Source organism: Enhydra lutris, unplaced genomic scaffold (genome assembly GCF_002288905.1).
Source record: "Enhydra lutris kenyoni isolate GAN:26980312 unplaced genomic scaffold, ASM228890v2 scaffoldscaffold3, whole genome shotgun sequence".
NCBI classification, from domain to species: domain Eukaryota; kingdom Metazoa; phylum Chordata; class Mammalia; order Carnivora; family Mustelidae; genus Enhydra; species Enhydra lutris.
Window position 1 is genome coordinate 74342095 of NW_019154087.1, and position 72089 is coordinate 74414183.

General features: G+C 45.6%; 1 protein-coding gene across 1 annotated transcript; it reads right to left on the bottom strand.

Annotated features, from left to right (window-relative positions):
• Positions 1–10073: 10073 nt before the first annotated feature.
• On the bottom strand, positions 10074–35525 carry LOC111153097 (RP1 like 1). Its single transcript, XM_022511890.1, has 5 exons — positions 34917–35525; positions 28984–29125; positions 22951–27432; positions 10793–10933; positions 10074–10210 (listed from the first exon to the last, which is right to left on the bottom strand). Exons 1-5 carry the CDS (start codon positions 35523–35525, stop codon positions 10074–10076), a joined length of 5511 nt encoding a protein of 1836 aa, XP_022367598.1.
• Between the last annotated feature and the right edge of the window lie 36564 nt (positions 35526–72089).

A 72089-nucleotide genomic window follows, 5' to 3' on the forward strand; every position in this document is an offset into this window, starting at 1 on the left:
GGAGTCAAAGGGCCTGAAGGAATTCTGAGCTCAGGACTCACCACTGTTGTAAAAATGGGAACTATTTTGCTTGTTGGGGAATTGATAACTTGTCTTGAAGACTCTCTTGCTCAAAGTGGTCATCTGTTGGCCTTGGCTGTTGTCTCCCCACTCTCCCTAGGTGTAGGGAAGGCAGAGCTACCAGGAATGCTGTGGTCAGCAGGTCAGGGGCTTCTGGTCCCCGTCAGGACTTGATCTCCTTGCTCTTAGGCAGAGATGAGAGAGAGCGCCCAGGAACCATGGTTCCCCTATTGCCTGCTTAGAGGTAGATAGTGCCAGGGGAGTGGGAGACTCCTGATGCAGAGACTGCTGAGCAGAGCCCTTGGTCAGGCCTCCCCCATGGGACTTCAAAAGCCATAGGCTCATAGGGCATCTGTCACCATAGCAGTCTTTATGGGAAGAGGCAGTGAGGTGTGATGGAAAGGATGGACTTGGGAAGCCAAGCTTCTCACTCTTGATTTCACCTGTTCTGCAACCTGGGTGAGTCATGGCCTCCCTCTGGGATGATCCCTAAGATCCTTGCCACCTCTGAAAAACAAATTCCTGCCCCCCATAACTGTAAGTACATTACAATGCCTTTGCTCTTAGATCTCAGAATTTACTAATCAGTTTTTATCCTACCCTCTGTCCCACTGAAAAATTCCAAGAGTCCCCATCATCCTAGGCTAACATTCTCTGCACCTCCTGACATTAGAATCTCCTACCTGGGCCCTGACAGTGCTTCATACCACTCTCTGACCTCCCAGGCTTGTCTGACCTGCTCTCGCTTCCCAGACAAAGAGATTCAGACACACAAAAAGCTGTGGGGTACTCCAATGGCCTCACATCTCCCTCCCAGGATATGTTCCTACTGCCACGGGACTTCCTGATATAGTATCCCCACTCGCAATGTACCTCAACTTTTAGTTTAACCCAAAGGAGTGAGTAAAATGGTGGGCACTTCCTTTCAGAAAGCAGTTGGGTGAGAAATATTTGGGAGTCAGCAAGACCTTTCAGGATCATGCAGGACAGAATACATGGGGGTGATTATCACCCTGTCCCCCTAGTTCAAGGGACTGAATCATTGTGCTAATTGTATGATGCCCAGGGCAGGGTAACATGAGCATGTGGTGAGTAAGGGTTGATGGAAGGCCTGGATTCCTCAATGATAGAGCAGTTTGGAGAGCAGAAGATACGTCTCACTGCGCACAGTCCTGCAACCGCTAAAGGGCCAGGCTGAGCACTCAGATACTTTATAAAGCAATGCCATTTCTGCTGCCCCTTCTTAAGTAACCAAAGACATTGTCATATATGTAGCCTCCAGAGGAAAGAGAGCTGCCAGAATCCATTATTAGGATGGCCTTTTACAGATGGGGAAACTAAGACCCAGATTCCAGGACTGGCTTGGCTTGGAGGAGGTCACTTTATGAGTGACAAGACCTGGAATATGACACCAATCCTGGTGCTGACAAAGACAGGACACCTGTCCTAGCACAGTGCCCCAGGTCTCCGGAAGGTCAGCCAGGGAACCAGACACATGGCTCCCAGCAAGCCACCTATAAATAGCACTAGGATCTGTACCTGCACACTCCCAGCCGCCGTGTATGGGGTGGTGTGCACAAGCCCAGGACACAATGAATGGGGATTGTTAAGCAGGAGATGGCTTGTATTCATCTGCATTGCTTGGGCCTACGCCAGCCCCTTTTCTCCAAGCAATCCCATTTTGGCTATTGTGCCCATTATGGCTGATCATTATCTTGGTTGTTTATCCAGTTGCTGTATAGATTGACTTTCTGAATGTTAGGGTTTGGCTGTTTCCATAACAGGAAGCTGCTTGCTGTCTTACTGTGTTAAGAAACTCCAGTCTACACAATAGAATCCCAGCAAAAGCCTAAACACTCCATTTGCCCGGGGAAACCTCATTGAATCTAGTTCTTATTGTTTCTTTTATAGGCTGAATCCTGTATTTACAGTCAGAGTGGTGTGTGTGTGTGTGTGCGTGCGTGTGTGTGTGTGTGTGTGTGTGTACGTTTGCACAGGATATTAAGCCTGGCTTTTCACTTTCCACCTGAACCTCAGCATAGATTAGGATATGAAGATTCCCCAGACGTAGACCTACTAAAGTTGGGGTGTGGGAGACCACAAGCAGGACCCTGTTCCTGTGGAGTTTCTCCTGGTTCTCCTCAAGGTGCCTTGCATTCAGAAGGAAGTTGGCGTTTGTGTTTTCATACCAAGGCACAAACAGTAGAACAAAACACTCAAGTCGGCATTGAACCCAGGCGCCAAGACCCCTATGGAGGAAATAGAAGATCAAAAGGGAGACATTTGGTCCTTGTTTCTGTCTGTCACTATTATTTATTATCTTCTGAGTGGTTCCCATGCCTATGGGAGTTTTCAAGAACCACCCCCCGCCCTGATGCCCCAGGCATAGATTCATTTTTTATTTTATCAGGCCCTCCCCTCCCATCTCACCTGCCAAGGAGCTTAGAGAAGAAATCAGGTGGACCACAGTTGGAAGAGTCTAGAACTCCATGGAGAGATGCCTCTTTCAGAACAGAGACTTGGTGCATTAGAGAATCAGGAGTTTAGAGCATGCCTGGACAGTTCCAGAGGGCACAGGTCTCCTCAGCCTAGTACCTGGGGGATAAGCCTGCTAACTTGACCTTTCAAGGACTTTTTGAGGTTGCAGTTCCTTGGGATGCAGTTCTAGATGGAGAATGAGCCTGGATCCCTTACAGTATCTTTAAACTTTATAAATCTCGTAAACAGATGATTTTAGGTATTTTGTCTGATGTAACCAATGAAGCTAATGAAACAGCTGTCAAATCATCCATAATGGTTAAGTGTATGTGCCAGCTGCCAAGAGAGTAGTAAGTACTTCAGATTACATAGTCTACCTGCCAGGACCCTTTGTTTGCTTCACCAGTAGAGTGTAACTGGTCTACCCAGAAGGAGCCTGGCAGAAGCTTGAGACAATGAAGTGGGATTATTGGGTCTCAGAGGGAGCTGGCAGATATTGTAGACATGACCTAGTTCAATTCATTCTTTATAGCAGAGAAGAATGAAGTCAAGAAAGTCAAATGCTTGAGGTCAAGTGGCTAGTTAATGGCAGAGTGTCAGGGAAGGATTCCCTGCTCCCCCAGCCCACAGTTGAGAGGCAGCAGAGGGAGTGAGCATTCCCTTCAAAAGCTAGGTAAGAAGGGGTGGCAGTCACTCAACCCAGAAAGCCAAGGCACCAAGAGAATGTGGACCCAGGGCTTTGTCTCAAATGATTGAGACAATGTACTACATACGTTTTAGCTTCCAAATGTCTTTAGAAGAAAATGCAAGAGAAGGAGAAGGAGAAAGAGAAGGAGGGAGAGGTGGAGGAGGAAGAAGAAAGAGAAGAAGGAAACTCAGATTTCCTGGGGAGATATTTCAAGTTACATAAAATATAAGAGTAAGTTATTTTAACCACTCTTAAATAAAATTGGGTCCCAGTGGTGAGGATAGGGCAGGGGAATGGGGAAGAGAGAAGTGCTTAACTCTTGATTCCTAGAATAAGATCTGAATGTCCAAAGCCTTATGTTCTACTTGCAAAGAACTGATCTAGTGAGATATAAACATTAACCAATCCATCTGATCCAAAGAGGAAGAAAAAGTGTTTGCTTATTCTTTTTAATTATTCAAATAATTGTGAATCTTCTTGTATCTTGGTGCTGATAGAATTCTAGGGGCCCTGTAGTCCAACCTCAACTGGATGCTTGAATCTAAACCTGAGACAGAAACCCAGAAACCTCTGTTTTGGTTGAAAGCTCCTGGTGTCCTATGGATCAAACACCATTTCCACCTTGCTCCTCTCCTCTTTGGGGGTTCCTGGAGACAGAGCCTCCTTGGGAAAGCTGTCACCCAGAGAGCTGTCATGAGAGCTGTTTAGCAGTAGAGGGCATTGTTTACCTAAAATCCAATCATGAACTTGTCCTAACAAGACAAACTTAGAATTCTTATGCCCTGAAAGTGGTCATCTAACAGGTTCTCTTGTCTCCTCATAACCAGGTCCAAACCAGCCCAATAGATGAGAAGGTCATAAGTTCACAAAGAGCTCCTTGTCTTATTCGGAAGCTCAGTCCTGTTGTAGTCCTCCTTGTCAAGCAACCCTTAAACCAGCCTGCACCCATTGTGTTACATTTCCTCTCGTTCTGTTCCACCGACTTTGAACCTTGTGTTCATATTGAAGCAGATCGAATCATTTCCCCAAGATGCCTTCCCTCTATTATTCTCATTTAGCGGGTGTTTGCTACCATGTTAACGTCCTTGGGATAGGACACTGGGTAGGGTTTGGGGCAGCACAATTTGGGCCTAATTTGAACATTGGCAGATTAAATCTAATATTGACTGAGAGTTTGGGATAAAGCTAGATCTCATAAGCCATAAATGAAGAACATTTGACTATTTATTGGGATTAACTGTCAGAAGCCTAGTTTCTATAAAATGTGCAAAAATAAGATTCACTCTTATAGGACTATGCTTCCTGGGAAAAATGTTCCCAAAACACTTGTAACACTGGAAATAACCAGACATCTATAGTGTTATTCTCTAAATATCTATTAGTGATGTTTCTGTGGAAAATATAAACTTTATTTGTATTGAGATTTGGCCTTGGTTGTATAAGGTTAAACCTCGGGATCCCCTGTTCTTGCCAAAAACTTTAACACAATCATGCATTTTATGAGATTTGTGAAAGCGAAATATTTTAGCCACAGGTTGGTTAAGGCTGTTGTTTTTTCCACTCTGACTTCCTCTCCATCATACTCACCACGTGTATATGTACTTCAGTCACTTTTGGGTAGTTAATCATTGCTATCCATCCAGGTATGGAAACGGCTTCCAGTCACACACCAGGGACCCAACAGCACCATGAGATGAAGGTGCAAAGCCAGAGGTCTTGCCTCAGTGAGCACGATGTGTCTCAGGGCTCCCAGCACTGGAAGTGTGTACCAAGCAGGAGACACCCAAGATTTGAAATACACAGAGCCAGAAACTTGTACGGATTATTTTTCTGGTTTTGTGATACTTGTTGAGGTTTTTTTTTTCTTTTATAAATATGCTATTTGGACAAAATTACTGAGAAAGTAAAAAGATCAGTGATTTCCAGGGATTCCAGGGTAGAAAGGGTTGGGTAGGTGAAACACAGAGGATTTTTAGGACAATGAAACTATGGTAACTGTAACAGTAGATGCATGTCACTATACATTGCTCCAAATCCACACAATGTACAATGCCAAGAGTGAACCTGGGTATAAAACTACGGACTCAGGGGAATCATGATGTGTCTGTGCAAGTTGGTTGATTTTAACAATGTACCACTCTAAAGGAGTTGTTGATAGTGGGAGAGGGAGGCTGTGCATGTGTGGGGGCAGGGAAGACATTGGAAATCTCTATAGCTTTTGCTCTGTTTTACTGTGAATCTAAAATTGCTCTAAAAACTAAAGTTTATTTTTTAAAAAAACAATTTTCTGTGATTCATTTACTTATTCCAAATAAATACTCACTTTTCAGCCTCGTTATGCACTCACAATCTTCTATTCTATTTCTTGAAGAGAAAGCCTGAAGAGAAACCCACAAAACCTGGGGTTGCCCTGTTTACAGGTAGCCAATCCTTGCAGCTGTATTAGCTCACACCTAATAACTATGCCATTCCATTCAGATTATAAATATCTTAATGGTGAAAAAGATCTATTTCCTGTATTCCATACATGAAGTAAAACTATTTGTTGTCTGGAGTTAATAGACCCTTCCATTGGCTGTTATCTGTAGGAACTGTGTTACTGGGCTGTTGAGTATCATCGGAAATTTTGTCCTGAGATTTCTGGTCGCTCGGAAGCGTCTTGAGCTAAAACGGAAGGGTTATCACAGGAAGCATCTAATTATCCATGTCAATAGAAGGGAACAGCAAATCATGAATTATACAAGCCAATGGCTCCAGAACTGGGTTTGTGGCACAGTGAGTGGGATACTGGCATCCTGGCCCGGCCATCTGGGTCAAGAGGAGCTATGAGGCAGCTCCGTGTGGTCATCCATCCTCCTGTTTCCACTGCTGTTAATGACACCAAGAGACATTACTCCACAGACTACTGTGTTACGTTTTTCTCTGTAGAACTTTCCAAATTCACTCCTTTTGGGAGGCAAAATTAGTACACTTCATAGTTTCTTTTCTCCAAGTTATTGTTTGGCTAGAGTGAAAAAAATGTTTTTTTTTCCAATAACCAAGATTCGTGAGGGTGATTTTTCTTCACAGAAAAGTCACAATTCAGATTCTCCTGGAGCAGAAAAAGAACTGAAGACAAGCTGTAAATGTGGCTTCTCTGGTAATTCTCCCACAGATCCTGAAGGAGAAAATCCTGTCATATCTGCATTTGCCAGCAGAGGGCGGGACATCCTTGGTGGTAAGAATAAAGTAGGCTCCATAGCTAGGGGTCTTCCCTTGGTCCACCTCCATTACCAGGTCAGTTCTGCAGACTTCCTCTTGGACACCCACACCTCTGATGAGGTGGACCCACCTGAGGAGGTTGCAGAGAGCCTTGGGTCAAATATCTGGCCTGGGCTGTTCTGGGGGCCTTAGACTTGGAGGCTCCTGTGTCCTGGAGAGCCACCTGCACCCTGCAGGTCTCTGGAAAAGATGCTCCAGAACAATTTTAGGGAATGAGACAGATCTAGAAAGACTTGCAACCCCCATCTTCCCAATCCTGCCTAAACATCCCAAAGACTGACCTTTAGCATTCTAGACCCCACAAGGAGATTTAAAGTAACACCAGGTAAAATACAAGACATCCAAGTCACTTTGAATTTCAGATTAAAAAAAAAAAAAAAAAGACGAGGAAGAAGAATTTGCTTAGTATAATTATGTCACAAATCTTGCATGGGACATACTTATGTTTTACAAATCATTTTTGTTTATCTGAAATTCAAATTGAGTTGGGAGTCTAGTCTTTTTACGTGCTGAATTGGTACCATCCAGCTCTCCTGAGATGCCTAGAATATTCTAGCCCACTGCAGATCCAAAGTAGGCTTTCTTCTCCTTTTCCCCAGCCCTGTCTCCAAAACTCTGGGTAGGAATGGCTCTATTAAGCCAGCTCTAAACTAAACCCCTCACTACGGAAAGGGCCCAGGAACTGTGGGCAAAAAAGTGCCTTTACACTCTCATTTCCCGGGCCTTAGCTGATCTTGTCAACAACATAGTCAGGTCTGCGTTTAGCCGAGAAGGCAACAGAGACAGAGCTTCTGACTGTTGTGGGGCATTGATCTTGATAGAAAGATGTGGAGAGACTTCATGCACCTCTTGATCTCACAGCTGGACCCAGGATCTCCCATCCCCACCTCAACCACAGAAGACACCAAGATACCCAAAAAGAGCAGGGCCACGTGCCATGTACTCCAGCATGCTGCAGCGGTCAGAACTCTGGAACCGGCCCCGGGGAGACCCGCCTGTGTGGCAGCCCCTGCCAGCAGGACACCTGGGCCCCGACGGCCGGCCTCCGCTGCAGCCCCAGCGGCAGTCACGCTTTCCTGTGCAGCCGCTGAGCGTGGAGGATGCTGATAACGGGAACAATGCGGCAGAGGAAAAGTAGCAGGGGTGGGACAATGAGCCAGCCAGGGGGACTCTCCCAGGCCAGGCGGGATCGAGGAAGGATCTGCAGGTCCCAGGGGCCAGGCTGGAGACTGCTCTGTGGCGGGGCTGTTAGGGGGGTTGCCCAGTGTCTTGGGAAGGAGGGCCGGGCGGCAGCCTTGGCATTGCTCCAACCCCCAAAAGACCCACCTCTCTCTCCCTCATTGTGGGTGGGGTAGGTGCAGTTAAGGAATCAGTAGCCCAAGAAGGGGCCTTCCAGATGTCCCCAGGCAGGAGGGCAAGTGTCATCCAGCTGGAACAAGGAGAGAGAGGCTCCCAGGAGGACCACAGCTCTGGTGTGTAACTTCCTCTCCTACTCTCCTGCCTGTCCCATGCACAGCAGCAGGGTTCTTCAACACCCCACAGCCCTTGCAAAGTGGCTGGGTACACACACAGGTCCTCCAGGCAGGCCAGCCAATTGCTCAGATAGACCAGATAGACATTTGCTGGGGGTGGGCCAAACAGATGAAGTTGTCTTAGTGGCTGAGTGCCTGCCTCTGCTCTCGAGATGTCTCAAGTGCCACCACCACTTCATCTCTGGCTCATGGCGCGTGGTAAGTATGGAGCAGATGCGTATAGAATATATACTCAAATCCCCCCAGGCTGCATTGGAGACCACAGAAGGTGCCTCGGGGGATAAATGATGAGCTTTGAGGAATAGCTGCCTCTTCCCTATACAAAATCCGGACCACAGGTACTGAGGCTGTGCTCATTGCTTGATCACACCTTACACAGAAAAGGACTTAAAGCAACCTGTAAGATGCAACAATGTAATAGGATAAAATGAACACAAGGGACAGAGGGAAGGAGGTAACATGGAGCCCAGAGCTGGGGTAAGTCCCAGGCCAAGTCCTACATGCGGCTGGGGAGCCATGAATGCAGCCGTCACCATGAGAAACATGACTCTCTCAAGTGGCCTTTGGGGAGGAGTAAAAAAACAAAACAAAACACCAGAATGTTATTTCCGATACTAAAACCAAAGACTAATTCTTGTCCAAAGTCCTTGAGGAGATAACTCAGAGCCAGCCAATGGACACCCTCTCCTGTTGTGGGGAGCTTGCTGCTCAAAGCTTCTCTCAGTGCTGGACAGGGATCAGTCAGGAAAGGCCCTAGAAGGAGACCGCTGTGGGATGACCCATGTGTCCACCTATCTGCTGCTTCTGCTTCATTTTTTAATATTTTTTAAGACTATTTATTTATTTATTTATTTGACAGATGGAGAGCATAAGTAGGCAGAGCAGTAGGCAGAGGGAGAAGCAGACTCCCTGCTGAGCAGGGAGTCCGACGCGGAGCTCGATCCCAGGACCCTTGGATCATGACCCGACGCGGAGCTCGATCCCAGGACCCTTGGATCATGACCCGAGCCGAAGGCAGTCGCTCAACAGACTGAGCCACCCAGGTGCCCCTCTGCTTCATTTTTTAAAGAGAGATTTTATTTATTTATTGTCAGAGAGAGAGAGAACACAAGCAGGGGGAGAAGCAAAGGGAGAAGCTGGCAGAGGGAGAAGCAGGCTCCCCGCTGAGCAAGGACCCTCCCCCGCTCAGTGTGGAACCCCGGCCGTGAGATCATGAGCTGAGCCAAAGGCAGATGTTTAACCAACTGAGCCACCCAGGCACCCAGCTTCTGCTTCATTTTAGGGCAAAATGTTAAGGGGCAAATTTTAGTGTATCAAGAGAAGTGGCTGTTTCTCCAGCCCCCCGCCAATTGTCAACTAACCCTGTTTCTCTTGGTTGAACTCTGGTTAAGGACCAGATCACATGCAGTAGGAGGTGTTCTTCTCTGGCAACAGCCGGGGTGGGGGACCCTTGTGTGCGCTTCTGGTTTGGCGCAGCCCTCTCTAATGGCTAAGCCTATGCCAGGGGTGGGGCCGCCACCCTCTTATGAAAGATACCTGAGCAGCCACTCCACCCTCTCCACCCTGGAGGTCAGAAAGGCCAAGGCCCTGGCACGGCCACTTTGGGCCTAAACTAATGAAAGTTCTCTCTGGTCATGAGCAGATGACCCGGCTTTTACCCACCTAAGCCCACTCCTCTCCCAACTCCTGTCCTGGTCGGCCCTTCAATCTGTATTTATAGGTGAAACTCATTTAACCTCGTGTGTGTCCTCTGTATAGAGGAAGGATAGCAGATTTTCTGGCAGGAGCCAGGGTGGGGGGCAGTAGCTCTCGAGGGTCTCCCCCTCTGCACTGCCAGGATGCTGAACAGCCTGAACTGCCCTGACCGGAGAATTGTGTGTCCGACACCAAGTGCAGCCTCGGAGGTGAGTCCTAGATCCCAACACCACGGTGCATCCGTCTAGAAAGTTTCCAGCACATTCTCCAGGTTGGGGCCAGGTTACCTTTGCACATGCTCCTAACTAGTCCAGCCGGGCCAGCTGCCTCTCTCTGGTTACCCCCAGAGAATTCAGGGGTTACACCAGGTCAGTTCCCTGCAATTCCCTCACCCACACAATCAAGAGCAGCCACTGGATCTCCTTGTTACAGACTCTTTTGTCATCACTTGGCATGCAATCAACAGAGGTGACACCAATTACTCGTGTCACAGCTTCTAGGGAAGACGGAGATGTATGAAATCCAGCACAGGGGCCATCCATCAAGGCTTGAGAGGGGGGCCAAGGGTCTGTCATGGTGACAGGGAGTTGAGGGAAACTGGAGTCTCTCAGGACAGCTGGTTAGCTAAGTGTATTCTATCATCAGAATTGACGCCTTGGCAGTGGAGCAGAGCCCAATGTGAGGGACTCGGCCTTTCAGAGTCAGGTATCCATCCAGGCCCAAGTGCCTACCCCTCCTCCCACCCACCAGTGTTGGGTCAAGCTGGGCTCTCCCTACCTCCCGAACCCCTGGGGTTTTGATTGTTCTGACCCCTTCCCTGGAATCTGCCCCGCCCCAGCTCCCAAGTCCACTTGTTAAAACCCCGCTCTTCCTTCAAAGCGCCGATCAAATGTTATCTCTTTTGTGAAACCTTCCCAAATTTACTCTCCTCCAGTTTGAACGTGCTTTCTTTCTCCAGGCTGACCCGTGGTAGGTAGTTTTCTATGCTTTCAAGACAGAAAATTTCCAGCCTGTCCCAGTAACAAGTAATTTATTAAATATTTACTGTGGCATGTTCACGTTTCTCACAAACACTTACTCTCACAAACGCTTACTCTCACAAACAGCTGGGTACCGAGACCGTTTCGATAGATGGGTAAACTGAGGTTCAGAGACACTGGTAACTTGCCCCAGATCACACAGTTGGTAAGCAGAGTGTGGCAGCTGAGGAATCTTGTACCTACAGAGGATAGCAGGACAGAGTGGGGATTGCCAGCGGAGCCTTTGAAAGCTGCCAGTGTGCCCTTGATGACCCTGAAGCAGAAGGAGGCTGAGAAGGTCTGGTCCTGGCAAATCCCACCAGCCTCAGGAGGGCACTGGGCTTTAAGGAGTGACTGGCAGTGGAGACAGAAGGCTGCCCATATTTGTGGGTCATGGGGACTACTCAAGAGATTTTGCAGATTTACCAGCACGTGTGGGTCTGGATGAGAAAGTCAGGGAGGTGACTCAGCTGCTGTAGTTCAGAGCGGGAAGGGACTCTAGGAATGTTGTAGATGAGGAAATAGGCCCAGAATGTTGTAGATGGGATGAGAAGGCTGGCCTAAAGTCACCAAGCTCAGGACAGAAGAGCTGAGATGGGAGCCCCTCCCCCTCCAGTTCCCCACACTGCCAGGACTGTCCCCCTTCTTCTTAGGAGGCAACAGTTAGCTGGCACAGACTTCTTCAGTGTAGATCTTGCATCCAAGAAACCATTAAATTGTGGCAGTTTTAGGGGCTACTCAAGACGTGCCCTTCAATGAATTCATGGTGGGTGGCACGTGGCCACTGCCAATGACTGCCTTTTCTAACTTCTGCTTCGCAGTTGAGGACAAATACTGGTGCCTGGGCCTATGCCTTGCACTCCTGCCCGGGAGGAGACTCAGGTGTCATCCTGGCTCTCCACCCCATTGTCACCCTATCTCTGTGCTGCCCCAGATCACAGGCACAGGTCTTGATTTGCTTGATGTCATAGGTTACCTCAAAATATAAAACATGAAAAATGCACTCAGTCCACCCCCCACACCCCCTCAGCTCCCTGCTGCCTCCTGCAGAGCCTGAGGACACCAGGGATTAGAAAGTGCAGCCATTAGCACTTTTCTTACTTAAAGTGACCCTGTTGCATTCATTAATTAAACCTCCTCTGCCTCAGAGAGAGAGAGAGAGATGCCAAGGAGTTATTCCTACTTAAAGCCGGGGGTGAGGGTAGGTTCCATCCTATCCATTGAAAGGAAAAGTGGTAGCAGAAACATAAGGTCCCAAGACAGGAACGCGGACACCTCCCCTTTGTTCATCCCTCCCCACCCCTGAAGAGAACCAGGAACCAGGGTAAATGGGAAATCCGCAAAGTTTTCACACTCCCATCCTCCAGGCGCAGAGGGCGGCAGAGGAGGGGTTTTCAGAGCTGCAGGAGAATGTACTGGGAAACGAAGAAAAAAAACAGCCTAGAAAATGTGAATCGGCTCCGGGAGCAGCGTAATGGGAAGATTTCAGCGTGATGTATGGTGCTGGGGATGTTATTAATGGTTTGCTGATTTTTACCTTTAAAACCTTTGGGCAGATTATTTATTATGTCTTTGGCGTGCCTATGATCTATGGAGGGGGCACTAATCTGCGAACACAGCCACCCATGTCCCTGCTCCTCTACAGCTTCTAATTAGGCTGGGATGCTGCCCTCCCTGCCCGCCACGCTCTCCGCCCACAGGAGCAGGGGAGACAGCCCTGACTCTGCGGCTCAGGCTCAGGCTGTGGAGCAAACTCGGGCCAGCAAATCAGGGAATCCCTTTTCTAGGCCTGATTCTGCTTTAACTTGCTATGTAACCTTGGGCCAAGGCATGAACTCTCTGGACCTCTGTGCTCTTATCTTTCAAACCAGTCCACTGAGCTACACAAGATCTGGATGCAGAAATACAAATGGCAGAGCCAGGATGTAGCAGGTGCATGGCTGTCCTGGTCTGAAAGACTCATGCTTCTGTTACACAGAGGACTGGAAACCAGTAACGCTCTTGCAGTCACCAGCCCCAGAAGCCAGGTGTTTCTGGGTAAGATGGGAAGTCATTCTTTCTTGTTCCGGCTCCCCTGTTGTGGCTGTTAACTAGGGAGTTCCTCACAAATCCTGGCTCCCATAGCTGGGAAGGGATGGCTGGGCCCTCCAAGCACATGGGTGCCCTGAGTCATTCTCCTGGTCAGGCACAGAGCCAGGACTAGAAGGCAGGTGCAGCAGGAAGGCCATCTTGATGATCAGAGTGCATGGTTTCAGGCAGAAACACCTGGACTAGAGAAGACCACACCCCTCATGGTGGCCTGGCCCCCATCTCCCAGGAAACCGGAGGTGGGGGGAGGGCAAGGATCCTGCTAGTCCAGGTTTCTCTCTGTCTCATCGTCTGCCCCCCAGCCCAACAGTATCTCACACCTCTCTTAGATTTCCAGTCTAAGACTGGGTCTGTGTTTTGGGGACCTGGTTGTTGGGTGGGTCTCTGAGCCAGGGCCAACCTTGAGCTGCCAGTTCTGCTGGCTGAAGCCTAGTCTTCCCTAAGGCATGGGGAGAGGCCTGCCCTCGTGTTGGACAAAGCTCTATCCTACTTCTTCAAAAGTGCCCGAGGAGTTTCAAAATTTCCACACCCCTCCTCCTCCATTATAATGAGTCTCTTTTGCCTTCCAGAACAGGCATCTCTCAGGTGATACTGGCCTGGGGTCCTCAGAGCTCCTTCCTCAACTAGGCAGCATTTTGGTGACTCTCAGCTCCCTCTCTGCCCTATACCCACTACCCACAGACCACCACCCCCATATACCACGTAACTCCCCATGGTTCTTCCTAACTGCTGTCACCTCCAACCTCCAGTCCCCTGATCCCCAGTCTCAGCTCATGGCAAACTTACCCCATCCTGGCTCCAGTTCTTCCTGGCTGGAAGCTCCCACACCACCGCTGTCACTAGTCAAACTACCTCAGGAAACCTGGTCTTTTAGCTCCATAGTTGCTCTTTAGCAAGCCATTCTTGTTGTACTTCCCAGTCTTCTCAGTCACCCTCTGGGTTTTTCTGTTGTTGCTGCCCCGGTAGGCACATGGAAGAGAAACACTGTTAATCCACTTATCTGTCAAGAGGGTAGCACTGCTAATCAGTAAACCCCAGGGAGGGGCCATACAGGTACAGAGAGAGGGACATCAGGAGCACAGTTTTACTTCTGCATCCTCAGCAGCTGGCATGTGGCCTGGCATGAAACAGCTGCTCAACATATGTTGGTTGAAAGAACTAACAAATGTCAATCAGTGGATAGTGTGCCCCAAAATGCTGGTCTAACTAATGCAGGAAAACTCTATCATAATGAGTTTTTGCAGTGCTGTTGTGACATCCAGTTGCAATGAACCCACTGGCAGAAATCATAATCTCCACCTGCAAGACCAGGTTGAGCTAAACATCATCTAGTTTCATAGTAAGAACAAAGAACCCTGGGTGCAGGAGGGGAGAAACTCAGTTTACCCTGTAGATGTCTTATCTCCTTCCCCTAGCCCTTAAATTCAGAACATTTTGTGGATTTTATTCTGATATGCATTTGGGAAGGTCAGGTGTGCTTGGAAGGCAGAGGTCAAAGAGCGGAAGAAAGATAATTGCTCCTTAATTGTAGAACAAAAGATTTAGAAAGCATTCTCCTTAGCTCTGGGTCCCCAGCATTTTCTGGAGATGCCTATCCTGTCAGGACCTGTTTCCCACAGGGCAAGAAAAAGCTCACCATGCTGGGGCAGAGCAAAAGAGGATGTGGGGCTCAGCCTTTTCCAAGAAAATGAATCACTCCAACTTTTACCCTTCCCACCATTCCATCCATTGTACCCAATGAGTATCTGTCCCTGGATTTGTCCTTTCCCGGAATGACTGTGATTGATGGAGCTTTGAAAGGTCACTCAGTTCATCACTTTGCCTTGAGGTAGGGTGCTCCCAAGTCAGTCTGGAATGTTAGGAGTGATCTCATTCTTTATGGGAGAGAGTGGGAAGAGTCAGAAATCAGGAGAGGGATGCTCATCCACTCATAGCCCTGTGCCACTGTGGAAGCCATGGTATTCTCAAACTTCAGTCCCCTCAGCTGTAAAATGCAGCAATAGTAATACCCATGGTGGCTGAGGTGGGACCACCCATCTTCGTGAGGGACTGGCCCACATGTTGCAAGGTGTTCAGCATCCTAACCCCTGTACCCCAAACTTCACTAGTTCCTCCAGCCATTGTTACAAATGAAAACATTAATGCTTTTCCAAGGCTTCCCTCAGTTGGAAAACCATAGGTTCCCTGTTCCTTATCAGGGATAAGCCAGTGGGGGTGTCAGGGATCCAAACAAGGAGGGTGGGCCCTGGGGTGGGGAGACATTGTCTGGAGTAAGATGTGAGAACCTGGAAGGTTCAGCCCTGCAGGCCAAGGGCAGGACTGCAAATAGAAATATGACAGCCTTATAGGGTTATGGCAAGGATTAAAGGTGGAGAATGTACGTAAAAGCCTATATTTGCCTGATATACATTAGAAGGGCAATAAGAGGTCATGGATTATCTTAGGGACAAGGGAAGTTGTACCTTCAAGAGCAAGGTAGACCCTCCATCAAAAGGCATCCCAGACAGAGCTGAATTTCCAAGTGAAGGACTCAAGCCCAGATGAAAGACAGTGGTCTAGTTACTGGAATGGAGACTGAAAGCAGGCCCACTTGATCTAAGGGCTGCTTTTAAATACCTCTGGCCAAAGGTCAGGGCTATCCAAGATCCAAGGGATTCAAGTGGCCTTCACTATGGGGCTGTATACATGACCACACTCCCTCTGGAGACTTCGTTCATGCTTGGCTCCAGAGATCCTGGCTCTTCACTATTCACAGTCCAAACACATGTATGACTTCCCTATTCCTTTGCCCCTGTAATCATCTCCACCTGGAATGCCCTTTCCTTCACCTTCTACACCAAAGCTCATCCTTCAAGACCCAGGCCAAGTATCATTATCTCCTGGTACTTTCCTGGACAGCCCAGCTGGAAGGGCCTCTTGCTCATGTCAAGTATCCATATTTTACTCACATGGTGCTCTCCTCCAACAACACCATGGCAGCCTGTGTTTTAGGGGAAGTTCCCTCATTCCCCAAATAAAAATGCCCCAAGTTGTTTTTCTTTGACTGGTATAGCTGACTCTGCTGAATAAAAAGAACAAAATAACAGTGAGAACAACTGATAGTATTTATTGACAACTTTCCAGGTAAGCAAGGCACCATGCTAATTGCTTTGTGTATTCTCTCTGAACCATATCCACAATTCCAGGAAGTGAGTACTATTATTTACCTTGATTTTCACATGAAGGAGATTAAGTAAATGGTGACTGGTGGTGGAAGTGAGGTTAGAGCCCCTCAGTTAACCTCTAAAGTCCATACCACTAACCACTGTGCTCTGCCATTTCTCTAGTGTTGCTTCAAGGAGAGTCCAGGCAAGACCAAGCTGTGGTCACAGTCCTGGGAAAAGCAAATAGGAAGAAAATAGCCTCCTCCCAAAGCTTCAACAAAATACTTTAGTAAAAGTTTAAGATTCTTCCAAATCATTAACAAAAGGGTCTGTGGAGTCTATATGTGTAGGGTAATTTGTAAGAAGTCAGGAGCATCATTCTGGATGATTACAGCCTCTTGCCTAATTATAGCTAGAAGTAACATGGTGAGGTTTATCTTTTAGATAGATGACGGAGGTCATGGTGAGGATAAACCTGAGTGGAGCAAGGTGAGAAATGCGGAGACTGTCTTAGGCAGGTGATAGTAACAGTGAGAACTGAATCACCAGGCCTGGGAAGTTTTAGTAGAACAAAGAGAGAGGACCTGATGGACTTGGTGAAAGAAGAGGTGAGTCTAGGAGGGATAGTGGGGTGTCATGGGTGTTGTTGGGGAGAAATGAGTCTAGGAGAGATGATGCCAGGTATGAGCATGTGCCAGTTCTGAGCATGGAAAGGGAAAGGCTGAGAAAGGAGATGAGTTCTACTCTGTATGTGTTGTTCCTAAGGAAAATGTAGGGCCTGAAAACTTAGAGAGGTACCTGGGCTGAAGCCCTGGATTTGGGAGTCATCAGCAGAAAACTAGGAGCAGCAACAGCAAGAACAAGTGAGGTCATTCAGTGAAATGAGGAAAAGAGAAGAATCATGAGCTGCCATGGGGAGACCTCAGCATTTCAGGTTCACATGCAGGCCATGGAGGAAGCACCAGAGATGGACTACTGGGGGCCCATGAAGATGAGACATTGTTTTAAGCCAGGGGAGCATCATTAAGAGTGTCGGCCCTACCAATCAGCAAGATGACGAAAAATACCACATTGTTTGGAAAGTAGGCCACTAGCCATGATTTTAAGGTCAAGAGTGTGGTGCAGGATGGTGAGTTGAGATGGCAGGGTTTATAGATGAAAGTGGGGGAGGCGTAGCAGCAGCTGGGTCATGCTCCTCACCTGTGAGGCCTTCAATCAGTCATCTCATCAATGAACTGGGCACCTTGGGTTTGATCACCTGCAAACGAAGTCTAAAACCTTAAAACCCAGGAGGCTATGGGTGGGGCTCTATAAACCCCAGTAGAAAAGAAGGCATAGGTGAGGGTCTACAAGTGCCTCTGGGGTGAGGGTGTAGGAGCAGTGGGAAAGTGGAGGCCTGCCTAGAGGTGGAGAGCATGAGGCAGTTACCCTCTCCTCCTGGATACTGGGGCTCAGCTCAAATGCTGGGAATGACCACCAGTCTGAGGGTTGAAGACCCTGGGCTGAGTACCCCAGGAGACCAGGTCTGGGGAAGCTCCAGGGGAAGTCATGAAACAAGTGTGGGTTCCATTGCCCAGGGTAACTTGGTTAGTGAGAGGGCATGAGTTCAGGGACCTTTGCTGCCCAGATCTGTGTCTGCCCCAGGTGAGACCCATAGACAACCAGGGGGCCCAGGCTGTCAGCTGGGCCTCTGGATCTGGGATTTGGAGGTGGGTGGGAGAACCAGCTGAGGGAAATTTCTATTTACCCACCCTAATTGCTTCTCCAGAAAGGGAAGCAGAGAAAGGTTGCTGTGGCTCGCCTATGCTGTCCTTTGGGCAGACCACATCATGAGGGAGAGCAGGGAAACTGTGTGTGGCAGGGGTTGGGGGTGGAGTGCTGGAGGGCTGGCAAGGCTGGGGAGAGGTGCACAGCCTCTCTGAGGAACCCCAGTTCTGGTAGGATTACCTGACCACAGATTGCAAGCGTCAACTCGGCGAGGCAGTCAGGGAGAGGTAGGTATGTGGGCTTTCCTCCAGGGGTTTGTGAGAAACTCACATTCCTGAGTCCCACCTCAGACACACTGAATCAGAGTTTTCTGAGTGGAACTGTCCACTTGAATGAAGTTCTCTAGGTGGAAACCCAGACCTATGATTTGTTTGGAAATCTTTCAGGATGTGTCCTCCTCAAAGCTGCACCTGCCTGGAGAGCTTCACAGATGAAGGTCAGGTTACTACCCGCCCCCCTCCCCACCCTGGGACACCTGAGAAGGGCTCTTGTAGAGATAAAGCCTAGGTCTCAGGGACAGACTCAGATGCAGGGGAATTGAGGGGAAGAGGAAGGTGGATGGGCATGCAGGTGAGGTGAGCACAGGTCTGGTTACAAGGCAGGGCGTTTGCGGCTCTTCTCACTCCTCAGCAGGGCCTCTTTAAGCTCTGGGAAGGAGGAGTCTGAAGTAAGACATGGTATCTGGTATCAGCATGGCCACTTATCTCACTGTGTGCTTTAGGCAATTACCTTTTTCAGGATGGGTCTGTCTTCTCACCTGGGAAAAGAAGCTGGACCAAGTCAGTGATGAGCCAGCTCAAGAGAACACTGGATACGTCTGAGAGCTTGACAACATAGCTGTGCTGGGGCTCTAAATCAGACAATAAAGTCAGAATCTCTGGGCACAAGTTCTGGACATGGGGGTCTTTGGTTCTCAGCTGCTGAAAGACAGTCCTTTCGAGCTAGAGCCTCTGATCCCCACTGGCTAGACAACAGGATGGAGAGAAGAGCTTGGCTTCTTTCACTAGTGTTCACTTCTCTCTCCAACTTAGTTCAAGGACAAATCCCTGGCTGGAAATATTTTAAGGACTTTGACAACCCTTTGAGTCACAAATGAATCGGGTTTGGAATCAGGGATTCGGGTTAAGACTACAGGAATGCTAACACTTTCCCGAGATGCTACATATCAGAGGCCTGAACCCTGCTACACGGCATGATCACCACAGTGAGGAGGGGCTGGGGAGGAGACTCAAAGAGCTCCACCTTCCCGGATGGCCCTGAATTCTCTGTCTCCGAGTCAGAAGAAAACAGAGTTTTCCATTAACAACGACTTTTAAAAGATAAAGGGCAGAAATATTTGGGAGCTTAAGGGAGGTGAGTTTGTAACTAAAAGGAGAATCCCACAGAAAGATAATTCTCCAGCTTAATTTATAGCTTTATGAAACCAGCTTATCTCCAGCTCCCGATATCTGTATGTAAGTAAATCATTACTAAGGACATAATGCAATCAGCTGAGCAAACCGATCCTATCTAATTTACTTTTCTAAGTCTTAACTATTTTGCAGTAAGTTCATTCAACAAAGTGTTGATCACCTTTAGTTAATTAATTTATTTATGGGGCCTGAATCGAAATGAAGAAAATATGATATGGTGGGGAAAGGACAGGGACCTTAGACTCTGAAATATCTGTGTTTCAATCTTGGCTTTATCCCTAAGGAGCTGCCTGAGTTCAGAGAAGTTTATGTATGTCTTCTCTGTTGCTGTTGCTTCATTTGTGACACAGGGTGACAGTGTGGACTTGCCTCGTTCACAGACATGTGAAGAGTATACGTACAGGGGCGCCTGGGTGGCTCAGTGGGTTAAAGCCTCTGCCTTTGGCTCAGGTCATGGTCTTAGGGTCCTGGGATCGAGCCCCGCATCGGGCTCTCTGCTCAGCGGGAAGCCTGCTTCCTCCTCTCTCTGCCTACCTCTCTGACTACTTGTAATCTCTGTCTATCAAATAAATAAATAAAAATCTTTAGAAAAAAAAGAGTATACGTACTTGTAATATGGTCACTGACACATAACAGACATTGAAAACATAGCAGTGCTAATGAAAATATTTCTATTTTCCCAATGTGAGTACAGTGAAGCTTCATGTGTTAGCTCATCTACTTTTCAACAATACAGTGAGGAAAACAGTCCTTTCACAGTTGAAACTGAGGTGCTAGTGCTGGGACTTGAGCTTATAGGTCATGCAACTCCAAATCCCAAGCTGTTGTGTTCTCAGGATCAGAGACAGACAACACCATTTTCATGAAGTGCCAGGGAAGGCTGTCTCTGTCATTTGGGCAGGTCAGCTTAGGAAACACAAATGTTGGAATATTTATTAGAGGGATGACTGGGGACCTCAAGCCACAGAAGAAGTGCATGGTGTATATGTCATGTCAACTAACAGTGACAAGTTCTGGACAACTCTGCATGTCACCGTATTTTAAAAAAGCTCACAATACAACCTCCTCCACTGAGGGCTGCTGGCTAGGGCACCAGTGTGTGTGTGTGTGTGTGTGTGTGTGTGTGTGTGTGTGTGTATTTCTAATGTAAACACTTTGAATAATCACCTCCATCAGGGGGCCTAGATGGCTCAGTTGATTAAGCATCCAGTTCTTGATTTTGGCTCAGGTCATGATCTCATGGTCCTGGGATCCTGCCCTGAGTCAGGCTCCATGCTCAGCGTGGAGTCTGCTTGTCTCTCTCCCTCTGCCCCTCCCCACTCTCTAAAATAACTAAATAAATAAAATCCTAAAAAAAAAAAAGAAAGAAAGAAAGAAAACCCTACAACAAAAAACTTTACAGCACATCAAATTTTATTAAGAACATCTCCAGCACTTAGAAACAGTAGGTGACTGCAGGCTTGAGGATCCAGCTTACATTCAACATTCACTTATTCTTAATTTTTTACTATTTTAAATTTTTACTTATTTTTTATTAGTAGTATTTACATTTTAACAACCAGGAGGCAATACCTGTCCTTGTAGCATCAACTTCCACTTTAATAATTCTAAATACACAGAATGGTCATGTAGGAACAGGAATGCTGGTGAAAACCAGTCAAAGAAATTCTGCCCCATCAGGAGCTCCCTACTCAGACAGGGCTTGGTCAAGGCTTGATGTGGAAGGATGCAGAGAAAGGGCATTTTTTTTTAATCTCAAAAATGATAACCAGAATATTAACAAAAAATTATAAAGGGCACATGCAAATCAGTTCATCCAAAAAAAAAAAAAAAAAAGCTAGGCTCTCAGTTGAAAATGGGCAAAAGGCATACATATAAAATTTATACGCAAATAGCTTCTTAATAAACATAGAAAACTCTTTAATCTCACTAGCAATTAAATATGTCAAAAATAGTACCACATTAAAATGAGGTACTATTTCTTGCCCATAAAATAGGAAAAGATTTCTCATTTTGAACAGTTATACCAAATACTGATGAATGCGTGGTGGGCCAGGTGTTGTAAATTAGTACAGACCTTTAGAAAAGCAATTTGGCAGCACGATATCAAAAGCCTAGGAAAAGCTGATATTTTTGGTGAAATAATTCTGAGCCTGGGAATCTATTCTAGGGAAATCATCTGCAGTTGAGGCAGAGAAATGTTAAGGAAAAAAAACAAAACAAAACAAAACCAAAATAATGAAACCCATCTAAATGGTCCACATTAGGGAAATGGCTAAGTAAAGTGTTTTATATTTGCATAATAAATTATTCAGGCATTAAAAATAGTTTTATGAAAAAAAGTTATGTGAAGATTTTGAGATAAATTGGGGGAAATTCTTGCATTGTTAAAGAAAAATAAAAGAAGTGTATGAGTTCAACCATCAAATCATTAGGAAAAATTGGGAAGGAACTGTAGGCAACTGCTACATTAGTCTTTTCTGAGTGATGGGATTATGGATGACTACTTTTCCTTCTTCCTGCTTTTTTTGCCTTTCCCAATTTTCTCCATTACCAGTATGTATATTCATGAATATGTATATGAATTAGCAACGTACACTTGGACTTTGGGGCTGAGAACAAACTTTGTCCAATGACCCTGAATTTGTCCGTATCTTCCAAGTATTCACATCTGCAGAGTCACCAAATTTATTCAAGACTAGAAAAAAAGCACCTCAAAGTGGAATGAGGTGAATGCCAAGAGAGGCCAAGGAGAAAAATAACTGGAGATCAATAGGGAAAAGAATGAGAGCAAAAAACAAACACACAAACAAAAACTCTCCCGGAACATTTCCAGTCAGTTTCATCCTCTTGGGTTCAGCAGGAAAATGGAGGGGTCCAGTTGACCTGGGATAACAGGGCAGATCTGAGATAACCCTCCTTCACGCTGAGCATGGGATTGCCCAGTGGGGCCCTGGGAAGCTCCAGAATTTAGAACCCAGGGACAGTGTGGTGTGGCTATGTCCTGTGGCAAGTCCTGATCTTTCTCCAAGCTGCTTGTACATCTTCAGGGGACCAAGCCTCGCTCAGGTGTGTAGATAAGTGTAAATAAAAACAGACTCATGACCGCCTTGCAGCTGGAGCTCTAGAAATCTAAGTCATCTTGGCCAAAGTCATCTGTCCTGTCCGTGGTGAAGTTTTTAAACCTCATTTCTGTGAAAGTAGGAGTTTTAACTACCTTCTCAACTTCTAGGCCAGAAGGCTCACCTGCTGCCTGCTCTGGAGTCCTTGGGCCCGAGGGGGCTCCTTCTTGCTCAGAAGCGGAGATTTCTGGATACATGCCTGTGACTTTTCTCTCTGAACCAGGGACCCCCTTGGACTCCTCTTCGATGCTCTTCATGTCTCTGCTCAAAGGCTTTTCTTCAGAGCCTTTCTGAGAGAGCTGAGAGCAGTTTCCCAGAGAAGATATGTTGGAGGAAGTGAGACCTGCTTTCCAACCTGACCTCTGGTGGGGGCTGTCTCCACCTAGGGTAGAGGGCAGTGCTGGCTCTCCCTCTTGATCTGGGCTGCTGTTTCCAGAAGTCTCACCCAGCTGACCCTGTCCGGAGCCAGCCTCTGGGCTACCTTCTTTCTCCCCTTGGTTTCCGCCCCCTGACTCTGATTGCCCCTCTCCTTCAGCTTCCCAGGCCTCTGAAGTTTTGACACCATCGTCCTGTCCTCCTGGACTTGAGTCATCTCTTCCTGAGGCTTCACCTTCCAAACTGGTGTCAGCCCCAGAGCCCTCTTCTGTGTTTTCTTCCTTTCCATCAGAGCCCTGCTCTTCCCCACCTGCTCCCTCTGGGATACTGCCTCGATCAGCACCTGTGATCCCTTCTCTCTTCTGAGCAGTTGCCTCCTCCTCTTCCCCTTGGTGGTCTCCATCTTTGCCAAGGGTCTGGCTGCTCTCACCCTCATCCTGCTCCTCTGGCCCGGGGTCCTGGCCTAACCCCAGCTCCAGGCCTCCTTTGGACTCCTGGATGGTCCCTGTCCCCAAGGGGTCCACCTGAAGTGGCTCCATCCCTCCCTCCTTAAGGGATGTCTTTGCAGCCTCCCCACTAGCACACCCTCTTTTCTTCTGCAGAATATGCTGCAGGTCGAAGGCCTTTTCGATGGGTGCTCTGGGTGCCCCTGTTGTGTCCTTTGGGGACATGGGGGTCACTTTCTTCCTCATGCAGGCCTCACAGGGACAAAACTCTTCACCCTCAGCCTCCCCAACCAGCCAGGTGCCCAGGGTTCCACTGAGGGTGGACGCATCCTCCTCCATGGGGAAGGAGCTGGGCCCCTGGCTTCTAGCCTGCCCAGAGAAGGCCGAGAGGTGCCGCAAGCCCTGGAGGCGACGTCTGCGCTGCTCTGTCTGCAGAGACAGCTCCCACCGGAGGGCTTCCCGGGCCGGTGTCTTCCCCCCTGCCCGGTTCTGGATCTTCCGAAGCTCATTCTCAGTGCTCTCTCGGAGCCGCCAGTCCAGGTCCTGCTGCAGCTCTGCTACCATCTGGTCCAGCAGGCGGTCGTTCTGCAGACTCCAGCGGGCTCGGAGCTCAGCTGTGGCGCTGGCAAGGTGAGCCATGAAGGCCTTCTCCATCTTCCTCAGCAACCTGGACACCCAGAGGACATCAGGGTCCAGAGGCACTCTGTGGGCCCGAGAAGAGCTCCTCTCCCCAGGCCCCTGGGTGTGCTTGGCCTGGGTTTGCACATGGCATGGCTCAGCTGCTTTGGGCAGCTTCTCCAAACCAGGCTCCATTTGGGGACCGCTGGTATTCGGATCCCTCTCGCTGAGGCTCCTAGGGAGCTCTGTGGGTTTCTCTCTTTCCCCTGGAGGACAAAGTAGAGTGGAGGCAGGGTCTCCCCCTGCTTCCTCTTCCTGCCCACTCTTAACTTCCTGGGCTCCCTCCGCATCCTGAGAGTTGGCCTCTGACAGTTCTTGTCCCATGACTCTTTCCTCTTCTGGGAATCCCTGGACACCCTCTCCTTGCAGTGCTGCTATTTCTTTTTCTTCTCCAACTTTCTCTAGCAGGGCCTCCTCATCTTGCGCTGTATTTTCAACCTCTTGGTCCAGGTTATGTCCCAGAACCTGCCCCCCGCTGTTTCTCTCTGCCTCATCTTTTCTGCTGGCACAAGTCCATGCTTGGGAATTTGAAGAGGCTGTGGAACCACTCAGCTGTTGGTTTCCTTGATCCTCTTGGTTCTCCGAGTTTCTAGAATCAGACCTCTGGGAGGGGATTTTCAAGGGCAATGCTATCTTCTCAGGGACCAGGGCACATTCCATGGCACAGGGTCCACTGCCCTCCCCTGAGCCTCCGGAACCACTGTGGACATCCACACCAGATGAGGATGTCGGCGTGAAGTCCTCAGTCATGATGTCAGACCTGAGGCCTGGCAGAGCCTGGCACCAGCCAAGCTCCCAGAGCCCCAAGTCCAGCTCACCTCGCCTGAGGTCACATCCCGGCCACAGGGCCTGGAAGGTGCTCAGGAGCTCCTGGTACCGAGGAGAATCTATAAACCTCACTTTGCCAGTGGGAGGCCCAAGATCTTCATCAAAGAAGTGGAGCCCAGCAAGACAGGTGATAAGGCCCTGGGCAGAGTGGCTGAGCCTCCTGCCCGCTGTGTTGGACACTTCAGGCAGGCTGCTGGGCCGGCCCTGCTTGGAGCCCATCAGTACCTTCATGATCTGTATGGATGCAGAGACCTTGTGAGGTAGCACACACTGGCCCACATGACAGTCTGCGGCCATGGCTTTGCTTGCTCCAGCTTCCCTGGGGTCTTCTGAAACTCCATTACAAGGAAGACCCTCTTCTGACTTGAGATCAGCATCACCAGTTATTGGTAAGGCTTCATCTGGTTCTGCTTTCTCGCTGGTGGCCCCTTCATGTGACAGTTGTCTGACCTGTGTTGGCTCCCCTAGACATTCTGGGGAATGTCGGTCCACAGGGTCCTCCTTGGGGCCTTCTGGGTCATCCCCTGCCACATCTGTGCTCTCACCCACCATCTCACATTTCATGGGTATGGGCTCCTCTGGAATGTTGCTCAGCCATTCATGGACTACGGTGTCTGGTGAGGCTTGGGGCAGAGCACCCAGCACCATTCTGCCATCTTTCTCTTGCCCCTCTAGGCTTTCCCCTCTACCAGTAACCTTCTTCCCCTGGTATATTCTCCCAGACCTGGGGCCACAGCTGGAACTGCCCCTTCTCAAGCCTTTGACTGCTTTCCCCATAGCCCCTGACTGAGAGCCAGGGGGTCGGGGGCACCACGCATCAAGCATTCCCTCCCCCAGCTCTCCCCCACCTGGCCTGCAGTCAGCCCTGGGGCTGCTGCTACATGAAGGGTGTTTATTGACAAAAGGCCATGTTCTTGGGGGAGTGGGACAGTATCTGCTGCATGCCAAGGAGACCTCAGAGAAGGGCCCCAGGCTTCCCAATGCCTGGGAGGTCTGCAGGGCATGAGACTTACAACTGGGGGTCCTGTGGAACAGGCATGTGCTGATCAATGAGCAGCTGCAGGCTTGATGGGCTCCTGGCATCCCTGTGTCGGGCTGTCCAACTGGCAGAACTAAAGGCCAGGAAGGTTTGGGAATGCTGCCCCCTGCCTTTTTGTCTAGACCATCAGCTTGGTTGCTCAAAGAGTCTGATGTGTTGGAAGGTGTGGGAGCTGATGAGCATGCCCTGAACTCAGGGTACCCTTCAGCCTCAGCAGAGGGAGGGTATGGGGAATAGAAATTGGAAGCGCAGTCAGAATTGCTCACAGGGGTAATGAGCGCACTGCTGACCCCCTGTGCATACTGGGAATGAAGAGAGGCAGAGAAGGGCGACCCTGTATCCTGGGAGTCCTGGTTCCTGGTACTGGATGAGTTTGCTGAAAGGGGTGGCACTGGGCCATTTGGGCAAACCCTGCCTCTGCTGGGAGGTCCCGGCATTTGCCTGGGCATGGGTGAGTCAGGTGGGCAGTGGGTATGCCTTCGGGTGTGGTGTTGACTGGGGCAGCCTATCTGAGCCCCTCGGCTGAGACCAGAAATGCTGGGTGAGGACAGAGCACTGGCTCTGCCCTTCATTCTTCTCTTGCCTGGGACTGAGGCACAGGCAGAAGGTGGAGAACATCCTTCTGCAGTGTCTCCAGAGCCAGAATGACCTGGAGTCAGGGGCAGTCTCATCCCAGACCTACCCTCAGCCTGGGAGCTCCTGGTACCCTGTCCATTCTCTTCTGCCTGGGAGTCCTCATTCCTCAAAGACAAGGGACTCACCGTGGGAGGACTGGGGCCTTCTCCCTGAAAGGCCTTTGTTCGGGAGGTAGTCATGGCCCTTGTCTTGCTCTGGCAGCCCTGGTGCTGTTCACTCCTTTCACTAGACTCCTCGTGAGAACCAGCACTCCCTGAGGAGTCAGAAAGAGCACCTACCGTGCCTCGGGTCTGGGGCTTCAGGCAGCTGTGGTGTTCCCTGCTGCCATGCCCTGCTCCCTGCCGACCTGGGGCCTCCCTAGTCCGTGATGGGCCATCACTTTCCCACCCTGCTCCCCTCTGGGAGGCAGCCCCCGAGGCTGAATGTAGGTCACAGTTGCCCACGCTGCCCTCTGGAGACCTGGAGCAGCAGGAGGGGTTTGACTCGGAGTCTTTGGGGGGTCTGTTGCTGGAGGCAGGACTGTCACTGTCCTTGCTGCTTCTTTTCTTTCTAGTGAACCCTTTGCTACAGGGTCTCCTGGAGTGGGAGTGTTGAGTCAGCCTGGATCTCCTCCGAGAGGCCATCCCCTCTCCTTGGGTGGAGTACAGGGGGTTCATCCAGATCTCATACCTGGACCCTGGCTGCCACAGGCTTTGGCCACAAGCTTCTTCACATCCTGCCTCACAGGGCCCCTGTCCCTGTGCCTTAGGTTCTGAGGAGCCCCCAGGGTGGTCCTCCCACACACAGCGGAGGGAACCCACCTCCCCCAGGACAGGGACCTCCTCACTGGCTGCTGTCAGGGCGCTGGCCCTCCCTACCCTCCTGGACCATAAGAGTGCGTCCTCACCAAGTAGGTGGAAGCGGACTTTCATCTCTACAGACAAGCTGCCATCTTCGTTCATGTGGATCTTTTTCTCAACATCATCACTGGCCACCAATGGGCCAAGCTGGGCAGGTATGTCCTGAGGGTGTCCATCATGAGCGAGGTCCATCTGAGCATGATGCAGGGACACTGGGGGGTCGCTGAGACCAGACCTCTCTGATAGCAAGGAAAACCGCTGTGGCCGGCTGCCCGACCTGGACCTTGAGTGGATCACACTCTGCTTGGCCTTTGGCCCCCAGCTTCCTGGCACACAATGAAAGTATGAGAAAAGAGGAAAGATAGTGAGCTACTAGGGGGAGCTTCAGGATCGGAGAATAAAGGCTAATCATGAGCCTTTCATCACCTAAACATCCTGCCACCCCCAAAACCACAAAGTAAGGACAAACCATTCTAGAATGATTATCCAGTCTGTAATTTAGGAACCAGCTTTGAGATGAACTTTAAGTCTGAATTCTGTCTCAACTCTGCCACTTCCTTGCTGTGTAGTTTTTGGCAGAGCCTCTTTACTGAGTTGTAAAATAATAATGGTAGGTTTGTTTTGATGATGCAGGGCAATGAACATAAAACTTTCTGCAGAGTTGCTAGCACAAAGTATGTTCTCAATAGACAACAGAGTTGGCAGGCAGAGCAGCAGCCCAACTGACTCGTGCCCACCCCCAACACAGGAAGCAAAATCAATAAGATGCTGCATAGGTGCCTGATTGTAAACTGCAAAATGCTTTGCAATTATTAGTGGTGATTTATCATCCTAACACTCATCAAGCTTTGGGGGTGATAAATGATTGCAAGAAAGGACCTGGACACACAATACCAAGTCCTGATAGTCCAGCCTGCACTCTAGTCATGAAAAAGAAGAAAAGGGAGCCCTTGAAGGAAGAAAAAGTGATCCCAAGTAATAATGAAGCCCTTAGTGCTTTCTCATTTAATCTCCTCCTGCTTGGGAAGAGGAAAGGGCTAGTGGAGGCTGAGCCTATGGCCAGCAAAAGAACAGATCCTTCCACTTGAGTCCTTCTAGACAGAAGGTTTTGCCAAGTTCTGCTCTTCCATAAGCACGTAATGAGATTGGGAGCTCCTCCAAAGGGGGGCTCTGTGGATAAAAGGTCTTTGTACCTCTAGCACCTGGCATGCAGTAATCACCAAAACCATTATTGTCACTTCTTAGCAGCATTTCACAAAGGATATTATTTTGTTTATTCACCAAATTGGCACATTTCCATTCCAATAATTTTGCTGAAAATTTCAACCTGCAGTTGTTAATTATGCTTTTAAAATAATGTGTTTTTGAATAACAACACTTATACTCTGGCACATAGTAGGCTTTTTGGAGAGATATACATATAGTTGGATCAGTTGGATGTACAGATTGATGAATAGATGGAGGATTAATGATCATTGTTAGTTTTAGTCCATTTGGCTTCTATTGTTGCCTAAGGGAGTCATGAAAGATTCAGATGCCAAATACCCATGGTCCATTGCCTCCATAATGTCATGTCCACCATTGTCCTTAATAAAGCTTATTTTAGATCCTAGAAACTCAGAGTTTAAGATCTCCTAATCCCTGTTCTCTTTAAATACCAGACTCCCCTCTCTCACACACCAGTCAAATTTCAACCCAATTAAGATCGATGGCAGTATAAAAGAAGAATAGGCAAGGATGACCCAAAACAACTGGGATACATAAAAATTGGAGCCAAAAGGCAGGTTTTTAAAATTATCTGGAAGGGATATCTGCCTAGTCCTACTGAACCACTGTCCAGTGCAAACAAAATTGGGGAAACTCTAAAACTAACTCACCAGTTTTGTTTCTTGGAGTCTGCCCAGATAAAGTTTCAATTCCATATCTTCTAGAATCTTCCATTGCCAGAGGTTTGAAAGACTCATAGCCGGCACATACTAGCACTGAGGGACTGTGGATCAGACCCTTCAGAGAGTCCACCTGAAGAAGGAGAATGTTGAGTTAGGAAGCCTAGTTTGCAGAGCTCATCTACCCAGGAGACATAGGAAAGGAATAATCCCATCACTCTGACCCTTTGCTGAAGTTTGCACATCTTACCCCAGAATTCTGATCCTATCCACTTGCCATAATACCTCCATAACTAGCTGGGGGCTTAGGTCCTATCACCATGACCTTCCTCTCTACCTATACCTCTCCCTCCACCCACTATAAGTCTTGTGGTTTAGGGGTTCTTCTGGATGCCTCAGGTGGAAAACACTTCAAGAAGTCTTTGGCTTGCTTCCCTGCCCACCCTTGCAGCCTCCAGAATATGTATTTTTTTTTTTAAGCAACCAAAGCAAAAGGGCCTCCAGGTTCCCTATGGAAATCTGATTGACTATCTCACTCATTTCCCACAAAGAGTTCTCTCCTGGGTCCAATCTTTGTTTTCCTGTATAATATTGAGCCCATCACCTCTGCTTTCAGCCCTCTGGAACAGAGAAGGGCAAGGCTGCTCTCTGCACAGGCTCATCCAATGATTCCCTAGGCTCCAGACCAGAGGCTTATGCCATCCTTTCCCACCTACCCTAGGACATCCTGGGCTAGATGCTGAGCAGACAATTGCATTCCAAGAAACAGGTCCCTGCTTTTAGAAAAATTTCCATGGCTCTGAGGCCCCTATGGCACATGTGAGACTATGCACTATTTATGACATTATATTGAAATTGGCATTGTTGAGGGATTTAGTTTCATCTTCAAAGGGCTGAATCTGTTCTTCTTTATTTTCTCAAATCAGAAGGGTATGTTCATTAACAAGGAAATGAGAAAAAGAGAACTCTTGCATACTCTCCCCACAAATGACACTAAATTAGCTGTCCACCAGGTCTTTCAACCTAGTTAATTAGAAGTTTCTTTCAAATTACTAAGCACATTTCTTTGTTGATTTAGAACTCTACTGCATCAAAAAAATACAAACATAAACCAAGTCTATCAATTTACAGATGTAGTCATACTTCTAGGAAATTAGACTTTCCCAAGTGGGAAAAAAAGAACTCAGGGCTAAATGATGCTCTCATCCTAAAAAGAGGTCAAGGTTTAGGATCCACACACAGAAAGAGGTTTATTGAGAGGATCTTGAGAGTGTTCACCTAGTCAAGGATCTGAAATCTGATAACCATGCCACAGCCTGCCTTGGGGAGCAATGAGACCATTTTGTTTACAGAAACTCTAATAGTTCTACATTAAGTCTATATGAAAACACACTAATATATTTTCTCCAATTAACTTATTTTTGTACCTGCTCTCTCCATTTCGCCATACCCACTAAACTGTAGCTAATTGAAGGTAGGTACCTAGCCTTATTTTCTGTATCCTCTGCATGTAGCACATGCTGATACACAGCAAATGTGCCATAATTTAGGAGTTTTCTTTTATTATGACTCTGACATTATTAGTGTTGATTCTGTCATTTGCCAGCCATGCAACTATGAGCAAATTACTTAACTTTTGTGCCTCAATTTTCTTACCTATACAAAGGAAGTAATAACATGAATTGCCTTGTGAGTTTGTGTGGTAGAGGTCATGTCCTAGATTAGTTAACCTCTATTTTACTCTCTTTCTGGTATAATTTCCAGTATGGCAGAGTATACAAAGCTCTATATACATTTTCTGGACTCCCTTGCAGCTAGAATTCTAACTATGAAATCATTTCTAATAATTAGATGCACTTGCACAAGGTAAGAGAAATGACAGTGAAGGAGAACACTTCTTTTGCTTTTGACTGTTGCCACAAAAAAAAAAAAAGTGTCAAAAGTATGAAGGGGTGTGTGCAGCTGAAATGGCAAAAGCCACACTCATTGTCCCAGTACCTAGTCACCAGCATTCTGGTTATCAACAGACAGCAGTAGCACATGACCCACCTGATTCCAGAGCACAGAAATGGTGGGCTAATACTGAACTAGTTATTCCAGGGACTTCATCCCAACAACCCACTTGCTTGATTGTATTAAATGTATCTTCCCAGATGGGTCAATTCTGTGATATTCTGGGAATTATTTCCAGAAATCAAGCCTATGCTCCTCCAGCTCTCCAATCTTTAAGCCCAAAACTCTCTGTGCATAATTTCTTCATGCTTAAGATACTTACAGAGTTTTCTGTTGCCTATACTGAATCATCACTGATTCAAGGTGCAGTATCAGATATTGTTGCAGGCAATGGAGCCTCAAGGATAGGAGCCTTGAATTAGTCATCTGACCTGATTGGGTTTGAAGGCAGTGATAATCTGGTTACAATGGGATACTGGTGGTCTCTGGCACAAAGTGATAAACAGGCTCTTGAATTATCACGTCTGATAGTAGAATGCAGCTTACTGAGAGCAAGACTTTGACCATCACTGGCTTCCATGATAGACCTTTTTCATGAGAATGAGAGCTACAAGGACTATGGAGTAGGCTGGCTTCTCTGACTTAAAAAAAATGGCAAGCTCAAGGTCTAAACTCTCAGTTCAGGGATAGCCAGAAGACTTGGGTGTTTCCATTACTACTATAAAAGAATGTCTTTTCTATTGTTGCCAAACATCAGATGCAGAAACAGATTCTTCTAGTTGTTGAAATAAAACTGAAATGATTGTTTTGTGATCCATCAAGCCATAAAGCAAGTGTGTCAAAGCAGCACCCCATCATCAGGAGGTGGTGACATGGACTAGATCAGGCTCCAAACATTTGAACGGAAGGCATAAGTAATTTTCATGAGTCACACTCCCATTTCACCTGCTTCTGCTGCATTGCCACCTCTCCTGCCCTCCCATTTACAACTTCCTGGAGGAGTTCCCTATGACCACTTAACTGAAGAAGAAAATATTTGATTTTGGGTTTCAGATGATTTCACAGGATATGCTGACACAAGTCAAAAGTTGATTGTTACACCATTACAGACCTACTTGGGGGGCCATGAAGGGCAGTGAGGAAGGAAAGTACAAGACACAGTGTGATTTGATTGGCTACTTTTCATGTAAGGAGCAATGGCAGAAAGTCCTATGGCAATTCATAGGCAGTGGCTAGCATTTCAAACTGACAATCAGGGCCTTGGATGGAACAAGACTGGAGGGTTGGTGACAAGGAACTCTAGAGAAAAATCTAAATGGGTCTCCCAGAATGTGCCTGGAGAATAAGAACATTTGTGTCCCATGGAATTCCCACCAGAAGGTGATAATCATGTGGACAAATGACCTATTTTAATGGCTATTAGTCATTCTTTTCCTTCAACCACCTCAAGGGGTGCTCAGTTGGTTCATGAGCAGAGTGGCAAAGTAAACATGAACTAGGAATGTAAAGTACCTTATTCATGTGGGTCTGATGCCATGTCTGCTGAGAGTCCAATCTTCCAAGAGCAGAAATCCATGCTAAACTTGGGCCCAAACACTTGAGATTTGCCGCATACCTTGAGGTGCTCAGACATCCAACTCATGAGTCATTTCATCTCATTTCTTTAGGTCAGAGAAGCCAGCCTTCATAGTCCTTGCAGCTCTCATTCTCATTAGAAAGGTCTATCATGGCAGCCAATGATGGTCATTGAACCCCTCCATCAGGGGGAGAGTAAGAAATGTGGATTCACTGGAATAGACACTAATTTTGAATATATATTTCCTTCCTTGCCCAAATCCTTCTTCCAGTATCACCATCTGTGGACTTACTGAATACCTCATTCATCATTGCCATAATCCATGAGAATTACTTTTATCCAAAGAACTGATTTCATAGCAAAAGGAGTGAGGCAATGCACAAACACCCATGGAGTTCACTGTGTAGCCATATCCCCATCACCCAAAAGTAACTATAACTTATAGAACAGTGGATCATCCTATGGGCACCAGCTCAAAGGAATCAATTTATAATGTTGAGGCATTATCTTGCAAGATGTGATATGTGCTCTGGACTGGCAACCACTCTAGAGTATAGTGCTGTTTCTGCACAGACAACAGATACCTGGGAATTAAAGGGTGGGAATGAGAACAGCTCCTCTCACTATTACACCTATGACCTAGCTACAGACATTTTGCTTCCCACCCCAACAACTTCAGGCTCTGCTAGTTTGGAGGACTCTGGGTCCAAGGGAAAATGTCCCCACCAGGAGACACAACAGGGGGTCATTGAAGTTGAAAGTTTAGACAGTCCCTTGGCTATATGAACCAAGAGGCAACAAAGGGGGTTCTGTGTTGAATGGGTCTGTAACGGGTCTCTCAGAATGAGAGTTTGGATCCTATTCAAACTTGGTTAGGGGGAATAGGATGCTATTACGTAAATAGGGTCAGGGAAAAAGTAATCTATAGCCCAGGGAATCTGTTGGGTGATTTCTGTGGCTGCCATATTCAGTGGTAAAAATTAACACAAGAATACAACAACTCAGGAAGGACCCCCAAGGGCTCAGAGTCTGCAGGAATGATGTAGCACATGCTAGCACATTGTAAATGCACTATAATTTAGATGATGGAAATGGTCCACAGCCACTCTACCATAGCTATAACCATATTCAGCTGAGGTGTTGGCAGAGGGCAGAGGGAACATAAAATGGACAGTAGGAAACCTAGTACCATCAATGGCCTTGCAGTAGGTAACCTAGTTTTCTTCACAACTCTGCTAAGCATAAATCAATATTCTATGTTTTGCCCTTGCCTCCCTCTAGCACTTTTTATAAGGTATTTTAGTGACTTGACAGTTAAATCTTAGGACAGAGACTACAAAGGTGGGCTTGTGCCCAGAGGATGGATGGTACAGTGCTGATGTGACTCTGGGGATAAGGCAAATGTATTTTGATTGTAGGAAAGGTAGCTACATACTTAGGTGGGAATATGCTGCTGTAGCTGCTGCTTGTAAATTTAAGCAGTGGTAAAATAGTGTATGCAGGTGTTAAGTAGCGATAGGATTAGATTACCGGGAAACTGTTGATTAGATCAAGCCACCTCCATCCTCCATCCTGTGCACCTATGGTATACATTCATGTTCTGCAGGAGCTGAAAAGGCAAAAGTTATATTCACTAGCCTTCTCCACAGTTCAGGCTGTATGCAGATTGGGTTCTCCATCAATTAGATGCACTTGATCAAGTCTGGGAAAGCAAGGAGGGCAGACACCATCTCTTCTTGATTCTGATTGTTGTTGCTGTGAAGGAAATGTGTGGGTACCAGGAGGCCATAGCAGCCCAGGCAGCAGGCTAGTCCCGGAACCCCAGTGCTCCTGCGTGTCAAGAGTGCCAAGATGCAGCTGTGGCAGTTTCCTGGTCCCAGCTTTATAAGCTTGGATACCACTTCAGAGAAGTATCCTTGAACCAATAATCACAGTAGCTTCAAGCAGGGTAGTAGCTTCCTGCACTATGCTGGGAGGTATTCCTGTAGATCCAGCTTAGAGCTCATGCCTCCAGCTGTCCAAATTTTGGGAATCCCATAATATTCTGCATTAGATTACTTTCTGCTCAAGGTACTTTGAGGAGCTTTTGTTTTTCACACTGAACTCTTCCTGAAATAGGTGATATTGGATAATAGAAGAATTGGATACGAAAATAATAAAAATGTTCAAGGCACCGTGTCTGGCACTCACTAAGCACTCACTAAATGGTAACCAAAATGCAAATAATAATTGCTTGTTTAACTGACTGCCTGTCTCCACTCCTTTAATTTACCTTTAATCAGTAGCAATGCAATCAGTGTCTCTTTTCAAGGAATAACCTCCCCATTCCATTTAAGTATTTTGATTTGAGGTCCAGAGAGCTTTTTAAAGGAAATAGCATACCTCAACAACCTACCTTTTTCCCACTCGTCGTGTACACCTGCTTCACAGGAAAGTGCAAAAGATCTGAGGCTTTGCTGAGAAAGGCTGTCATGTTTCTTGTATTTCTATGGCTGAGAACCAGAGTCTGCTGGAATCTAGGGTCTCCATTCTTAACCAGCATTATCTTCCTTGGGGCTTTAGGACCCTTGCAGGAAGAGGATGTTCCTGGTGCTTCACACCAGCTTTCAAGATCCCTTGATTGCTGAGTAGATGGACTTCTCCATTGTGACCAACCTGGCCTACTGGGTGTTTTGGGGGGCTTCTTATCAGAGCAGAGGTAGCAACCACCATCTTCCAGCTGTTCCAGGGCACTGAGGCCATGCAGGCCACGGGGTGTGGTGACAGAGCGCACCCCAAAGGAGAGAGGCACACGCTGAGAAAGCTCGTCCATTAGAGCACCAAAGCTCTTGAAAGCTCGTTGGTCAACAGCCAAGCGAACCCCAGCAAATTGGGGATCCCCTCGCTTGAGGAAGGTTATCTTCTTGGCTGGCGTGACCTGGGTGACAGAGGGAGTCCGGGCCATGGAAGGCAGGAAGCACTCACGGTGTCTCAGGGTCTGGGCATCCCTTAAGGTGCTGTTCATGGTGGAAAGGCCCAGGCAGCTGGAGTGGATCAGAGGAGGAGAATCAGAGAGCAACCCAGGGGAATTTGCCTTTCCTCTCTCCCCTTTGTTACAGAGATACTTCTAGACCATCCCAAGTTTGTACCACTCAGCTTTGTGGAAGCTAGCTAATCCCTTTTGGTGGAATAGAAGAAAGGCCAAAGGTCTGGCACCAGACAGATATGAATTTGAATCCCAACTGCCCACTTACTATCTGTGTGATCCAGGAGGTTAGTGACATAATCTGTGTCTTGGTGGATCCCACCTGTAACATGCAGCCATATTCACTCTGCATAGTGCAAGTTCTCATCTGTAACCCAGGGGAACTCTCAGCTCTCTGGATTCGTGTCTTCTGGTGCCAGGTGAGCTGAATCCCTTGGCCCCAAACCCCTCAGGGACAGGAGTATAGACAAGGAGACTTGTAACCCAAAGAGGATACCACCATGTCTTCTCATTATTATATGGTGATGTTTGCTTTAAAGTAAAAAGAATGTCTCCTTCCTCTCATCCCTCCAAGGTCTTTGGAAGATGCATGATGGACCCTCTGGGAGAATACCCCGGCCCACTGCTAGGGGGCTTAGCCTAGTCTTGATAGGGTTGAGCCCTTTCATCCAACTGTTTGTTTCCATTCCCACTTAGGGAAACCCCACTGTCTTGCCGGGAGTTTGCAAAAGCCTCCTACAGGAACTCCCTGTCATTACCATGCTCTGTTCTGTGTACCTGCTGGCCAAGTTGTCCTGAAACCCAGCTTTACCTGGGCATTTCCTGTGCTCCAAACCCTTCATATGGTTCCCCAGTGTCTGCAGAAGAAGCTCAGGCTTGTTACCCTGCAATTTGAGGGTCCCTCAGGCTTCCTTCTGGTTGCCCTCTTGAGCCTCAGCTCCTGCTTCTTTCCCACAGGAGTTCTTCACTCCCACCCAGCCTCCTGGCTCCCAGACTCTGCCTGCATGGCACTTCTCATCCTTCTGCACCCTGCCTTGGAGTCCCTCCTTTGTGGAGCCTGCCTCAACCCTCCAGTCTGGGGCAACCCCATTTTCAGTACAACTTCCCCAACATTTCCTATATCCTGGGACTGTATCCTTCTTGGCCAAGTACCCCAAGGCTGGGATGCAAGTCTGTACTCCCTGGGGCTCCGAGCCCCATGCTCCATCTCAGTATAGATCAGGAATCCAGGAAATACACACTGATTACTAACACAAATATTTCACAGATCCTCCTAACAATGCTTAATCCTGTCAGTAAACTGACACTTGGTGAATTACAGTCAGGTGAGGAGTCTTTCCCACTCCCACATGGTTCAGACCACTGCAGGACCCTCATAAATGTGCACACTGCAAGGAAACGTGGTCTTCCCTGCTGTAGCCATGAGTCCCATTTATGGCTCAGGAGCCCCCATCTCCCTTCCTTACCTTTGCTCTCTATCTTATCCACATTCATCTCAGGAGAAAGAACTCTTCTCTCATTTTCAAAAGCATGGTGCACAAAGAGGTCTTATAATCCTCTCTCATCTCTGCTACGAACTTTATAATTAGCTTCTTCAAACTCCTCCCTCCCGACTAATCCCTTTAAGCTGCTTTCCTAGACCTCCCACTAGCATCCCTGAAGCGGCCAGACGCAGTTACCCAGGCGTGTCCTCCTGCAGTCCTAACCTTTCTTCCCACTTGATTTCCATTTTCACTTGCAATAATGTGCGTCCTTCCTGGCCCTTACCGAGGCACTGAGAGGGGAATGAGGGGTGACTGTGTCCCCCAGTTCCCAATGTCACCATGTTCCCATTATCAATGTTCTCTATTGTCACTGTGTCCTCTGATGTCACCATGTTCCCCAGTGTCACGTGTCTCCCAGCATTGCTACATCTCCTATGCATTCTGCTGCCTCCAAAGGCTTTTCTGCTCCTTGCAGAACATTTCTGGGCAGAGATGGCCTTTCTAGAGACCTCTGGAACAACAACTCTGCAGTGAGAAGAGGACCCTTCGTGGGGAAAGCAGAAACTTGGCCTGAATCAAAGGCAAAGACCATTCTGTAGTGCCTTGAGGACCTACGCAAAAGTGTTTAATATCGCAACATACACTCAAGAGGCTGACTGCCCCTTTCCTCTGGCATTCTAGAAAATAACATCTTTTTGAATTAGAATTTTCAATCTCCAACTGGCTTTTTTAAATAAAAAGAGAAATGGATCCAAAGTACCAAAGATCAGGCTAGTAGCTGCTACAGTTCACCATGAAGACTCCCTTCCAGCATGAAACCAAGCACATGGCCCCAAGAGAAGCTGAGGGAAACTATTGATCATCCCCTGCTGAATGCATCTAGGGGCACTCATATATAACTAGGTGGCTTGTACACATGCATAAGTACACATATAAACACATGTGCATATGCAGGGGCACACACACATGCATACACACACGTTAGAAAGAAATTTAGGTCCCAGGAGAACAAGCTGAAGGATCCAGGGTGGCCTAGATCTGTGCCCTGTGAAAGGTGAGGGCACATATGACTCACGCTGCTCCTTGTGGGAAGGTGAGGCAACTGCTTGCTCTCTAGCCTCACTGACTGAAACAAACAGGTTCGGCTTCATCTCCTGGCAAGTCGCTGAGAAGTTAAGTATGACCTTCTCTTGCAACTCCGGGGAAGGGAGAAGCAAATTGATTTTCTTTTTCAAAGAGGCTTAATAAATTTCTGATTCATTCACCTTCAGAATAACCTGGCCTGACCAGGTTATTCATTCATTCAATCACCCAGTCATTCATTCATTGGTGTACCCATTCAAGAGTTCTGAACATCTATTGTATACTACCAGGCTCTGTGCTAGGTCCTGGAAATATGAAGATTACTGAGACATTTCATGCCCCTTCAAAAGGTCACATTTTAGTGTGACAGGCAAGTACATTATTAAAATGCTGCATAAGAAATGTTTTGAGATATATAGCTATAGATATATTATACACAGGGTGTGACTGAAAGCAGATTAAGAGGAACAGCAAATCAGGGAAGACTTCCTGGCAGAGGTGACATGGAGCCTCCTGAGCTGAGACCTAAAGGACAATTTAAGGATTAGCCAGAAGAGGAAGAGGTTAGGAATAGGCCAAATAGATATGGCCTTGGTACCACTCTGACCCACAGGGGTGGGCAGTTGGAGGATGGGAGGAAAGGTGCTCAGGTATCCTGTGTGTTGTGATCAGCCAGGATTGTTGCTGTACCATCAGGGCAAAGAAGGGTCATAGGGTAACAGACACTTGCCATCGGTGCTCTGCTCAGGGCATTTGGGGTGCGGGTGTATATGCAAAGTTTCAGTGAAAAGCTTGGGCATTCAGCAAGAGCCTTAGAGGATATCATCCTATTATCTTAGAAATATCTTAGAAAGAGCCACCCCTCCCTGCAGTAGGGAGGATGGGGCTTGGGAAGGCAGGAAAATAGTTGGTGAATGACAGCATTGCTGTGTGAAGCAAAGGGACTAATCCCATAGAGGCTGAGAAGGCACCAGCAGGACTGCTGACCAAAAGATGGGCTGTAAAGGGCACTGCGGGGGCCCTGCATGGTTCTGGGGGTTTCAGGCTCAGGGACCTGGATGGGAGGTGGTGCTGTCCACTCAACCAGCAAGGGAGCAGAGGGAGGAACAGTTTGGAGGAAGGGGTAAGGGAGTGGTGGGAAGGGCCATCCTCTCTGTGGAGGCAGATGCACTACACATGAGTTCATCTGACATGGCTTTATTAAGGGGGCTTTATTAAATATCTCCATGAGGATAAAGCAGCACAGACACAGCTCTGGAACCAGGAATCTCAACAGCAGTCCCAAAAGCCCTTCTCCACAAAAGTCTGAGGGCCAGTGCTTGGCAAAAGCAAATTCAGGTTTCCTACATTAGATCCAAGAACAGGTTAAGTGGAGAAAAGAGGACAGTGACAGAGTCTGGTAAAAATGTGGAGAAATAAGAAGCAGATATCATTTCAGGCCAAGGTGACCAACTGTCCCAGTTGCTTAGGGTTGCCCTAGTTTTAACACTGAACCATTCCCTCAAATGCTGGGACCCAAACTCTCCTGCCACTCCCTGTCCCAAGCTAACCAGAGACTTATTTACCTTCAGCATGTCCCATGTGGTTTCCCAGGATTGGTGGCCTTTTTCTCGCACTGGCCTTACTCCAGGGGAAGTCGAGAGAAGCTGGCACCTCCATGGGTTGCTTCATGGAGCTGGGTGAGCCCCTAGACTCAGCAAGTCCTCAAACTAGAACCCAAACTGGAAAACCAGACTCTTTGGTGATGTGAGTCAACAATTCTCACCTTAGTTTAATAGATTTGAGTTGAGGTTTCTATTATTTGAAATAGAAAGTCCCTTGGATCCACCAGGGAGAAGGATGAGTGAGAGGACCAGTGAGTGTTCTGCCTTTCCTGGATTCCAAAGCTGGGTTTCTGAGTTAGGAAGGTCCCTTGGGTGGGAAGGCAGCCCTCAAACCCTTGCCAGATCCTCCTACTCTGCTCCCGGTATGGTACAGCTGCCCCATTCTCACATGCCAATGAGGGTGGGAGGAAAGAGAATGTAAAACAGGCCCTCAGATGGGGGATGAAGGATTAATAATCAGCTGATACATACAGTTGCATATATCAGTTTTTCCCTCACTGCTTTCCTCCTTATAAAATCAGGAGGTTTCTCTCCTTAAGCACTAGAGGGAGAGGATTTGGCCTCTTTAACAGATAATCAAGTAGGACTTGACTCCAGGCCCAGCACGAAAAGAGGGTGGCCTGGGGCCCATTTAGCATCTCCTTTTCACATGAACCTTCCTCATGGTAGAGAGAAGACATTCTTTCCCCCAAAATGGGGGGAAATACTTTCATAAATAAGAGTATAAAGGAAAGGAAGGGCCTGAGTCTTTTGGATGCAACGAATAGTTGGGGGGAAGGGGTAAAGAGAAGAACGGTGCAGAGCTGGAGGACAGCAAATAAGGTCTGCTTTCCAGCTCTCCACATTCAAATTCCAGCTTAGGGTCAAGGGGGGGAATACTGGTGGTTGTGGTCGGGGGTGAGGGTCTTGATAAGGTGAGAGACACTCCAACAACAGAGGGTTTCTGGCACCCAAGCCCCACCACTAAACTTTAAAGGAGACCTTTAAAGGAGACCTCCCCTTGGACTCCCCACCAAACCTGCACTGGGGGCAGGACCTCACCAAGGTATGCTGGGCAGAATGGTTTGGAAGGAACTCTGATATCAGCTTTTCCAGGTGACCAGGGTGCTGCAGGAGATCAGGGGCCGGCTGCCAAGCTCTGGTGGATAGGCTTGGTGAGCACAGAGGCTATGGGGGCGAACCACTGGTGCTGAATGGGCCACAACAAACCCCAGGGTCCACAGCACCAGTCAGAGCTATCATGGGATTGGTTTAGGGCAGCAAAGGATGGGGGAAGGGTACCAGGGGATTTCAGAAGGAAGCAGGGCAAGAAAGCAGAGGAGGCATTCCAGCTGTGTGTGGGAGGGGGAGGGAAGTAGGGAAAAACAGATTAAGGGGCAAAAGCAGAAAAAAATAGAAGTCACAGGAAATGCTCAAAAAGGTGATAGCCCTGGTAGAGAAATTGGCAGGGTAGGCCTGCAGGGGAGGAAACAGTGTTGTCGGCAGTTCTGGAAGCAGGCTAAGCCAGGGTGAGGAGCTGGAGGCAGGAGCAGGCAACAAGAGTGATGGATTCAGGAAGAGAATAAATAGAGTGAATTCTGTAGGCAGGATGGAGGCTGGGCTTTGTAGGAGAAAAACTACAAGTGGCAAGGACACCAAAGCTAGACTTAAGAGGGAGTGAGCAGGAAGTGGGGAGAGCACTGTAGCCAAAGCCTTGAAGTGTTGATTGATATTACACATCAACAGCTCAAAGAAGCAATGATGATGTCAATGGTACATGCCCCCAGAGAAAAATGCTTATGGCACGTAGCCTCCAGAGAGAATAAGAACTGCTGTCATTCAGGTAGCTAAGCCCTTCATAGGTTCCTCCAGTTACACATGCGTCCATATAGGGTGTATGGGGGCTAGAGCCATTTCACCACCCCCTTTCAATGACTCTAATTTGCCAAGGAGCACCACTGTATTATAAGTCAAGAAGAAAGAAAGAAAGACATGGTGGCAGACAAAGGCACGCTATTAATTGCAAGATACATCCTGATTGCAGAGACAGTAAAACATCTGTGGGGTGGGAGGGGAACCTGTGTGTATTAAAGTCAATGAAATACAGTGTGACAAAGAGCCAAGCATGGGCTGTACACATTGCTATGACAAAGCTACAGAGCTTATTCAAAATCAAGTTCTATTGATTTAGAGTGATAACCACATCAGGGAATTGGTGTGCTACAACCTGGTAGTCATATCATGGTGACCAGATGCAAAAATGTGACTCATTAAAAAAAGGAAGGACCAGGGCACCTGGGTGGCTCATCACTTAAGCATGCTACTCTTGATTTTGGTTCAGGTCATGATCTCAGGATCATGAGATCAAGCCCTGCATTTGACTCCATGTTCTGCTTGAGATTCTCTCTCTCCTGCTCCCTCTGCTTCACCCCACTCCCAAATCTCTCTGAAAAAAAAAAGAAAAAAAGGAGAGGACCACAACACCATATCACTTCATACCACTGAAATAGCTTTTATCAAAAACAAATAAATCCAGAAAGCAAATATTGACAAAGATATGGAGATTTTGTTGATCAGAATATAAAATGGGGCAGCTGCTTTGGAGAACAATATGGTTGTTCCTCAAAAAATCAGATACGGTACTACCTACCAGATGGTCCAGCCATTTCACTTCTAGGTCTATACCCAAAAGAATTGAAAGCGGGAACTCAAACAGATATCTATACACCCAAGTTCATAGCAGCGTTATTCACAATAGCCAAAAGGCAAAAGTAACCCAAGTATCTATTGACAGATGAACAAATGAGCAAAGTGATATAGACATACAAATGAGTATTATTCAGCCTTAAAAAAGAAGGGAAGACATTATGCTAAGTGAAATAAGCCAGATACAAAGGGGAAAACCCTGTATGATTCCATTCATCATGAGGTACCCAGAACAGTCAAATTCATAGAGACAGAAAGTAGAATGGTGGGTACCAAGTACTGGGAGGAGAGGGAACAGGGAATTAGTGCTTATTGGGGACAGTTTCTGTTTCAGAAGATAAAATGAGTTGAGATGGATGGTGGTGATGATTGCACAGCAATGTGAATGTTCTTAATGCCACTGAACTATACATTTTAAAATGGTTAAATAGTAAATTTTATGTTATATATATTTTGCTACAATAAAAAATGTAAAATAAAATAATAAAAAAAAATTCAAAGGAGGTGATGAGGAGAAAAGTGATTTGGTGGATGGACACTCTCCAGATCTGAAGTGGTGAAGGGTAGTCATATCAGACTGGCTCCACACAGCATACTGGCTCCACACAGCATACTGGCTCCACACAGCAGACCAGGCACTTTGTGCTCAAGGTTCTGAGTAGTGGATTTAGAAAGAGCATCCAGCTATGTGCTGGAAATTTGGTTAGACACATAATGTGGCACAGCATGAAGACACGGGTTTATGTCTACCAGAATTTATAATCCAGGAAAGGAAACAGAACACCTGCACCAGAGTCCTCACCTTTGGGCACAAGACTGTCCCTTCTGCTTCCAGGGGGACCCAGGCTCATGAGCCCACCTTGGCTCTTCCAGTAACTAGCTGATGTCTCTGAACAAGCTACTTAACTTCTCTGAGCATCAGTCACTTTAATAAAAAAAGAAGGTGCCAGACTAAAGGGCCACTGAGGTTACAGTAGGAGTTCATAGGAAAAGAGAACACATAATGTTGTGCTATAAATGATTACCCTTGAATCTTGCAAATTCAAGAAATATTGGGGTCATTAGTTCTTAAAAATATTGGAGTCATTAATTCTTAAAATTGTCCAGGTAATATCCTTCTCTTTCAAAATTACGGTGAAAACCACGAACACCACCCCAGGAAAAATTGAGCACATTCCCATATTCCACATATCCAGTGATTATAAGCACAAAATATTGCACACAATTTCAGGGGGCATGGGCCTCTGAAGCCCACCCATAGATGACCCCCAGAGATTCATGAAGTCCAGGGTAATATTTTTTTTATCTAGATCTGAGGATCTAATATAAAACATGTTGATTATGGTTGATAACATTGTATTCCGTAATTGAAATCTGCTAAGAGAGTAAAAAATTAAAAGATTTATTTATTTATTTATTTGGGAGGGGGATTTATTTATTTATTTGAGAGAGATAGAGAGCAGGGGGGAGGGGCAGAGTGAGATGGAGAAACACAGTCCCAAGCAGACTTCATGCTGAGCACAGAGCCCAATGAGGGACTTGATGTGGCGCTCAATCCAACCACTCCACAATCACAACCTGAGCCAAAACCAAGAGTCAGTTGCTCAACAAACTGCACCACCCAGGTGCCTCAAGAGAGTAAAACTTAAATGTTGTCTTACATATACAAAGAAGCTTTGATGTAGTTCTTGGAGATGAGAAAACTGAGAGGAATGACAATAGAGAGGAAGACCACGGAGCTCTGGTTGACCAGTATATGTAGGCAGCGGGATTTAGGAGGAAGGAAAGAAATTGTGTTTGTGAACATAGATGCTCTTATTCAACCTGTAGCTATAGGGAAAAGTTTTCCACAGATGGTTTCCTTTCTGCCTGATGATAAAAGAAAGACATGACTATAGTAAGTCAGGAAAAGAGAGTCAGGATGGGAAGAAACCTGACATTAACATAGAAAGTAAAATCTTTGGAAACAGTCTTTAAAAATAATAGTAAAAAAAAGACAACACAGGGTTAGAGTATGTTCCTGTCCAGCCCTACCCCCCCCAAACACACTTGCTAATATTGTTAAGGCAGCTTATCAACAAGGGAAGTAGGCTAATGAGATGGCCTGGATTTATACAGCTTAAACTTGTACAGTGCAATGTGCAAAGTGGGATGTCTGAGCTCCTAAGAAGGCAGGAAGTATTTCTGGTTCTGTCCCTTCTGCCCAAGGCAGTGCTTGGCACATCACAAGTGCTTGACAAATATTTGTAGAATAAATGATGCTTGGGGAACCATGCAATGGCAAGAGTGGGGTGAGGAGTATTGTCAGAAAAGAGTGAACTAACAATAAAATAGGGGCAGGATAACCCAACGGTGGAAAGCTCTCCTGCCTGCCCATGGGCCAGTGCATGCAAAAAACAAACAGACAATAAAAGTGCAAGTCCCACAAATGCCATAGGCTGGAGAGAGCTGGGAGGGTTTGTGAGGCACACAGACAGGGCATACATCCTCAGGCTGCCAATGGCCCCAAGAAGCCAAGAAATCAACTAAGGAGGCCTGAGGTCGAACAAACATACAACCACAGGTAAAAGCAATGGAATAAAGATCAAATAAACAAGTTAATGGGAAGGAACTGGGCAGAAGCTGGAGAGAAGGAAGGAATATATTTCATTGGGGCAGGCCAAGAAGGCACTACTGGGTGTTCTGAGAATGGCCAGAGCCTTCCCCTGACACTGAGGCTGCTCTCAGTTGAGCTTAGGAGACAACTTTTAGATAACTGGAATGATCCTAAGAAGACTGCTGTATCAGAAATGGCATTTGGTTCCTAGTAACAGAGACCCTCCTCCCAAAATGATTTAAACCAGGTAGTTGTTTATTTTTCTCTCATATAGACAAAGTCTAGTGATGGACACGCTTAAGCTAGTACAGAATGTTCCTGACAACTTCCATTTTTCTGCTTTGTTGCCCATACTGCTTGCCGATTTCCTCTCTTTAGCTTTCCTCATGGCCACAAGATAGCTGCTGTTGGCAAGCAGTTTGATTGGAATCAGAACTAATGGTCTGCCCAGAACTAATTCAGCCCAGAACTAATGGTCTGCCTCCTCGTGCTCCATGCTCATCAAGACCACCTACCACAGCTTGACTGCCAGCCCCTCAGCTCTTGTGTGGTCCTATCCATACCCCAAGTCACCCAAGTAGCTTAGAAAAGTGAACATCAGTGTCCCCACCAATCCACTCTGCCCAAAGTAACTTGATGAGACCCTGCTCCAAGTGGGATGGAGTTAAAGAGTCCAAAAGGTTTCCTTTAGAGCTCGGTCATGGGCCTTGGCTAGACAAAAGTCATTTGCTGTTCAGGTGTCACTCACTTGCAGAGAGTGGAGAGTGAAGAACTCTGTCTTGCTTTGTTCTAGCTCTGTACTCTTCTTTACTTTGCCACCCATCCACATTTCAGGAGGAAGATGGGGGGAAGGCAGAGGCACTTATCAATTGAGTTAGTCACTTAGAAGGTTAACCTGAAACTGTAATCTTCCACCTACTTCCTATTGCAGAATTTACAGGACCATTGCAACCTGCATAGGGGGGTTAGCAATGACCCCAACAGGGGTAGAAGTGAGGTTTGGCAATAATGACCACTCTAGGCCATCACTGGCTTTCAAGTGGAGAAAAGAGAATGTAATATAAAGTTTGAGGACTATAAAGGACAGATTGAGAGAAAACTTCAAGACAAGTTCTGGAGAATAATGCATTTTGTTTTTGCTTTATGCCCACATTGTTTCTGGGGAAACTAAATCCCTGTCTAGAGGGTAGCAGTGTGGGTCAGAGAATAGAGTTCTGCACTATTTGACAGGCAGCTTGAAAACATGGGCTTGGCCACTCCCTAGCTGTCTAACCCCGGGCAAACCACTTTTCACCTCTTGGCCTCAGTTTCATATCAGTAAATGACATCTATGTTCACTTCCAAACCCTGAATCCAGTGGTTCTCAAATGGTCCATTTCTGGAAAAAAGAGTTCTCCTGGGTGTGATGGTCTTGAACAACAAAAGGTATATGGAGGTGGGTGTACTCTTTGGCAAGGTTTTCTCCTACATGCACAGCAGAAGTGAACAGAATGATGACCCAGAGAGAAGGGAGCAGGTCAAGGTCAGTGGTCACCATGCATTAGATTTAAAATCCTACCAGAAGTGACAAGTCATTGGGACAAATGTCAGTTACCTAACACCAGTAGACCAAGCATATGCCACATAAAGAAGATCAGAAAAGTCAGATGTTTATTCAATATAAGAGAAAATATTAAACATGCCAACTCAGGTCAGGCTCCCTGGAATAGAAAAAGGCCTTTTACAGAAAACTATAGCAGAAGTAAAAGTGGCCAAGATGATAAGTGGAAAATCACTGTTAAAAAAATGTCCAAAGCATCTGCAAGTACAATGGGGACATAAAGAGTAAAAAGCCATGAAGAAATGCCTATGGAGGCCATGTTCTATGATGTAATAAGCCATTAGTTACCAATGGGTCAATAGCCAGCTATTATACCAAGGGAATCAAAAGGTATAGCTCCACCCTCACCTCAGGGAGATGATGATCCAGCTGGAGAGGTGGCAGGTAGAGGGAGATCATTGTGGCCAGCAAGTGCTGCACCCTTGATGTGCAGTAGAATCACCTGGTATATGAGTTTGCTCCAGCTGCTCAAACAAAGTCCCACAGACTGGGCAGCTTCAACAACAGAAATTTACATTCTCATAGATCTGGAGGCTGGACGTCTAAGATCAAAGTGCTAGCAAGGTTGGTTTCTTCTGAGGCCTCTCTCCTTGGCTTGAAGATGGCTGCCTTCTCCCTGGGTCCTCACAAAGCTTTTCTTCTATGTGTGTCTGTGTCCTAATATTCTCCTCTTCACTGGTCATATTGGATTAGGGCCTGCCCTAATGTGGTCCTCATTTAACTTAATTACCTCTTAGAAGACCCTATACACAATCATTTTCTGAGGTACTGGGAGTTAAGACTTCAACGTCTGAATTTGGTGGGAGTGGGGGACACAATTTAGCCAGAACTCCTAGAGAGCTTTGGAAAGTACTGACACTCAGATTCCACCTTCAGAGATTCAGAGCTTTTGTTTTGGCATGAAGCCCAAACAGTTTTTTAGAATTTAAAAATGGCTTTCAGTTTCTTGGGGAAAAGAAAAACCTCCCCAAGTGATTCTCAGCCAGTGTTGAAACCCACTAAGCTAAAGTAAAGCCTGGACAATATTGTATGGCAATTGCAGGCCAACCCAAATGATGTTAAGTCAAGGCACAACAGAAATTCATAAAGGGGGATACTGGTCTCAAGCCAGAGAATTTTTATAGAACTTTCCAGTGGGCCTTTAGGAGATGGGAAGATGTGCATGACAGGGCAGGGTAAGGCCTGCAGCAACATTGTGAGTGGGGCCTTGCTTGAGGGAATGATCTCCCGACTCTCAAGAATAGTGAGATTGCCTGGTTTGGGGGAAGAGGGGTTGTATATAAGGAGCTGCATACTCAGGAGCCATGGGGGACTTCTGAGCAGGACATGATGATCACCCAAGATCAACCAGCAAGATGAATTGGAGGATCGGTGGGGAAGATATTGTCATGGCAACAGTACACACACACACACACACGCACACGCACACGCAAAGTGGGCAGGGGGCTCTGCTTTAAAATACGTGATAAATATACAACCATAGCTCAGCAAGAGCTCATGAAACCTAAGAACCTTTAACTGCACAGAAGGAATCATGCAGTAATCTTTTGTCTAGTTCAGAATAGGGTTAATCATCTACACTGTTAAGGGACAGTGGTTCTATTCACAGGGGAGGTGTGGAAGGGATTGAAGATCAGAGCATACCTGAGGACAGCTCTGGAATGCTGCTAATTCCTGGTTCTTGAGCTGGTAATGGTTACGTTGCTTTGCTCAGTGACAACTCACTAAGCGTAGCAGGTTCTGCACTCCTGATTTACATACTCTTTTGTATGATGTTATACTTCAATAAAAATAAAGTCCAATGTAAAAAAAAAAAAAAAGCTTGTGATATCCTATTGATTAGACTTACCAAATATATTTAGCCAATACCCTATGGGTAGGCATTTCTTACCATGATTATTATAGACAATCCTGACATAAAACGCCCTTGTAAACATAAAATTAAAAGAAGAGAAGAATTCTTTAAGGCAACATATCTGAAGCCCTTTTCAGTTTACAAAATGATTATATATATGTATATAAATATATTTACATGATTCTAAGTGTAATACATACATATATACACACACACATATTATCTCATTGCTTCTACCATAACCTACAAGGGAGAGTGTGGGAAACCCCACTGAAAAAAGGAGAAATCCAAAGAATGGCACAGTTCCAGAGTTTGTTTGTCCCTTGGTCTCTGGGTCACAAATGACAGAGCCAAGGCTCTGCCAGCCGTTAGACTGCCAATACCTCAGCTCTCCCTCGGGGTGCCTCAATCCATTGTTGATAAGGACTGGTCAAAAGCAGAAGACAAGCAGCCCATTCTTGATGAAATGAAAACCAAGGATGACAAGCCCTTAAAGACTGCCCCATGGGGAAGACACCGTGACCGCAAGCGTCTGGATTCAAAAACAGGAAGGGGGAAACCAGCACAGGGTAGATTTGGAATCGGTCCATGGAAGTAGAATGAATAACTCCAAATCCTGCTTTCTCCTGACACTTAGGGCGGCCTCCATGAGAGGTACCGCTCATTTCCTTGAGAATGTTTTTGTCATTTTGTCATCACGTTTCACATGGTGGGAGATGGTGGGGGAGGAGCCGTCAAGGGGCCACCAGAGGACAGGTCCTACTGAGGAAGGAAAGGGAGCAAAGACAGGGGACAGACCTAGCCTGAGGAGGGGTCATAGGGGTATGGGTCAGGCAGTTTCTCTTTCCACTATCCTATTCCATACAGTAGTTGAGAAACCAGGTTAAGAAACAGAACTAACAGAATGTATAGAGAGAGATACAAAGAGATTTATCATGAGGGACTAGTGGAGGAGATTCTAGAGGCTGAGGGGTCCCAATGTCTGTCATTACCAGCTGGAGGCCCTGGAGAGCCTGGGGAATTGATGGTGTCGGTCCCAGCAGAGTCTGAAGGCCCAAGAACCAGGAGCGATGGTGTCTGAGAGCAGGAGAAGGTGGAGGTTTTAGCTCAAGCAGAGAGCAAATTCTCCCTTCCTTTGCCTTTGGTTCTGTGTGGGCCCTCAGTGGATTGGATGGTGCCCACCCACATTGGTGAAGGTCATTTACTTTACTCAGTTTACTGACTCAAATGCTGATTTCTTCTGAAAATACCCTCGCACACACCCCCAGTAAATTATGTTTTATTAGCTACTCCCTTAACCCAGTCAAAATGACTTAAAAAATTCATGACACACTGGTTTGAAGAAATGATATAAAATAACCTGTGGCAACCCTGGGATGCAAGAACAGTAGACAATCCCCGTTTTTCCTCCTTAGGTTTAGCAACAGCTGGTTAGCACTGCACTCTATGACCCTTCATTGGATGCAGGCAGAACCTTCTTTTCTCCTCTGAGAAATGGACAGAAGTTTTTCTGTGATGCATGGATTTGGAAGAGACTACACAGAGGCACATCTTGAATCTAGAACTTGTTGGGCAACCATTCAACCTTCAAAGCTATTTCCTTCCCTGCACCATAAGGATAGTAGTGTTTCCCAGGAGTTTTGAGATGATGGCTGTGAAGTCCCTGGCACACAACAGGACATTAATAAAGATTAGTAGGTCTTCCTTTTATTTTTTTTAAAGATTTTATTTATCTGACAGAAAGAGATCACAAGTAGGCAGAGAAGCAGGCAGAAAGAGAAGCAGGCTCCCTGCTAAGCAGAGAGCACCATGTGGGGCTCGATCCCAGGACGCTGGGACCATGACCTGAGCCGAAAGCAGAGGCTTTAACCCACTGAGCCACCCAGGCGCCCCTAGGTCTCCCTTTTAGCTCAGCTTTTTGGCAAATAATTGTCTCTTGGCTATACAATCCAATATATTGATTTATGGGTTATTTCCACCCAAAATCCAGGGGAAGTAATGTTCCTCTCTTTCCTGAGTACCTAAAGTGTTTTATCTCTCTTGCTTTCATTTCTCATGCTAATTGTATTATTGATGTGTGTGCACATGGCTTATTTCTCCCATGCCACTAGAGGATGGTTGGGGGTGAGAACTAGCCATTTATTTTGGGGTCCCCCATGCATAGCTATGCACAGAGCACAGCACAATGAAGGTGCTCTGGAAATGTTTGTTGAGTGCCTTAATGAGGGCAATTGTCCCCCACCCCTTACTGCAGTTTCTGTTACCCACCATCAGCAGCCAACCAGAAGTAGATGAATCTCCTTCTGACCTATTGTCAGAAGGCAAGCAGTAGTCTAACACTACATCACAGTGCCTGCATCATTCACCTTACTTCATCTCGACATGCCACTATTTCAGCATCTCACATCATCACAAGAAGACTGGGAAGGGAGCCTCAGTACTCTTTGAGACTGCTCAGCCCATACTCAGACTTAAAATAAATAAAAGTTTATATTCACTCTTCCTTGGGTAAGACTGACATATAATAAGCAACACGCCAGGCACTTCCCCTGCTTATCTGTTATGCTAGGCTGGGTCCCCCCCCCGCCGAAGGTTGGATCTGGAGCCACTGAACCCAAGGAGTCACTCTGAGAGTGAGGGTCAGCATCTAATTGTACCCACCTCAGTCAGTCAGGGCTCCCTTGAGAAACACAGGGCACAGTCAAAGGGTGGATTTTGAGAATTTAGGGAGGAAACATGGGTAGAATGTCCAACGCTGTGTATCCAACAAGGGATGGTGATGTGCCTATGAGATGACAACAGAGGGAAGTTGTTACTGCCCCTGTGACTGAAGGGGTGAGAGGGGTGAAAGAGCATTGCTGGACCAGGGAGGGGTAAAACTACAGAGAAAGCACCTGACAGCCTTGAACAGAAAAATGTAGACATTGCCAAAACTGTGTCCTGGCAGTGGATGGGAAAACAAATAGTGCCAATGTCTGTCTTCTCACACTGCCATTGCCCAAACCCAACTAGAAGCCAGAAGGCAGGGGAATCTGTGAGGCAATCCGTAGAAGTCAAAGGACTAAGAATAGATGTGGAGGGACAGACAGAGATTTAACAAACCAAATATCCCAAATGACGTCAGCTTCCAGACAAAGGAAACCTTGGGCAGGGACACCAGTAACATGCTTGAGACCATAGTGCCCTTTAACTCCAAAGATCCGCTCCACATCTCTTCTATGTGCCAGGCACCAGAGAGTCACTGTGGAGTCATAAGCCTGCTCAGAGGAGTCCAAGGTCCTAGCAGGAAGCAAAATGTCTTTTTTTTTTTTTTTTTTTTTTTTTTTTTTGGTATCAACCAAATTTGAATTTGGTATCAACCTAGAGTAGCTGGAGGGGCTTCAAACCTCCAGACTGTAACCCAGTTACAAAAGTTCCCCAGACCTCCATCAAGTTCATATGAACTTCAGTAGCCACTATTTCATGGTGTGGGTCACTGTTTACAAGGCATTTTCATAGTTATGTAGATAATCTTCACCTGATACCATGAGGAATGAAAAATAGTCCTTTCTACCCTCCCCATTTTGTTTTTTTTTTTTTCTCAGATGAGAAAACTGATTGGTAGATGTAAAGGGAACCTGATCCTCATGACTCTAGAAACCCTGCCCTCTTACTGTAAAGAAGGGTGGCTAACCAGGTTCCCAAACTCACCCTGCCTCCCAGCTGTAGGCTGGAGGTAGCCTCAGACCCCTGAAGAGGAGAAGATAGGGCCCAGAGGGTCAGGCTGGACCACAGCACAGTTGTCTGAGCAGGAAGAGAGATGACTGGGGCGTGAAATGGGTGTGGAGTGCTCATGCCACAGAGCACCTACAGAGGAAAGAAGGTACATTTGATTCCTCTCTGAACCCCACTCACTCATTCTTATGCAGATAGTACAGAATATATGCTCTCACAGTATCCAAGAAGTAGCAGCAACCGTGGCTTTGGGCGCAAGCAGCAAGATGCTCAGTACATGGACCACAGGACAAGATGCACCCTGCTGTACAACCTCATCTTCACTGTCATCTTCAAGGTTTCTACAAGCATGTGAACTGATCCTTTGTGATTGCCATAATTGAGGAACAGCAAATCAAAGAAAGCAAAACAAAGCACAGAAGTGGGGTATTGGGTCCAGTGTTACTGCATGAAGAGAACTTGGTTCCAGACTATCCAGGTCTACCCTCAGAGTTACTGACATTACTTGGGTACTGCTTTCTGGAGCTGAAGGATGTTCTGGGTTTAGCAGGGAAGCTGGCAGAAGAGTTCCAATTCCCTTGGCTCTTGCTGGATTAGGAGGCCGTCCAAGGTATTCAGGGACATACCAACAGGAATTGAGTCTACAGGCATGGTGGTAGCTGCTATATTTTCTACTACTATCAACATTACTGAAGCGCCACACAGAACCCACTAGGCCAGGGGGCTCCATCTCATCTGTGGGCAGAGCAAATACACCTCCAGGCCTTTTGACTCTTTCACCTTGTATGAGTTCACCAACCTCCAAGTGGGATACCCCCTCCTTAAGGGGCACCAATAGACATGGCCTCTCCAGTCTCCTTGGGATACTTTTCACCAAGAATTAGGGACCCACCTCCCTCAGGAATGCATCCATCCAGACCATAGGTACTGTTGAGCCTTCTTGATCAGTTTTTCTGCCATGCATAGCTGAAAATATGTAGTGTTTGTGAGCTTTTGCCTCCTCTTCCCTACATTAATGTCAGCCAATAATATATGCACAGGAGTGCATATATTAGGAGTCAGAAGACTAGGTCTTCATCCTAATCCCACCATGGACCAACATTCATCCTTGAGGAAGTCAGTTTACCTCACTGGGTACAAATAGGGTAGGATATAGAAGCCCAGGTGCTTTCCAAGTGACCCTTAAGCATCAGTAGCCTGGATTCTATTAACTCCTCCAAGAGGAACCCCTTCTAGGCATCCAAAACCCCTCATGTTAATCTCTGGATCTTCTTCACACCTTGCCTTTTTATCCCCGGCCCATCCCTAGATACTCAGTTCCTCACGTACTTTCTGTTTTCTCTTGGATGTCCTAAGGGAACATAATTAATAAAACTCATGTTAGTCTATGAGACCAATTTATTCCTTTGTTCTAGAAATACCTACTGAATATCTAACGAATCCTGGACATTGTCAAGAAAGACTAGATAACTTCTTAGGACAGAGTTCTTCAATGTTCTACTCTCTGGGCAACCATGAAACTGAGAAAAGGAAAACCTTTTGACTTAAATAACACTAAGAGCTTCCAATTTCCTCCACATTTCTCTTCCCTTCCCTGCCTGGCACAGAGCTGTTGGTTGAAGGAGCCATTGGTAAGGGTGTTGGGGTACCTACAGAGATGGTGGAGAATATGGGAGTTTTTTGTATCATTCCTGCAACCTTTCAGTACATTTGGAACTCCTTTAAAATAAATATTAGTTACTTAAAAAGCATGAATAGTGGGGACTCAGGGTCAGTTGGAGGCCAGTGGGTGGTATGCTTGGAGGTGGCAGGAGAAGATCCCCCAGATCAAGCTCTGTGGACCTATGGACAAAGGTCCATTTGAAGAGGCTGGCACAGAATGAGAACTACATGGGAATGGGACTTGAGTTTATGTCATCCCACCACCAATTCCATCATTTAGTCAACAACTCCCTGTGGACAACCTGCCTTCTGCTATGCAGTGTTAAATGCCATGTGGTGTGGAGGATTTGCTTCATCTCTCTGTGTCTCAGTTTTCTCATCTGTAAAATGGGCTATTTGGATTCAGTGATGCATATGGGTCCTTTCAGTGCTCATCCTTCTTGAGTCTGTAATGAGGACTCTAGGATGCTTCTCATCTGGGCCTTGAAGAGGGGCACTGAGGGCATTTGGGATAGGTTAAGGCTTGCTTTCTCTGGCATGATGATGGCAACAGGAGGCAAAGGAAAGAGGGGTAGTTTTGCAGTCAGCCAGATCCCCCTCAAAGTCCTAGCACTACCCTCTAGCAGCTAAAAAAGTCTTGACTTGGACTAATGAATCAACCTATCTGAGCCTGGTCATTGTTCCTGTGTAAAATAGAGACATCAACACCTGCCCTGCAGAGTCAATGCCTCTCTTCTTCCCCTTCCCCTTTGAAATGCATCTCAGGGCCCCACCAGCTCCAAGGAGCCTGCTTCATAATGACCTCCTTGGATGACAGGCGCTAGGGCAACAGGAAGGACTGTTGTTTTAACTGCTCTGCGTTTCCTCCCTTTGTCTCTGGCATTATAAACAAGCCTATTCCCCAAAGCCACATCTGATAATCCAGCTGCAGGAGGTCAGCGGTCAAGCAATCAGAATGCTTTTAGTTGGGATTAGGTAATTCAGAGCTGGGCCTTATGCCCAGCAGCAGGTCCGAACCAACCTATCCTTGCTGTCACTCAGGCTGCCTGGGCAGAGTGCCCCTTGGGAAGCTATCTGCCACCCAGAAGGAGCGGGAGTGACCAGGGCAAGCGTTAGCCTGTCCACACGGTTCCCTGAGACAGCTCCTAGGCCACCAGCTTTAGGACCACAAGTCATGATAAAAGGACCCTGTTAGAGGACCTTTTGTGGAACAAAGGTCTTTTGTGGAACACAAAGAAATTTCACCTGCTCTCAGCTATCCTTGGAGAGCATTTAGAGCAAGAGATTGGGGCCCAGAGAGGAGAAGGGTCCGCTCAGGGCCCAAGGAACAGGTAAGGGGAAAGCAGTTTGAGTCTGGACCCAAAATCAAGGCTCACACAGGACATCAGCTTTACATTCCCCAACCATCCTCGCTTATCACAGAAGATGAGTGACTGTGCCTTCTTCCACCTCCTGGGGAGAGTACATTATCTCCTTCAGTACTCATCTAATGTACTGAAATCAAGCCAGGTAGGTGGTAAATTTAATTAGGTAATAAATTTACTTTGTGTGATGTTATACAGCAACTGGAAGACTCCTCTAGGTCTTTTTGGTATTAAATGGAGGAATGAATATAGAAGTAAAAAGTATAGTCCAAAGAACTCCCCCTTGGTCAGTTGACCCACTTGATAATATATCAGATGCTCTAGTTAATGTGCTCAGTTGAGCTTTTCTGCAAAGAAAGAGTTAATGTAGATGTTATTTGTGGTAACTTATCTCCCATATAGTCTTTATTTCCCTAAGTTGGTTGAGACAGGAGGGGAGAGAGACGGGGGGAAATAGGAAGAGAGAGAGGAAAAATGGGTTCATTTCAAGATCAAAAGATGCTCAGGGATCCAAAAGGAAATACGAACTCTGGGGGTGGGGGGATTTTTCAGGACTCTGTATCCTCCTGATAAGGAACAAAATCTTGGGATGGCTCCACCCTTCTGTCTACAGCCCCGGGGCCCCGTCCACTCTCCAGCAAGAGCAGGCAATGGCACCCATTCCTGGAGCTGGTGACCAGAGATGCCAGAGTAGACACAGACCTGGAGAAAATCCCCTAAACCTGTGACAGGAAAGAAAGATTGGACAGTATTCTGTTAGTTTCGGGTATGGCTTATGGCAATTACACATGGGACCACAAAAATATGGGCTAAACTTGCCTATGCAAATTAAACACATTCAAACACATTTCCACTTATTTATAGACATTCGTGATTCTCACTGAAGTCTAACCAAATACTAAAACAGTTTTGTTAGTCTTTTTTTTTTTTAATTTTGAAACCAAGTCACTTTTTTTTTTCAGTGTTCCAAAATTCATTGTTTATGCTCCACACCCAGTGCTCCATGCAATACATGCCCTCCTCAATATCCACCACCAGGCTCACCCATCCCCCTACCCCTCCAAAACCCTCAGTTTGTTTCTCAGAGTCCACAGTCTCTCATGCTTTGTCTCCCCCACCGATTTGCCCCACTTTACTTTTCTTTTCCTTCTCCTAATGCCCTCCATGTTATTCCTTATGCTCTACAAGTAAGTGAAACTATACGATAATTGTCTTTCTCTGCTTAATTGATTTCACTCAGCACAATCTCCTCTAGTCCCATCCATGCTGATACAAAAGTTGGGTATTCATCCTTTCTGATGGAGGCATAATACTCCATCATATATATGGACCATATCTTCTTTATCCATTTGTCTATTGAAGGGCATCTTGGCTCTTTGCATGGTTTGATGATTGTGGCCATTGCTGCTATGAACACTGAGGTACAGGTGGCCCTTCTTTTCACTACATCTATATCTTTGGGATAAAGACCCAGTAGTGCAATTGCAGGGTCATAGGGTAGCTCTATATTTAGTTTTTTGAGGAATCTCCACACTATTTTCCAAAGTGACTGCACTAACTTACATTTCCACCAATAGTGTAAGAGGGTTTCCCTTTCTCCACATCCTCTCCAACACTTGTCCTTTCCTGTCCTGTTAATTTTGGCCATTCCAACTAGTGTATGGTGGTATCTCAATGTGGTTTTGATTTGAATTTCCCTGCTGGCTAATGATAATGAACATTTTTCATGTGTTTGTTAGCCATTTGTATATAGTTTGTTTAGTCTTAATGATCAAAGTACAAATGGAAGCACTGAAATAGGAACTTTCCATGGATGCTGGAACTTAAGCAGAAATTTAAGACAGTGTCACATGGAAATAAAAAATTAAAGGAAGAATTTAAGTAATCCATTCCTATGATTTTTTCTCAAAATATCAATAAAAATTTCAATTCAAATTGTTTGAGAATTGGAATTATTCAGACTAGAGCTGAGACAAATAAAGGGGATCACCAGACAGAAGAAACTGTATTAAAACCATTAGCTGCTCAACAGATTAATGGAAGAACTATAGAGAGGCAACTGGAGCCAGATGTTCTTGCCTCTGCTTTCTGACAGCTCAAGCACACATTACTATGCTGAGCCCCTTTGCTCAGTCTCAGTTCTGGTTCTGTAACCCCATCATCAGCAGAAGAGAGAGTGCAGCAGAGAGAGAGAAAGAGAAATAGGACATACGGAAATTATGTTTTCAAGGATGCAGGTAATACAATTCTAAGTGTGTTAATCTGACCTACCTCTTTCTCTTTGCTTCTTGATGATGTTTTCAATTTATTTAAGAAACCAATTTTGAGAGGCAGGTCAGGAGTTTTGGGGGGTAGGGAAGGAATAAATGAAACAAGATGGGATTGGGAGGGAGACAAACCATAAGAGACTCTTAATCTCACGAAACAAACTGAGGGTTGCTGAGTGGGTAGAGGGGTAGGGAGAGGGTGGCTGGGTTATGGACTTTGGGGAGGGTATGTGCTATGGTGAGTGCTGTGAAATGTGTAAGCCTGATGATTCACAGATCTGAATCTGTGGGGTAAATAATGTAAATAAATAAATAAATAAATAAATAAATAGAAACCATGCAATTTGAGCATCTAATTGTGAGCCTTTTTGTTTCATGACCACAGAGAAAGCTTGGCCAAACTCTACTCAGACCTACCAATGCATCGAGGTATCCACCACATGACAGAACTAAAAGATGAATGACATTTTACTTGATGAAGATGGATGAAAACCATTTCAAGTAGAAGGAACAGCCTGGGCAAAAGAATTCTTGTAGCGGGGCGCCTGGGTGGCTCAGTGGGTTAAGCCGCTGCCTTCGGCTCAGGTCATGATCCCAGGGTCCTGGGATCCAGCCCCACATCGGGCTCTCTGCTCAGCAGGGAGCCTGTTTCCTCCTCTCTCTCTCTCTCTTTCTCTCTCTCTGCCTGCCTCTCTGCCTGCTTGTGATCTTTCTCTGTCAGATAAATAAATAAAATCTTAAAAAAAAAAAAAGAATTCTTGTAGCATTTGCCTCTTTTTTGGAGATGATGTCGGCAGAATGTTGCATGGGATGTATTTATCACAGGGTTCTGAATGGTCAGGGTTTGTTGCTGTTGTTGCTCATTTATCTTTTGGTTGTACTTTAATCTACTAAAAAATAAAATGAAAAATAAAGCTCCATTGGAATGATACCAGTCATAGGAAAGAAACTACAAAAACTGTAAGATCTGAGGAGCCTTCAGCTGGCCCAGGAAAGCTGAATGATTTGAATTTGATTTGACTTCAACAATGATACTGTTTTGACTGTGAGGTCTCATATACTTCACATAGTTGGAAAATGAGCCATTTTGCATATTGCAACTTTCCAAATAACAGCAAGTTTTCTTCACATAATACCAAGGTTTTTTTCTATGCTGTAAATCACTCAATTTTTTTTTGCCTTTTTAAAATTTTATTATGTTATGTTAGTCACCATATAGTACATCATTAGTTTTTGATGTAGTGTTCCATGATTCATTGTTTGTATATAACACCCAGTGTTCCAGGCAATATGTGCCCTCCTTAAAACCCATCACCCAGTTCCCCCATCCCTCCAACACCCTCCCCTCTGAAACCCTCAGTTTGTTTTCCAGAGTCCATAGCCTCTCATGGTTTGTCTCCACCTCTGACTTCTCCCCGCTTCATTTTTCCCTTCCTTCTCCTAATGTCCTCCATGCTATTTCTTCTGTTCCACAAATAAGTGAAACAATGTGATAATTGTCTTTCTCTGCTTGACTTATTTCACTTAGTATAATCCCCTCCAGTTCCACCCCTGTTGATGCAAATGGTGGGTATTTGTCCTTTCTGATGGCTGAGTGATATTCCATTGTATATGGACCACATCTTCTTTATCCATTCATCTGTTGAAGGGCCTCTCAGCTCCTTCCACAGTTTGGCTGTTGTGGACATTGCTGCTATGAACATTGGGGTGCATGTAGCCCTTCTTTTCACTACATCTGTATCTTTGGGGTAAATTGCCCAGTAGTGCAATTTCTGGGTCATAAGGTAGCACTATTTTTAACTTTTTGAGAAACCTCCACTCTTGCCACTATTGTTCAACATAGTACTAGAAGTCCTAGCAACAGCAATCAGATAACAAAAAGAAATAAAAGGTATTCAAATTGACAAAAAAAAAAAAAGAAGTCAAACTCTCTCTCTTTGCAGACAACATGATACTTTATGTGGAAAACCCAAAAGACTCCACTCCTAAAGTATCAGAACTCATACAGCACTTCAGTAATGTGGCAGGATACAAAATCAATGCACCAAAATCAGTTGCTTTTCTATACACTCACGATGTAACTGTAGAAGAGAAATTAGGGAATTGATTCTATTTACAATAGCACCAAGAACCATAAGATACCTTGGAATAAACCTAATCAAAGAGGTGAAGTATCTATAATCTAGAAACTCCAGAACACTTATGAAAGAAACTGAAGAAGACACAAAAAGATGGGAAAAAATTCTATGCTCATGGGTCAGAAGAATAAACATTGTTAATATGTCTATGCTGCCCAGAGCAATCTATACTTTCAATGCCATCCTGATCAAAATACTAATGGCATTTTTCAAGGTACTGAAACAAACAATCCTAAAATTTGTATAGAACCAGAAAAGACCCCAAATCACCAAGGAAATGTTGAAGAAGAAAAACAAAGCTGGGGGCATCACATTGCCTGATTTCAAGCTCTTACAAAGCTGTGATCACCAGGACAACATGGCACCGGCACAAAAACAGACACATAGACCAATGGAAGAGAGTAGAGAGCCCAGATATGGACCCTCAACTCTATGGTCAACTAATCCTCAACAAAGCAGGTAAACATATTCAAATGAAAAAAGACAGTCTCTTCAATAAATGGTGCTGGGAAAATTGGACAGCTATATATAGAAAAATGAAACTCGACCATTCTCTTACACCATACACAAACATAAACTCTAAATGGATGAAAGACCTCAACATTAGAGAGGAATACATCAAAAATCCTAGAGGAGAACATAGGCAGTAACCTCCTCAACATTGGCCACAGCAACTTCTTTCAAGACACATCTCCAAAGGCAAGGGAAAAAAAAGCGAAAATGAACTTTTGGGACTTCATCAAGATCAAAAGCTTCTGCACAGCAAAGAAAACAGTCAACAAAATAAAGAGGCAACCCACAGAATTGGAGAAGATATTTGCAAATGACACTACAGATAAAGGATAGATGTCTAAAATCTATAAAGAACTCAAACTCAACACCCAAAAGCCAAATAATCAGGTTAAAAAAAATGAACAGAAGACATGAACAGACACTTCTCCAAAGAAGACATACAAATGGCTAACAGACACAGGAAAAAATTTTCATCATCATTAGCCATCAGGAAAATTAAAATCAAAACCACCTTGAGATACCACCTTATACCCGTTAGAATGGCAAAAATTGACAAGGCAAGAAACAACAAATGTCGGAGAGGTTGTGGAGGAAGGGAAACCCTCTTACACTGTTGGTGGGAATGCAAGTTGGTGCAGCCACTTTGGAAAACAGTGAGGTTCCTCAAAAAGTTAAAAACTTTTGTATATTTTCAATATTCTATCTTGTAATATACTACTTTTAGTGGGAAAAAAATCTTTTAAAAGCCCCAAAAGTTATTGGTGGAGGGATAGACACATATATGGACAGAACAGAATGAGAGTAACCCCCTAAAATAAACCCACACAAAAATGTCCAACTGATTTTTGACAGAAATACAAAATGAGAAAGGATAGTTTTTTCAGTAAATGATGCTGGAGCAACTGAACATCCAGAGTAAAAAAGGAAGAAAGAAAGAAAATTAGTATCAATCTAAACCTCATATCTTATACAAAAATTAACTCAAAATTATAGACTTAAATGTAAAACATAAAATAATAAAACTCTCAGAAAAAATAGAAAATAATCAGTATCTTGGTAAAAGTACTTAAACACATGATCCAGAAAAAGAAAAATTTATTAAATTCAACCTCATTAAAATCTAAATCTTTTGTTCTGCAAAAGATGCCATTAAGTAGATGAACAGACAAACTACAGAATGGGAGGAAATGTTTGCAAATCACATGTCTAACAAGGAATTGGTATCTAGAATATATAAAGAAATCTCAACATTCAACGGGGAACACAAAAAGAATCCAATTAGAAAAGGGGTAAAAGGTATGAGCAGACACTTCACCAAAGGGAAAATATGGATAGAAAATAAACAAGTGAAAGATGTCCAACGTCATTAGCCATTGGGAAATGCAAGTTAACATCACCATGAGAAATCTTTACTTACCTATCAGAATGGCTAAAATTTTACATTTCCACATTGCCAGTGAGGATGTAATTTATTGCAGCCACCATGGAAAAAAGTTTGGCAGCTTCTTATAAAACTAAAAGAGCAACTACCATAAGACCCAGGAATTGCACTCTTAGGCATTTATCCCAAAGAAATGAAAACATAGCTATACACAAACGCTGTACATAAATACTCATAGCAGCTCAGATGTCCTTCAATGAATGAATACTTAAACAGACTGGTGGTATATCCATTTCATAGAATACCATTCAACAATGAAAAAGGAACAAGCTATTGATGCACACCACAAGTTGCGATGCAAAATGTTGCATATTCTTTTCCATTCACCTACCTTTCCTGAAATGACAAAATTATGGACATGGAGAACAGAGGAATAGTTGCCAGAGTTAAGGAGGAAAGTTGCTGTGGCTATAAAAAGGCAAAATGGGGGATCCTTGTGGTACAGGAGATGTCTATATCTTGACTGTATGAATGTCAACATCTTGGTTGTGATATTGTACTATTAGATGTTACTATTGGGGTAAATGGGGTAAGGGTACAGATCTCTCTGTATTATTTCTTACCTGCATATAAATTTACAAATCTACAAATTTCTCAAAATAAAAGCTTACTTCTTTTAAAAGAGTTTTTTAAAAGTCCCAAGAGGGAGAGTGATCAAAATTTTTACCATGTGTGGCAAAGATTGTTAATACCCACTCTCCCTTTCTTCTTACTCCCCAAATCCTATATACTGGGGGCTGCAATATGTCTAATTAATAAAATTACATTTCCCCAAGTTCCTTTTCAGATGAGGGTGATTAAAAGATGACTTTTAAGCTAAAGTCATTTGGAGGAGCTTCTAGGAAACATCTTTCAAGGTGCCTGGAATTTATATGCAATGACTGGAGCTACAGGCACCATTTTGCCACCAGAATGGAATCCAGTAATAAAGATGAGAGATAGATGGAGCCTAGATGCCAATGACCATGGAAATACCAGCACTGGACTGCCTCTACGTTTTTCAATTAAGCCACTGAAACTTGATTTTTCATTACCTGCAGTAAAATCTAACCTAATTGGCTCACCATACAAGTCACCACATATCTCAGTGCCTCATCTCCCCCTGCCCAGGCCCAACCATATGCATGCCCCTACAGCGGAAAAGTGACTTGTTGGTCTGGAGTTAGGTGTTTGTGCTTAAGAGGAAAGAGTAAGTCTGTTGAATTGAGAAAGAAGAAAAAGCTTTTGATTCATTTACATTAGAAAACTCTCTTGAGGGACGCCTGGGTGGCTCAGTTGGTTGGATGACTGCCTTCGGCTCAGGTCATGATCCCGGGCTGCCAGGATCGAGTCCCACGTCGGGCTCCCAGCTCCATGGGGAGTCTGCTTCTCCCTCTGACCTTCTCCTCCTCGCTTATGCTCTCTCTCACTGTCTCTCTCTCAAAAAAAAAAAAAAAAACTTAAAAAAAAAAAAAAAAAAAAAAAGAAAACTCTCTTGAGGGGCCTGGAGGGCTCAGTCAGTTGAACATCTGTCTCTTGATTTCAGCTCAGGTCTTGATCTCAGGGTCTTGGGATCAAGTTCGGCATCCAGCTCCTTGCTGAGCAGGGAGTCTACTGGAGATTCTCTCTCTCCCATTCCCTCTGCCCCTCCCCTCCATGCACACACGTGTGTTCTCTCCCTCTCTCTCAAATAAATAAATAAATTTTTTTTTTAAAAAAGAAAGAAAATAAAACTCTCAAGAAACTTAAGAAAAACAAAAATAATTGGGAAGTTGAAAGTGAGAGATAAAAGAATAGTACTGGCTAAAATCCTGAGAGAAAATTTTTTGGAAAAACTAGAAAAATCTGGGTAGTGGATGGAAGATAGCTAAAGAAGAGCTGTTGTATATTTTGCTTTGAAATGAGCCTTCCAGCCTCTTAGGGGAGTTTTAGTAAATATTTAGATTTTTGAGAAAAAAATTTCTTTTTAATTTCAGAATGACTTTCTCTGATTCTGCCTAGCTGCTGTGAAGTGCCAACAGAGAGCCCTGGTGCATTTTGGTTACACAAGAATTGTCTATATACCCAGGGTTCCCTGAGTTAGATGCTCAGTAACTTAGGGGAAAGATAAGAAGAAAGCTAGGTCCTTTTAGGAGTCAGAAGCAGGAGAACATTGGCTCAAAGAGAGAGTTCATGCATGTGCATAAGTTGGGGGGAGGAACAGAGGGAGAGAATCCTCCAGCAGACTCTCTGCCCAGTGTAGATTCTGAGGCAGGTCTCAATCCTATGACCCATGAGGTCACAAAGTGGGCCAAGATCAAGAGTCAGAAGCCCAACTGGCTGAGCCACCCAAGCACTCTTATTTCTCTCTCTCTCTCTCTCTCTTTAATGCAGAGATTCAAGCAAGACACAAGGAAGCTTACAGTTACACAGCTGTAGTCAAATTTTTTTCCCCACTTACTAGTTATGTAATTTGGGATAAATTAAGTAGTAGCCCAAGCCCCAGTTTTCTCATCTGAAAAAGAAACTAAAAACTACCCCAAATGCTACATAAGATCATGTGTGTGAGAATGCCTGGATCCCTGCAGGTGCTGGTGGTAGCTCTTCTACTCTTTTGATGGTTCCCAAGCCAGCTTCTGCCATAGGGTGATGGCCAGTCTGCTGTGCATTCTCTGAAAGACTCATGGATGATGGACACATTCATGACTTCTCAGAAAGGAAGGGAAAGCACTGAGATTAATTTTCTAGGGAGGAAAAAAAGGTGTCTTTCCATCTGTCTCTGCTGCCAGGTAACAAAGTAACAAAGAGCCTGGAAAAAGCTGGAATGTGGTCTTTCCTGCCTAGAAGAGAAAAGCCAATCCCTGCACCAGGATAGAAAGGATCCTGATTCAGCCAAGAACCTAATGTGGGTGCTGGAAAAACATTCCTTTCTCGCCTGGAGGCTTGCCGACTACCTCTCACCTGGGCAGGTGGTTGTGAGTGGCAAACCACCCAGCTCCAAGAACATGTTGATGGATCCATGGAAATTCAGAGAATGGAAGCAACTGGTATGTTACAAGGAACTGATTCACAACACCAGACAATAAAACTGGGTACAGTCTGTGTCATTCTGGCAAATGTGGCAAAGGGTGGGTGGGAGGAGATTGGGAAGTGGTCAAGAAGGGTAGAAGAAACCTCCAGCATCTGTCAACAAGGGGGCATATTGCCAGGGACAAGTTTGGGACATGAGAAGGTCATGTGTGGTCCTGAGAACACCCAGCCCAATTCTGCCCTCTGTGAAAGCTTAAGCTCTGCTCCCTGGCCTCCTTCAGGAGGACCCAAGCTCCATTCAAGGTCTGGGCAACTGGAATTACAGGGAGTGCTCAGGACTAGGACCAGGTGACTGAGATGCTATCTCATTGGGGCAATGGAGACTTGGGGATTCATACCATATCTCTGGACTTCTGATTTCTTCTCCAAAAAAATGAGGAGGCTGGACAAGGTGGCCCCTAAAGAAGCTGTTCCTCCTAAAAGTCTATGATTCTACAAGAAACCAAAGGCTCTCCCAAATTGTAGCTTTCAGAGAAATGCAGCCCACAGCAGCCTATCCTTGTGCTACCCCTGCTCTTTGAAGATGCACATAAGACTATGCAGGTTGGATTCATGCATGCTCTCAACTATACAGCAAAACAAAGTATGACTACTAAGAGTTGACTGAGTCAAAGTGAGGTTACAGCCATCTATAAACAAAGACACGGAACCAGCTCTTTCCCTCTCTAGCTTCCTGCTGGTTCATTCACCTCTCTGGGCCTCAGCCTTTTCATTCTTTTTCATCAATAAAATAAAAACATAATCCCTGCCTATTTCACGGGCTTGTTCTGAGGATGCCATGAAGCTGGTGACTAGGGGGAGCTCTGGCAATGCCATAGCAGCAGTTCTCAAACCTTGCTGAATGTTAGACTCTACCTAGAGCCCCACCTCAAAAATCCCTATTGAATCAGCTCTTTTCTAGTGTTCCCTTTGGAATTCTAATGTATAGCCAAAAATGAGAACAACTTCTCTCTGACTCCGCATAAATACATGTTATTGCTAATAAAGGCAAATAATTCAGCCAACAGTTATTTAGCTTATACAACACTAACAACCCAATTGACTGACTTTTGTAGTAAGGACCATTTATTTTAACAACAGATCTCTTGGCTTTCTATAATGCTTATGTTATTGTGGGAATGAAGAAATAAACAAATAAAAGAAATAAAATCTTAAATTAGTCTCTGTAAAGGTCTTCTCCAAACCAGTGGTTCCCAAACATCAGTCTTCAACACCAAATTATCCAAACCACCAGAGGTTTTGGTTAAGTCCCAGATTTTCCAAACACCGCTTCCTAGAACTGAATCCAAACCTTCAAGGGTGGGGAATTGGTATGAGCCATCATTCCAGGTGATTCTGAAGCACAGCCAGCTTAGAGAATCATTGCTAACACATTCTGGGATGGGCACATCTTGCCAGGAAAGAAGGCCTCTGGGAAGGGAAGCAGTCATGTGCCCTTGAGCCTTCGGCCTCTGCTTGCTTACTGGGCCTCCATGGTCCCAGCTGTGAAATGGGACACCAGTAAATGATGGGCTCTGGAGATGCTCAGAGACATAATTCACAAGCTATTTCTCATTGCACAAGGGAGTAGAGGTCCCATGTCACAACCAGGCTGGGCGGAGGACACAGTCATATCTTGTTTACCAGTGAACACAGATTCCACACTGTGGAATCTGGAGGTACCTGCTGATGTAGGCTTTCTTCTCCTTCCTGCTTGCACTTTATCTCACTCAGAAAGTCTTGATTCCTTCAACACCCTGCAGGCCATCCTGCCCCATCTTCATTCTATCACTCAGCAGATAAAAACTCTTCCCCATGCTGGGCACTGGGGTCACCAAGGAGAGCACAACAGAAGCCATCCCTGCACCTCGGAACTTAGAATCTTGTCTAGAGACAGGTGAGGAGGACCACACTGGGTCAGGAGAAGCAAAGAGTGAATCAGATTCAGCAATGTCGTTGGGATGTGATGAGGACCTCTTAATGCCAGCACCCATTTATGAGTCACTTGCCCTGCCAACCTGATCCCCACACACCTTGTAAGACCCACCACTATCATCTGCATTTTGTAGTAGAGAAAATGAAGAAATTAGAGATTTAAATACCTAGAGACAGGCAGCAACTGCAAAGGGAAGCTAGGGTTTGAACCCAAAAACATAGACACTAGCACTGTTTTCTGAATGGCTACGTGTCTTAGTGCTATGTGAAGACCTTGTCTTTCACTTACAAGCCACTGAAGGATTTTGCATACCTTACTAGGAGCCTTGGGAGCATGGACTCAGAGAAGAGGTGATGTAGGCCCTAGTAACTTCCAGAGAATCATGACTCCCCAGTGTTTGCTCAAGAAGAGAGGGAAAAATGAGTTCTCCAGGTGGGACACATATGCTGGTCCCTCTGGGCTCTTCATCCCCTAGGAAGGGATATCAGTGGAGGTGGGCTAGGGCCAGACCCTCTAATGTCCAGGATCCAAGGCAGAGCCACTGTTGTCTGCATCTACAGGTGGCAGGTGTGGACCAAGCCCTGGACTCAGACAAGAGGTTGGAGTTCTAAACCAGCTCAGCTACTTACTAGCCACGTGGCTGGGCAAGTGACTTAACTGCTCTATGCCCTACATACAGAACAAGGAAATAAGGCTTTTCTCAGAAAGTACTACAAAGATTGCTGAGAAGATTCAGGGATGGTTGTTGAAGCCTAGTATGTACTCATGCTAATAGGCACTTTGCATCTGCTCTTCTCAAATGACAGACATCAGGGTTGAGCCCCCTTTGGAATTGCTTCAGTAGAAGATAGCCTTGTCCAGGGCCACACATCCAATGTCAGATCATGCCCAGCTATAAATACCTGGTCATCTCGCCCCACATTGGGACAGCAGTAAAGAGCTGTCTACTTTCAGAACTCCCTGCAAAATTGTCTGAGTTTCCACTGAAACTCCATGGCAGCCCACTTTTCCCTCTGTCAATCCTGTTTCTTCCCCCTCCTCTATGGGGATTGGTCCAAGGGCACCTCCTAATAAACTTCAGCACCCTGACCTGCCTCTCAGATTCTGCTTCCCAAGGAACCTAATCTGTGACGGCTAAGAGCATCTTTTCATTGTCATTGCTGCTACTGTTATTTTCAGTTGTTGTAAAGTACACATAACATAAAATGTACCATCTTAACCATTTATAAGTGTACAGTGCCATGAAATTAAATACACTCACGTTGTTGTGCAGTTGTCACCCTCATCTACCCACGACACTCTTCATCTTGGCAAAAGTGAAATACTGTCCATGTTAAACACTAACTCTCCATTCTTGCTTTACCCAGCCCCCAGCATCCACCATTCTACCATTTCTGATAGAACCACCATTTCTGTCTCTATGAATTTGACTCCTCTAGGAATCTAATATAAGTGAAATAATTCAGCATTTGTCCTTTTGTGGCAGGGTTATTTCACTTAGCATGACACCCTCCAGGTTCATCCATGTTGTAGACTGTGTCAGAACCTCCTTGTGTATACGTATACCACATTTTCCTTATGCTTTCATCTGTTGGTAGATACTTGAGTTACTTCCATCCTTTGGGTATAATGGCTGATAATGGCTGATTCTGCTATAAACACAGGTGCACAAAAAGCTGTTCAAGACCCTGCTTTCAATGATTTTGGGTGTATACCCAGATGTGAAATTGCTGGATCATATGGTAATTGCATGTTTAATTTTTTGAGGAACTGCCATGCTGTTTTCCATAGATACTACACCATTTTGCATTTCCACCAACAGTGCACAAGGATTCCAGTTTCTCCACATCCTCACTAACCCTTGTTATTTCCTTTTTTTTTTTTTTTTTTTTTTTTTTGGATAGTAGCCAGACTAATGGTTGCTAGTTGTTTTTCAATGTAAGTTTCCAGGCCTTGTCCTAGAGGGGCTTCAGGCAGTTTCGCCACAGATAGATTTGAGAACCACAGCTCTGGAATCTAGTACTCATAGCATCCTGATCCTGCACAGATCTGATATAAATATCCAAACTTTTAAGACAAGTCACAAGGAATGGTGGGATAGGCATGGACCCTGACATCCAAAGCCCTCGGTTCTTTGTCTTATTTGAAGTGACTTCCTTGTCTTTGCCAGTAAAATGAGACCTTCAAAATGGAAGAGAAATAAGGTCCATTTGGCTTTGCCATTATCCAGCTCTTGTGCTAGAGTTCCAAGTAAGAACTCATTTACAGAAATCACTTTTGCTGAGCATGGACAGATACCATACATACAGGGGAATTAGACACAATCTTCTATCTTCTCAGTGTTTATCCTCCTCCGCCTTACACATATCTCCCCTAGAGATACCCTTGGGGATCTCAACCTCATAACTTTCCCACAACACTTAATAGGAGTTAAATAGGGAGCTTCAAGAACAAGGGCATCCACCTAGTGCGCATGAAGATCCAGGGCAGTTAGGGCTGTGGCCATCCCATTCCCTCCCAGATTTGCTTCCTTTCAGAGCTAGATGACCATCCCTGGGCCAAGACCAGAGCCTGTTCCTTAGAATAGATACCTGATGGGGGTTTCCTCTTCCCTCAGAAAGCCCCTGTATCCACCATTCCAATGGATTCACAAAGCTCTTATAGAGGAAGAGAATGAGATTTTTTAAATCCACAGAAATGACTTTCTTAAAATGCCAGCAAAACCTATTCCACTATAAAAGACTTCATTCTTGGGGTGCCTGGGTGGCTCAGTTGCTGAAGTGTCTGCCTTAGGCTCAGGTCATGATCCTGAAGTCCCAGGATAGAGCCCTGCTTTTGGTTCCATGCTCAGTGGACAGCCTGCTTCTTTCTCCCTCTGCCCCTCACCCTGCTCATGCTCTCCCTTTCTCTCTCTCAAATAAATAAATAAAATCTTAAAAAAAAACCCACTTGCTGATCGAACTGCTTAAATTGTGGCAATTAGAGTGCCTTTCTTAAGCACCTTGGGTGTTTTTCAGGCACATGCTCTAGGTACTAGCACTATGCTAGATTCAGAAGGAAATACCACACACAGTAGTAATGTTGCGATGCTGATTTGTAATTCTCAGGGTCAAGCACTTTGTCTGGGAAAGACTCTGTGACCGCTGAGTCCACAAGGCTATGATCTTGCCCTGACCCTCTAAACCAGTAATCTTCCTGCCAAGATAGGAGGCTGGATTGCTCCCACTGGTTCCCAGAAAGCTCAATTTCTGTCATGAAGGGTGGCAAATATCTGTTTAAACTGCTTTTCAGGATTGTGGTGGGGGCCCTTTCTAATTGCGACCCCAGCTACAGGAAAACCTCACAACATTGTGGGGAGGTGTGCAAGTAAAGCCCTATGGCTCTGGTTCTAATTGGAAAGAGACATTGCTGGTCACCTCCCTCTTTGCACTTGCGGACTTTCTCCATTGCTAACAGAGGCCTGATTGGGTGACCACGTGTTTCATGAGCCTCTTCCAGCCACAGAGTTTGAATATTGACTAGTCACATTCAATCATGCAATCCATTCCCCCTATCAAAGGGCATGTGATACAACCCTGGAAAATAAGAGGCTTCCAAGAATTTGTTTTGTACATTAAAAGGGATTCATCTCTTCCTGTTTCAGATTGTTGTCATTATGTAGATGTGATTGTTGGCACTGCTATAGCCACCATGTGACCATGAAAAGAAAGCCAAGAGAATTCCAGTCTTAACTTGGTCAAACCACTGAACTAATCAACGCTGAAATTACCCTGCCTCTGGACTTCTTGTTAGATGAGACACCAAATCCCTTACCTTAAAACCACTTTTAGCTGGGGATTCTGTTTCTTATAGCCAGAAGCATCCTAACATAACAGTGGCCCAATATGTAGCTTTGACCAAAGGGGCCAATGGGACACAAGGCAACAGCAGCAGGGTATTAACTAGAAATTTATACTATCCACATGTAAAATAATGAGCTACTACATGACCAAGATTGGCACATAAGATGAACCCATTAGCCATCCTGTCGTATTATGGATGAGGAATTTGAAGCTTAGGAAAGTTATAAGAACAAGACTTCACAGTTCTTTATAATTTCACAAATTACTTTTATATCGGTCCTCTCACTTCATCTTCATAGAAATTACTATTATTATACTCATTTTATGGGTGAGTAAGCTAAAGTTGATGGGTAATATCAAGCCATTAATAGTTATATTGTGTTTTATAGTTTATGAAGTGCTTTGCTCATCATAATTTTTCTAATTATTACCTTTAAATCTGATCTGTGAGGTAGAAGTTTATAAATAAAGAAGCAGGCTCAGAAAGGTCAACTCATATAATCAACTCACAGAATTTAGAACCCCAACTGGTGATATGACCAACATTTATCCATCCAGAAGAGCTGAAGACTTTTCAGCAAATGATCCTTAGTGAATTGACAGGGGAAGGGAGATTATAATACTAATCACCTACTATGCACCAGACACTTTACAAATATGATGTCATCTAAGTTCAAACAATCCTTCCTAGTAGGTATTATTCTTCCATGTAGGGAACCTGAAACTCAGAAACCTTTATCAACTTGCCTGAGGTTCACCCAGCTAATGAAGGGTGAAATCATTATTCAAATAAAGGTTTGGTTTACTCCAAATTCTGAATTCTTTTGGCTACTTCACTTTATTATTGACCATGCTGCATCTGGGAGAAAAGCTTTCAAAGCAGCCCACATTGAATACCAATGTCCTATCTGCAGCCTTGAAGTTGGCAAGTTCTCTCTTAGGACACATTTATTCCTCTTTGCTTCCATACCTACCCTTTACTCTCTACGTCTTGCACCTGCCTCTCCTCCTAGTGGTCAGGGACTGCATCATGCTCATTTTCCTAACTCTTAACGTGCCTATCATAGGGCTCTGAACAAAGCAGGTGCCCTTAAATGTTTACTTAAACATTTTCAGATATTGATGTTGAGGCACAACCCTGACCTTCAAGAGATGGTGGTATTAAAAGGAACAATATCTTCCCAGCATGTCCACAGTGCCCCCAGACCACTGTTGGACAAATGAACCCTTGGTCTGAGCCACAGTGAAAACTCTTTCTGTTCCTGTGTGGTTGGATTGTATCAGCCCTGCACCTCCTGCAAGCCACAGGGTGGTTGCTCAAGAGATATTGTTGACAGATTGATTCACTGACTAATTTATACGACATACTTATCCAATGACATAGGTATCTTGGAGGGAGTTCAGAGGAAAATAACCAAGATGATTAAAGGATTGGAAAATGTGCTTTACAGGGAAAGGTTATAGGGACTGGGGTTATTTGACTTGGAGCTGAGAAAGCGGGTGAACACTGTAGGCATAGGCTGTTGCCCTGTAAAGAAGAGATGGCTCCTTTAGTCCATCCTGCTCTCTTTCTACCTGGAAAACCAAGACCTAGAGAGCAGGAGTACCACGCAGCCAGCCAGAGCAGGTCTAGACATTCTGACTGCTAGTCCAGTGGTATCTCAGCACCTCCAGCTCTCCTGTACCAGCATGCGCACACACACACACAGCCAGGTGCATACACATGCACAAAGAAATACCCATTCGCATATACACAACTTATAGGCATGTACATTTACACATGCAGACATGT

Bases quoted from the DNA above. Each gene is read 5' to 3' on its own strand.
- LOC111153097 (XM_022511890.1), bottom strand. From the start codon at position 35,525: ATGAACAGCACCTTAAGGGATGCCCAGACCCTGAGACACCGTGAGTGC. The intron at 10,934-22,950 runs GTGGGGAAGAGC...TATCCTCTGTAG, and splicing joins CAGTATCCCAGAGGGAGCAG to GTACAAGATTCCTCAGCTGC. The intron at 10,211-10,792 runs GTAAGTGTTTGT...CGTCTTCCCTAG, and splicing joins GAGAGTAAGCGTTTGTGAGA to AAGCTGTGACACGAGTAATT.